We start from the raw sequence: 72,089 nt of genomic DNA on the forward strand, positions 1-72,089 counted from the left end.
GTGCTGCTCACGCTGTTCTTTAGCACCAATAGTGCGATCCATGCTGAAAATCAGTGTGAACTGCACCACGCTGCATAGAAAAAGGACACCGCTATTCAAGTTGATTTTGCTTTTGCTCGAGTAGATTTTCTATTCGAGTGGCAGCCTTCTGACTGCAAACGATTGCAACCACCAGCATTAGAAAATGATCACCTGATGTCCTCCTAGCGCCTGAAAAACGCACTTGGAGATGCTAAATCTTGCTTGCGAACTTACATTTCTGGAGACATGCATGAGAATAAATTACATAATGCGGCAATTGGCAGAATTTGGCCATAACTTCCTTACAAGAGTAACACAGAGTCACCAAAATTCCACCAATTCCATGGGCAGTACGAAATATTCTGCCTGCTCCTACAACTGACCACAAACCCTCATTTGAGGCCCATTAGCCCCTGCTTCACCTGTGGTCCACCAAACAGGGTCTGACAATTGCTAAATTTTTCATCCATGTTATATCTCCAAAGTCCCTAGGGCTGCTGTGGCAGTCAGAAGCACCATCACATGGCAGTGCACTAACCAAGTTAACGTCACCTACCTGTGGAATTCAGTACTGTTTGAGATAAATTGGAAGAATGGGTCGAAATTATTTAATTTGCATCACATAATGAGATGCCTATCAATGTGGTATTAAAATCGCCACCTAAGATTATTGTAGGGACATTGAGAACAAGGTTGGTGAGATGTCACAATTTGACGTAATAAGAACATTAGTCACAGGTTTTATATAGGGGTTGCAGGCTCCTCTGTATTATATTCAGTATATATTGTTGGAGTTGTTCTCTAGACAGTTTTGGGTGTAATGTATGAATGTGTTTTTTATGTAATGCAGATCTCAACAATGATGCATAGTCATTTTCATCTTGATTTGTTCAACATAAAAGACATAATTATCTTCTGCTTCAGCATTTTTGTATTGTTCTTCCCCATAATACTCTACGTATTTGTTTACACCAGTCCCTTGTGGAAGAACTTAAATGCATTACCATGTTTTAGGGTAAGTGCAGCCTGCTCCAGCCATGTTTTCGTGCTCATGCTAACCTAGCCTACAGATGTGCCTGCCTCTGAGGCCTAGAGGCACTGTGTTCAAGCACTCAGGATGTTAGCCTTTGAAAACCAGCATCCTCGGGAGAAGTGGTTTACATGTTTATCAGTCATGAATGCAATCTGCTAATTCTCATGAGCTCAGCTTGCATCTGCTCGCTCTTCTGGTGAGAAGTTTGTCATGTGATCCATGCAGATACTGTGCATGAAGTAGGGTATTAATTTGTCTGTGCCTTGTGTCAGGGATCCTAGTTCATTCATTACTGAGATATGAGGATCCCCTTTTGTTTAATCTCTGATGCACACAGACAACATATTTTTCCAATAAACACTTTCCGACTGTATTATATTCTGTATATCTTGTTGGAGTTGTTCTCAAATCAGTTTTTGGTGCAATGTATGCATGTGTTTTGTATGTAATTTTTTATAATATCCTGGTATCAGCCAGCATGAGCATGAGCTCTGTAGGAGGCTGGCCTGGCTTGTAGTGGGTACCAGAGGTACTTACACCCTGTGCCAGGTCCAGTTATCCCTTATTAGTGTAGAAGAGGTGTTTCTAGCAGCTTAGGCTGATAGAAGGTAACTATGGCAAAGCAGCTTAGGCTGAACTAGGAGACATGTAAAGCTCCTACTATACCACTGGTGTCATATGCACAATATCATAAGAAAACACAATACACAGAAGTACTAAAAGTAAAGGTACTTAATTTTTATGACAATATGCCAAAAGTATCTCAGTGAGTACCCTCAGTATGAGGATAAGTTATATACACAAGATATATGTACACAAACCAAAATTAGGTAAGTAATAGCAAGAAAAGTAATGCAAACAGTGTAGAATTACAATAGATTGCAATAGGAGCACATAGGTATAGGGGCAACACAAACCATATACTCCAAAAGTGGAATGCGAACCTCGAATGGACCCCAGACCTATGTGACCTTGTAGAGGGTAGCTGGGACTGTAAGAAAACAGTGAGGGTTAGAAAAATAGCCCACCCCAAGACCCTGAAAGGTAGGTGTAAAGTGCACCCACTACCACCAGAGAGCACAGAAGTCATGATAGGGGTTTTCTGCAGGAAGAACAAACACCAGCAATGCAACAACAGTGGATTTCTGGACCTGAGTACCTGTAAGACAAAGGGACCAAGTCCAATAGTCGCGACAGTGTCGAGAGTGGGCAGGAGCCCAGGAAATGCCAGCTCAGGGTGCAAGGAAGCTGCTACCGGTTGGAAGAAGCTTGGAGTTCTGCAAGAAAGAAGAGAGCTAGGGGCTTCTCCTTTGGAAGATAGATGTCCCACGTCACGATAAAGCTTGCAAACGTGTTCCCACGCAGAAGGAGTGCAAACAAGCCTTGCTAGCTGCAAGGGTTGTGGTAGAGGTTTTTGGGTGCTGCTGTGGCCCAGGAGGGACCCGGATGTCGCCACTTGAAGGAGAAGACAGACGGGGCACCCAGCAACTCAGGGAGCCCTCACAGAAGCAGACAGCACCCGCGGAAGTACCTGAACAGGCACTTAGAAGAAAAGTGAACTGGAGTCCACCTGAAGTCACAAAAGGGAGTCCACCGACGCCAGAGGACAACTCAGTAGGTTGTGCACTGCAGGAAGGAGTGTTGGGGACCCAGGCTTGGCTGTGCACGAAGGAAATCCTGGAAGAGTGCACAGGAGCCGGAGCAGCTGCAAATCACGAGGTACCCAGCAATGCAGTCTAGCATAGGGATGCAAGGACTTACCTCCACCAAACTTGGACTGAAGAGTCACTGGACTGTGAGAGTCACTGGGACAGAGTTGCTGAGTTCCAGGGGTCACGCTTGTCGTGCTGAGAGGGGACCCAGAGGACCAGTGATGCAGTCTTTTGGTGCCTGCGGTTGCAGGGGGAAGATTCCGTCGACCCACGGGAGATTTCTTAAGAGCTCCTGGTGCAGGGAGGAGGCAGGCTACCCCCAGAGCATGCACCACCTGGAAACAGTCGAGAAAGCCGGCAGAATGAGGCGATACAAGGTTGCTAGTAGTCGTCTTGCTACTTTGTTGTGGTTTCGCAGGCGTCCTGAGCAGTCAGCGGTCGATCCTTTGGCAGAAAGTGAAGAGGGAGATGCAGAGGAACTCTGGTGAGCTCTTGCATTCGTTATCTGAAGAATTCCCCAAAGCAGAGACCCTAAATAGCCAGAAAAGGAGGTTTGGCTACCAGGTTAGGAGGATTGGCTACCAAGAGAGGTAAGAGCCTATTAGAAGGAGCCTCTGACATCACCTGCTGGCACTGGCCACTCAGAGCAGTCCAGTGTGCCAGCAACACCTCTGAATCCAAGATGGCAGAGGTCTGGGGCACACTGGAAGAGCTCTGGGCACCCCCCCGGGAGGTGCAGGTCAGGGGAGTGGTCACTCCCCTTTCCTTTGTCCAGTTTTGCGCCAGAGCAGGGCTGGGGGATCCCTGAACCGGTGTAGACTGGCTTATACAGAGATGAGCAGCATCTGTGCCCATCAAGGCATTTCCAGAGGCTGGGGGAGGCTACTCCTCCCCAGCCTTTCTCACCTTTTCCAAAGGGAGAGGGTGTAACATCCTCTCTCTGAGGAAGTCCTTTGTTCTGCCTTCCTGGGCCAGGGCTGCCTGGACCCCAGGGGGGCAGAAACCTGTCTGAGGAGTTGGCAGCAGCAGCAGCTGCAGTGAAAAACCCGGAAAGGCAGTTTTGCAGTACCCGGGTTCTGTGCTAGAGACCTGGGGGGTCATGGAATTCCATGATCTTAGACATGTTACATGGCCATGTTCGGAGTTACCATTGTGATGCTACACATAGGTAGTGCCCTATGTGTAGGGCACGCGTGTAATGGTGTCCCCGCACTCACAAAGTCCGGGGAATTTGCCCTGAACAATGTGGGGGCATCTTGGCTAGTGCTAGGGTGCCCACACACTAAGTAACTTTGCACCCAACCTTCACCAGGTGAAGGTTAGACATATAAGTGACTTATAAGTTACTTATGTGCAGTGTAAAATGGCTGTGAAATAATGTTGGCATTATTTCACTCAGGCTGCCATGGCAGGCCTGTGTAAGAATTGTCAGAGCTCCCTATGGGTGGCAAAAGAAATGCTGCAGCCCATAGGGATCTCCTGGAACCCCAATACCCTGGGTACCTCAGTACCATATACTAGGGAATTATATGGGTGTACCAGTATGCCAATGTGAATGGGTAAATTTAGTCACTAGCCTGTTAGTGACAAATTTCGAAAGCAGAGAGAGCATAACCACTGAGGTTCTGGTTAGCAGAGCCTCAGTGAGACAGTTAGGCACCACACAGGGAACATATACATGCACACCTATGAGCACTGGGGCCCTGTGTGACAGGGTCCCAGTGACACATAACAAACATACTGACAACATAGGGTTTTCACTATGAGCAATGGGCCCTGGCTAGCAGGATCCCAGTGAGACAGTAAAAACACCCTGACATACACTCACAAACAGGCCAAAAGTGGGGGTAACAAGGCTAGAAAGAGGCAACTTTCTCACAAGCTCTTCTAATAAAATCCAATATATGACATGGTTTTCACCCACTTGGGATTATTATAATGAAATAAGGTGTTGTAGATTATGAGGGGTCCAGGAATGGTCAGCACATGCAGCATTGCACACCCACCTGGGGTTGGAGTAAGTGCTTTCAATGTTCATGCACAGGGATCTGTGATTACACGAAGGCATGAATTTACATTTCATCAACTGCTAGTAAATTGGTGTGTTGTAATTGAGATGTTGAGTATTGGGAGTTAATATTCAGATGAGAAGCCATGCAGGATAATGTTAATTTAATTACTTATATTTTACATTATGTATATATATATATATGTGTGATTTAAAAATAATTTTCTAGCTTCAGTATTAAATGGAGTATGATCCTAGGATGTGGGAAATGTAATGAATGTCTTTTTTCCAACTGTCCTTTTTTACTTGCAATGATTACGTCACTTTTTGTGTTCACATAAATGTACTGGGAAAATGGCACCTCACTATTGGTGATCAAGGAAGCAGGTCAGCTGAAACGCGTAAGATGGATTTTTTTTCTGTGGCAGTAATACGTTTGTTTGATAAGTCAATACTCAGCAGTTTCTGTCCATGTTGCTGGCCCCTTTCTCAAAATAGAGAGGGAGGAATTTGGTATATATAACGCGTTGACAGACATTCTTACTTGGGACTCTGGATTACCTGCACAAGAAAAGAAAAGAAACTCATGAACTAAATACGAGCGTTCTGGATTTAATTGATTTCGAGATTTGGGAGATACGTGATGGGATCGGTGCAGCCGTCAGATGGCTAACAGTCCATCTGTTGAAGAAATAATATATATATATATATATATATATGTATATATATATATATATATATATATATATCAGCTCCTCAGATCCAGAGCCTCTTGATACCACACTTCTCTCAGGTTCAGTCAGGAATACAGCACAATCCGGTGTATCACATGAAGCTCATTTATTTCTCACTTCTTCTTACATAATATAACAGCCAAAAGTGCATGGTGTAAACAAACAATAGGTATTCCTATATATTCATATATATATATATATATATATATATATATATATATATATATCCACCTCACTATCCCCACACATTATACCAATCACTTCCAGCTCTGTGCACCAGTGTCTTAAACGGGTTGTGGGACTCCTGATGCAGAACAAAATAATAAACTCAAGTATTTCTTCATGGTGAGAATTATTTATTTTAACAAGGCCAAAAACAAGGTGTTTTGGCCTTACAGCTTTTCTCAAATAAAGTGCCTATTTCCCATCAAGACTAAATAGAACATCCCAATCACCATTTAAAAGACATAGTCAAAAGACTCTGCCAACATAGACAACTCAACAAATAAAGACATTGATTGTTAAACGTCTACGTCATTGCTGTAATCACAAAATAATTACAGTTTCATTCAAAGAAATATTAATTACATACAATAATCAACAACATAAATCAAAACGAAAATTACCAAAAAAAAGTTATTTGCTATATACATTTGATACAGTACAGACAATGAGGTCATTCACCAGAGTGAAGTCTCTAGGGTTGCAGAAAATGTGAATGATGCTGTCAAGAAGCAGTTTCATCTTCAGCCCACTCCTTTCCCTCTGTGTGGTCACCATGCATTGATATTTTTTAAGGTAGAAGTCAGGATAGTTCATTGTATTCCGGTTCTTGTGCCTTCTTGCAGACTGTCTCATATAGGAAGAGATAAACCAGCCCTCTTTTTGTTTTTTAATTATGCACTAACAGGTTAGGAAATATTTTTTAAATGATAATGATTCCCTCTAGCTGGCATGCGGGGTTTAGTTTGCGGTACTTTGTTGAATACAGTAATAAAAAGAGTTATTACAAATAATTTTTGGAGTTATTTCAACACATCACCACAGCGCATTTACAATGTGGGTTTCTCATATATCCCCACTTCAACACAGAAAAAAAACATTTTTACTTACTACCCACAATGTACACCAAATATTCAGTTAATCATATGTTTTCTTTGCAGTTAGTGAGCTCAATCCCTTTGAAAAGTGTTTTCTCTAGAATTAATTAATTTCCTCACCTCGCTGCTCCTTCAACAGTTTTTTAAAATAAATTAAACAAAGATAAAACAAAGTTGTTATGTATAAAATTTTTGTTGCTTTAATGTCTTAAATCATATCGATAAAAGTTTGTCCAATTGTAGGTCTTGTTACCAGTTACACATCTAAAACGTCCTAGTTTTTGCACAATATAGGATTGCACAAATTAGCACCTGCAAATTTTAAGAAACAACTAATACTTGTAAAAAGGTGTAGTAGAATTTCACCAGGTTTAAAGATGAAATCATTCTAGCAAATAGACCTATTTATAGAATTTGACTCAACATCTACATTTACAAGTTTTGTGGCACAAATTTATAGAAGCATCTTTCAGTGCATTGCTTGCAAACAACAAACATTAAACATCCTGAATTTTAACAAATATATTTCACCAGAAAGTTGACTTTTTCATGGCTTGTTAGGCTTCACTGGATAACACACATCTCTTGGACACTGACTTTAAGCAACATCCCCTCTTTGAATATTAATATTACATTATTTAAAAAAATAACCTTTTTTTGGAGGAAATCTCTCTATTAGTCTGATAAAGTGCTTTGATGGAGAGTGCTCCCCATTGGCCACTGAAATGTCCAAGTCCAAAGGTGACCTTTATACAGGAAGGATCTGTTCTGAGCAATATTCACAAAATACTCTCTTTGATCCTAACCAACACTTTTCTTTGACTTCGAAAGTTAACTGAAACATTGAAAAGATTAATTTTTTTAAACCCTAAATTTTAGGTTTCTTTTCCCTGAGAAATCCTGGATTTCAATAGAAGACAACAACGAAATTTAAAGGTAGGTGGTAACATCTGTTTAATTTTCTGGTTCCTTGCAACTTGACCTTAGATTTGAGTCCACACTGGGAGAAGACCCCATGTGTACCATCAAAGATAAGAAGTGGGGTGAGGTTCGGATAAGCAGTTTCCAGAGTATGAAGATTCTCTGCCAGTCGATATATTTTGTTTATTAGACTATTGCAATTAAAAGAGAAAATATTCCTGAGTCTGTCTGCTCAGTAACAACGAAATCAGGAAAATTGTGCTCAGACAGCAGAAACATTCTAGTGAATTGTATTTAAGTAGTCCATCATTAGGTGGAAACATATCTGTAGTTGTCACAATTTGGTAATATTCTTCAAGGCCCATATTTACTAAAGTTTTTACAGGCGTGCATCCAAGGCTACTCAAAGTAGTTTACTAACGTAGTTAATGTACATTATATGTTACGTCAAGTTGTGTCACACAAGTGGCCAGGCAGAAGTTGAGCCTGGTTGGGCTCAAGTTTGTATCGCCCTTAAAATATGAACCAAAGGCACGTCTTAGCTGCTTAAAAAACATTTCCAAGTAACTTGTGTACATTTTCTGCCTTCCCAGTGAATTCTAAAAAATGTAAAACAAATATTGCAAGATACCTCCAATGGAATATAAAATGCAGATTCTTTTCTTTTTTGGCAGTGTAAGGCATAGTATTATAGGAGTTGTTTTAAGGGATGATCTGCAAACTGGTAACTGACTGGAAGAAGAAACATAATTTCACACATGTACGTGGTTATAACAGACACATGTGCATCTTACTCAAAACACAACACATAACCTTCACATTGGATACTATGTAAAATGACAGATTCCAAGCAACTGCAGAGAGTTATGTGTGAGTTATTAACCCAGTGCTTAATTTGAGCGGGTGGTTTCCGGTGCGGGCACCGGCTCTTGTTTTTGAGGGCAGGCACTTAGTTTTCTGTATCAGGCATTTACTGCAAGCATCTTTCCTTCCTTTTCAGGTCGAACGCGCAAGCATTTTTACCTGCAGGAAGTATTGTGGGCTTTTAACCACACAAACTGCATGGTCATCACTTTCACTCGTTCATGGGCTTGCCTTTCAAAAATCCTTTATCATCCTTGGTAAATGCTTTATGTTTGTCCCTCCTTGGGGCAGTTTTGTTACCACCTTGGACACGACCCGGTTACATGGATAATTGCAGTTTTGCCGATACATTTGACTGCGAGCGAACTTCTTTTTCCTTTCGTGTCTCTCCTTCACGTTCATGCTCATGGCGGCCATGGCGCTTTGAATCGGCTCACTTACATCAACCGTTTACTTTTCATTTTCAATTTATGTGGCAAGAAAAGTCCAGTTAGGAATTTACAATGCTAATAGCTCCAACTCGAGCAAACACGAAACCTGTTGCATTGCAAATGCTTGTTATGGCTTCCGGTCTAGTGTCCGATGTTGCAGTATCTGCATGCGAGAAGACATTGATAGTAACAGTGATAGCAGCGTTTTACCACATATAGCTCTTAATCTACCACAATCCAGACGGTAGTACAAACATGCAATGTAAATCAACTGACCAGTGGCTATGAGTGTGCCTTATTAATGAACATTGAACACAACGTGTAGGCTATGTGCACTGAATTAATTAATAAACCTAAAAATCCTCTCTGAGTCTGCATTTTAGATCTCTCTGCAGAATTTCCAGAATATATTGAATTTTATGACTGATTGTTTATGTTTTCAAACTGTTTGGATTAATACCTGTGCTAATTTCCTTAAAGAGGAAGTAATATTAAATGGATAATTGCCTGACATACACATGCCACAGAGCAAGACACCTGGAAGGAACATGTGTAAAAATGTACTACGTAAACACTAGCTCAAACAACTCCCCAACCACACACATGTGAGCACCACACACAGGTGAACCATATTCCTCACTTGATAATCAGATGGCACCAGGAATAAAGCATTAAGCATTGCACATCTGACTATTGACCAGAGGTGTGCTAAGAGAGTCATATTACTGTACATTGAGGCAAGTTCAAAGCAGCATCTTTCATTACATCCACTGGTATAAGCGGTGTGACGAAGTAGGGAGCCATTAAATAATGCCTTGCTCTGTCACTATAATAAAGCAAAAACGTATGGTTCCCTGCACCGAAAGTATGCAAGATACATAAATACCCTTACCTTACATCATAAAAATAAAAAAAAATACTTTTAGAAAAAAATCAATTTGAGACCTCTTTTTTGCTGCTCGATGTCAGTGCAGTTAGTCGACCAAAAATAAAGGTCTTGTTTTCATCGCAGTTTTTCCAGAGATTCCAAATGTCTTCCCCTCTGACAATGTGCACAAGTGTGATCGGATGACACTTGCAATCGAGGATGCTCCAACATATACTCCTCATTTCAAATGTGCCAACAAGAATTTGCCCGGGAACAAGGTGTCCTATCCTCTTGGGTCGCTGCTAGATTTCCGTAAAACCCTTTCAAAGCAAAATTTGGTTCCAGAGGTACATTTTTTTTAATGGTGTTCTTTGTCTGTCTTCCAGAAAGACATTTCTCTTGTTAAAGGAGGCAGCAGGGATCAGAGGAACTGGAAATTTCCCATCACATTCAGAAGCTCTTCTTGCCGGATGTAGTTAGGATTTGCCCAAACCAGTGAGGAATTCTGTCCCTCTCCCCACAATGGATACATTTTTAAAGTGTTACATTGGTCACTGAGAATTTGTTCAAAAATAAAAAAAGAATTGTCCAGGCAATCCAGAACCATCTATGTGTTGGCATGCACCTTTTCCACCAGAAATCATTCTGGTAACATTTTTACAACAAAACAAGTTCCATCCATTAAAAAAAGCCTCTGGAGCTTCTGCTTGAGAGTACGATAAGGTGATGATGAGAAGTGCGTCTTCTCACACTGGTGGAGGACAGGGTGGCCCCCCATTTGCGGCTGGAGCAGCCTCCTTGATGTCGGTCAATTCCTCACTAGGACTTTTCTTCACTGTTTGCTCAGCTGGTCGTCTTTCAAAGTCCCGGGAAATTTCTTCAAATGTCCGTCCCTTGGTCTCTGGGACTTGGAGGAAGGTGTAGATGAAGAAGATGAGAAGCAAGGCAGTGAAGATGATGAAGACATAAGGTCCACAGTGATCCTGTTTTTAGTAAAGAGAAGACGGTAAAAGAATCTTAGCATGTTTGCCTGGTGAGGGCGGATATGCAGTTTTCACAATACTTGTCTACCAAGGGCACTACATGCATACGTTCCCAATGTTAATAGTGAGCGTAGGGAGCGATTCATGGTAGTAGGGAAACAGTGGGATATTCCACACCGGATAAAACAACATAATTCTAGCTCTCACTTACTTGACCAAACCTTGGGCAGTATTATGCCAGCTGCTTGTAGAGGGTTCTACAGGTCAGACACTGGTGGATGCTCAATTGGCATGCTTTGGCAAATCCAAATTAAGGGACATATAAGGTATGTAAAATGTTATCAAGCTAATCCCATCCCAAACTGATGCTAATTGGACAACATATTTGTAGATAACCTGGAGAACATTTTGAAGGGAACTCAATAGTCACCAAAAATGACAATTATCCACTTTCATCAAAAGGCTGTTGTATCATTTATGGCAATTCTGAACATCTTCCAAAGAGACCCGCATATACCAACTGCAAAGTTTCCTCATGGTTATTTAATTGATTTCTCAACATGATCCACAAGGCAAGGGCGAAATTGATGCAGACCACTTGCAATGTTTCTTCATTGACACTACAGTCAGGTTGCCACGGAACTTCATGCTCCATTGACACCTGGGGTCTCCCAGTACAGAAAGTCTGCATACTCACTGACATTCACCATTGCTTTTAGTACATCTGAGCTCCAGGCACATTAACTACAAAGTACTTACTAGCTGCACTTACCCTGGCTGTAAGCTGGACCCTCCCAAAACTCATTGGCTGCGCTCACACTGATCACAAATTGAGCACTGCCAGTATTTATGTGCTTCGCCGCACTGAATATATGCCGAGCTATCCAATTGCTCTTGGGGAATACTAATAGTGACACAAAGCTTAGATGCCCTTAGTTTTACAGGTTTAATGTAATGAGAAATACACATTCACAGAAAGAACTCATTCTGATTTTTGGAGAACACTGGCTTACCGCTGCAAGTGGGAAGAGCATGCCCACAAGGAAGTTGGCTGTCCAGTTGCAACATCCAGAGACAGCCATGGCAACTGGCCGCGGACCTTGGTTGAAGAGTTCTGCCACAATAAACCAGGGAATTGAGCCAGGTCCAACCTCAAAGAAGGCCACAAAGCCAAATACTGCCACAATGCAGACATAGCTCAACTGGAAGATGTTCTCCTATTGAGATAAAGTAGAAAAATTATATGTTGTTGGAGGATTCAACATGGAGAAAGCAGAACACAGTTTAGAAACAACAGATGGGCACATGCATGTGTTCACGCTCACACACACACACACACACACACACACAGACACCCTCCGGTTGATCAATAAAAAACCTCAAACCCAAATGCATGATGACTAATCTACAGGTGCATCACCACTAACAACTGGTTTATGATTATAACCGCAACATGTTTCCCGTGGAACCGTCTATATATCATCTCTAACTACCTCATCATCAACTCTAAGGTCAGGCCTTACCCCCGATGTGTTGATTAATGCTTCTCAGGTCTGTCATGTATACCACCTTTCCTAGCCTTGCCTTCCGCTGTATCTGGGTAAACAGGTGAGGGGATCCAAAAGACCTCACCTTGAGTTTGAGTGCAATGGTCATCAGGAGGGCACAGAAGAACATCCCGCCAAGTCCTGTCAAGTGAAGGGTACGGCGTCCTGCTCGCTCAATCAGAAACAGCTGTAGTGTAAATATTTAGGAAGGAGACAAAAAGGTGTATGCATCATGAATGACTTATCTCATCCCAGTAAGTAACATATCTTGATGCATAGCAGGCAAGTTTCCAATTTGGAAAAAGCAATATTATTGACTCAGTTATGTTGCCCTGAAATTATGTTTTTCGTCTCTTTGCCTCTGCAGTCTTTCTGCTTACTTTATGGATGCCCTTCTTTCAGTGCACCATCTTTTTATTGAACTCATGGAACTCTTCTTCTTTTAAGCAGTCCTACCTTTCGCCCCTCATTGCCCAATGGAAAAGCTAATGAGTAATTTGCAAATGGGCCTTACCGAGACAACAGTGAAAAGAACGTTGACGGCTCCAGTTCCAATGGTTGCATAAACTGGGTAGGCAATACCCGCATCTTTGAAGATCTTTGTGGAGTAGTAGAATATCTTAGGGAAGAGAAAGAAGATATACTGGTCTCTAACAAAAACAGAAACTAAATCCACATTTTTCATCAATAGATAGATTTTCTGACCCTGAAACACGGCCATAATGCAACCACTCCACTAGTTTGATGCCAAGGAAGAAATTGCATCTCTAGCAGTGCACCATGAAATCCTAATGAACAGCAACATTTGCCATTGGATTACCATTTGTCTACAAATCATTCACAATACCTGAGTTACAGGCATGAACTGACAAGAGCCAATTTGACATGTACAAGGTTTCAAACGTAGAGATCCTAAAGGCATGAACTGACAAGAACACAGCATGTTAAGTTTTCCGAAAGCTCACTCGTCCTCCCTAACTTTCTGTTGTCTTTGCCATACTATAAGGCATTGGGATTACACTAGTCTCAACTGTGCCTTTTTCAGAAAGATGTTCAGATCAGCTGTTCTAAGACCATGCTAATGAAGCTGATGTCATGTAGGGTGCACAGTACTTTTATACATTTAAGACTCTAGCACTAATGGTGGCCAACCCTTCAGAGGTGGTGAGACAGTCTTTTTTTAAATTCTGTTTATGTACTGAAGTTAAACCAAGTGGCTAATCCTGGATAGTATTCATTAGATATATTGATATGTGTTTGGCTGGTGTGCCTCAATCTAGTCAGAGGCATGGATCTTCAGGATGGGCAGTGGTGTGAATAGGATTGGATAGGACTTACAGCATTGATGCCAGATAGCTGCTGAGAAAGCTGCAGCACTATGGAGATAATGATGGGTTGGCGGTACTTGCTCACACGGAACAGCTGGATTATAGACACCGGCTTCTCCAGTGCCATTTTGGCAGCCTCCTCCTTCATCTCCTGGATGTCCTGTGATACATCATCTGTGCCACGAAGCTTTTGCAGGACTGGGGACAAGAGGGTAGAATGAAGATTAATTGACACGCAGGCTGTCGTGCAAAGAGCATCAGCCTCTCCCTTCCTTCTGACTCAGTCTTGCTTGTCTCAGCCAACTTTTCATATGCAATGTCATGTTATTAGTAGTCTTACCACCCATAATAATATCTCCATGAGAACCAGAATACCAAATCCTCTAAATATTGTTTTCACAAGGTAACAGAAGCCTCATCTTAATCAGTAATCTCCAAGAATTTTCAGAAGCCCTATCAGTTTAAATAATCTCCCAATATCTCTCAGAAGCCGTGCCATCTTCCATAGTTATCCACCATGTATTGAAACTCCACAATCCCCAATAGTTTTCTACTCAGTATTAGAAACAAACCTCATTACCATCCCCACATGCCTCTGAAATCCCACTACACTGAATAATGTTTCAACTTGTATCAGAACAGAGCCCACAGCAGACTTGATTATCTTCTGAGTCATGGGAACCCCCAACATATCTCCTAAATCATGAGAATGCCCAACACCCTCAATCTCGGGAAAACCCTCAGAACTCACCCACCATACTCAAGTATCTGCTGATAGGTCTCACAATCACCACAGCTCTCAATAATTTGCTAAAGCGTCTCATAACTACCATCACACTGAGTAATCCCCCATCAAGTCTCAGGCATTTCCCCATGCTCAAAAAATTTCCAAAGTGTCCCAGAAGTCCTACTGCATTCAGTAACCTCCAAATGAATGTTTGACACACCACCATCATTAAACATCTCAAAAGAGGTACCCTCAACTCCACCACACTCAGTAATCACCCTATAGGTAACAGAGGGCCTACTGCATTGAAACAATTGTCAACAGCTTCAGAAGTTCCACCACTCAAAAATAATCTCTGAACAGTCATGTGAAGCCTTCAATGCACAATAAACTGCCATTAGATGTCAGACACTCCATCGCCCTTCATGATCTCCCACAAGCACCAACATCCTCATTTTTCTACCAGTGGCTACCAGGAGCCCCAGTACTCTACGTGATTACCAATAATTATCACAAGCCCCAAAACTCTTTCTAGCATATCAAAGAGTTATCATTACCATACCACCCACTACATTCAGATATAACAGCTCTACCACATCCTAAGTAATTTCCTGACATTGGTGCACCTCACCATCATATTCAATAATCCTTCAATAGTGTACAAAGGCCCAACCTGCATCAGCAATTCCTGACAGCACCTATTACTCTACCACCTTCAATAATATACTGCAGGTAGCACAGAGGCCCAGGACCTTAAAATACTCTCCCTACAGGTGTCTGAAGCACCACCACTCAGAGTAATTTCCAGAACGCCCCATTGTTTCCAAACGTCTTGTAATGCACTTTCAATAATCTGCAGACAGTGGTCTGGACCCCCTGCACTTTTAATAAACGGCACACTGGTCAGAGGTCGGCCACCTTCAATAATGTCCTGACAGTAATCCTGCCTTCCTAAATAATCCTCTGACAAGGCTCCAGTGCCCCACCATCCTAAATAATTTGACTTTCTCAGAGTCCTTCCACCTTCAATCAACTTGTGACAGTGGTCAGGAAACCCACCACTTTTAATAATGTCCTAATATGTGTATCCCTCCGCACTGCCAAACTGTGCCGACAAGTGCATCACATTAATTAATCTCACAACAGTCGTTTCTAGTCCTACCTTCTGCAATAACCCACCGGAATTAATCTCAGCCACCCCCGTAAATGTTAATATCCCAAAAGGTATCAGAAACTCCACCTCCCACAAACATCTCCAATAATCCAATAATCTGAAGCCCACCACCTTTAATAATCCCCGGGGAGTGGACTGGTGCTCCCCTGCCTGCAATAATATCCTGGCAGTGGCCTGGAGGTCCACCACCATTAACATTATCATCGCAGTAGCCTGGAGCCCCAACACCTTCAATAATCTTTCAGAGTGGCCTGGAGCCCCTCCACCTTAAACAATTTTGTCCAAGTGGCTTGTGCACTACCACCTTTACACATCTTTTGACAATGGCCTGGAGCTCACACCACCGCTAATGATATGCCCAGAGTGGACTAATGCTCCACCACCTTTAATAATATCCTCTTAGTGTCCTGACACTCCATCACCTTTAATAATCACCTAACATTTGTCCAGAGCTCTCCACCTTCAATAACCTCCTGATGGTCTAGAGATCCACAACCTTCAATTATCTCTTGACTGTGTCTGGAGATACACGTATTGTAATAATTGGTGACAGCAGTCTAGTGCCCCACCACGTTCAATAACCTCCTGATACCAGTCTGGAGGTCTCAAAAACCCTGCAATAGAGGATAATAGTCCATTACCCCATCTGATGCCTCACACATTTAATAGCCTCTTGGCCCACATAGAACTAAACACTTCCTTGAAGAATTTACCTACAGCCCTCACAAGGCCCAGCACCCTCTATGTTCTATTGACAGTTTTCAGGTAGCATACTGTCCTCAGCCATCTCTAATTCATACCAATGCTGCTATGGATAAAGAATGTATCAGCATACAGATATAGTTGAGTTTGTAGGTGGTACAGTTGTGCCAAGCTCTAGAGGTTCAATTTAGATTGTCCATCAGGTACACGTTTCCACTCCAGTTAGTTGAGACTGCCCTGCCTTGGCCAAGAGCAGTTGGTTCCTATGGTCTTTAGCTGTTGGCCCCCATTCTGCCTGCCTGGAGTTAGACCTCAATTTTGTACAGGGTCACTGCCCATAGAAAGAGCCTTAAAACCTCACGTACTGGCCTCTGCTCGCTCTTCCTCCTTCTTGATGATGTACAGGAACCGAGGGCTCTCCGGGCAGAAGGGCAGCAGACCGATCTGTATGAAGGCCGGGAAGGCAGTGAAGGCCACAAGCAGGGGCCAGAGGCGCTCGGAGCCCATGATGACATCCAGGCCAAAGACCTGTGGAGACGACAAGCAGGAGAGGGAAGGGGAGACAAGGGAAGGGAAGGAGAGTGCAATGCACCATGGGATTAGATAAGTCAAGGAATGAGGGATGGACAAAAGGATGGGAGCGAGTAAGAAGAAAGGTCATCAGAAGATGAGGAGAAGGGAAGATGCAGCAAGGAAGGAAAAGAATGTAACAAAGTGAGGGATGGTGAAAGGAAGAGATGGATTTACAGAGGAAGGTCAGATGAAAGGAGGGAGAAAAAGAGACGAATGGAGGAAACAATGACAAAAGGGGGAGAGTGATGAAGTAAGGTAAGCACAATGCAATTAATGGCAGCGTTTGATACTCCAAAAGCTCTCATATTTGGCAAGAGCCATGCTCTTCATGCTCACTTTATCAACCTTGAAAGAACAAATCTGGGGGACTATTACCTGTTGTTTCAGGTTGCACACTAATCTCTACAACAGGTATGCTGATCCACTGACCTATTTTCCTGGTAAGTCCTGTTTCTCATGTTCTGTCTCATAGCTATGTTTACCTTAACCAGTCTACAGAAGTATTTTTCATAGATTACTGCTTCATGACGACCCCTTGGTGGCCTTATGCTTCCTCTACCTATTACAGAACTGGGTAGGAGAAGTGTGTCTGGAGAGCACAGGGGAGCATTGCAACCTTAAATTACCTTCAGGCAAACACGTTTTTTTCTTTCACCTCTGATATATTTTTTCTGATTTTCTAAATCAATAAATAACCTTATAAGTAACTCAGAGGGCCTGATTAACAAAATGATGTTAAGTCTCTGAATCCAGAGGAAAATACCTACACATGGCCCAAATCACAAAAAGGAGTGATTCAGGAAGCTGCCACTGGCACAGTTGTACTAAAAGTACTCTAGGAATACTTTGGGTTAATACGTTTTCACATGAACAAATATACATATTAAATGCAATTGCTAAGTATTTTTCCCTGAAAAAATATTTTTCTCTTTGAAGAAACCTCTTACCCTATACTTAGATCAAATGTGAGAGTGTTCACTGCCCTTTCCCACCCATGAAAGGGATTTTCTCCTGTCAGTATATTGTTTCTGCCTTTCTGATGTGCTGCCCTTTCCATCAGCAGGATCAGGTCCCTCTCTCAGAACTATTCAGATTAGTTACTGCAAACATTAAGAACAGTTGTGGACAGTCTGTGCATCTTCGGCCTGATTTTGTGGTTCATGGAGGCATGAACATCACAAACCCAAGTGGATTTCTTGCTCACACAAAAAAATCACCCTTTTCCCTAGCCTGACTCCTGAGCAGATTTTGGTTTTTCTTCAGAGTAAATTCTGCTTCACAGGGTGCACACTCTGATTATGGATCCCAGAATATCAATGGGGCACAAAATTGAGGACAAAATATTATAGACAAATATAGGGACACATAAGTCTAGATTTTCTACACTTAACCCCACATGTATACACCTATGCGGTACATATATATCTTTAAGGTATGTGGATGTAGAGTTAGGAGTAGTAAAACTATACTTCCCTATATACACTTGCCTTTCAATATTCTGTCCCTCAATAGTTTTGTATCACAATATTCTGGGGGTCAATATTCAGTAGTGCAATCGACTCCTATACATCTCATTTCGCCAGATTGAAGTTGCATGGAAGAATAGGGTGAAGGGACAGAGAGATTGTCACTTATGGAATATAAGGGACAAACCAATAGAACGCTTAATTTGTCTGAACTCCAATTTGCTGCACCTGCAGAAGATTATTGCCCCCCATCATTTAGAGTATCCGGCTTTCAGCACGATTAAGAAAGAATCCTCATCAGTACAAACAAGGGAGCTTGCATTTTTAATTTTAAAGTTGTACCATACAATACCATGCCCTGCTAAGTAATAATCCCCCATTTCCTTTTTGCTAAATCTGGAAAGGAGCCTGGCATATCAGCCCTCACTAGCAAATGTTGGGCTCCTTCCCTCATTGTTTTCTAAACTCATGTGCAGATCCCATCTTTCAGCCTACTGTCATGGCGAAACTGTCCTTTACCTCTTGTACCAGCCAGTGCCAAACCAGCATCTCTCATACTACTGCTGAATAATGTGCGGCCTTCTCTTTACTTTCCAAGGTGCAATCTCCAGTGACATGGTGTATGGAAAGCAAGATGCACACAGATTGTGTGCATTTGTGTGAAGTGTAAATTAGAGGGAACTTTTGTGTGGAACATGTTCAGGAAATGCTGTCTGAGGGTTCCAATCAGGAAGAATGTCAGAGTAGAATGCTCATTACTTGAGGTAGCGCCGTGAAGCAGGACTCTTGCAAAAGCTGATTGATGAGAGCATTGGGGGGTAAGGCAGTTCAAGAAGACTGGCCAGAGGTGAGAGCCTGGTCAGTCCAACAGAGAGAGTGCTGAGCGCAGTGTCTGTCCGTGAGAAAACAGATTATCAGTTGGGGTGGATGCTAATCCACCACAAGTAAGACTGCCACTATTCTTGTTAGGTCCAGTAAAGGTTTCATTAATTTAAAACTGAGCTCAAACCCTCATAGCTACTGCACAGAGCAGACAGGCTTAACTTAAGAAAACAGTTAAAAAGTCGAAAACGCAGCACAATATAAATCCCACTACAAGTTACAAAAATAGAGACTACTTTATTGAATAAAATGACACCAAAACAACAAAATTCTAATGAAGGGAACTGTAGCTAAGAATAAAAGATTTAAATAAAAAATAGCGTCAAAAAGCGTTAAGCGCCAACCATGTTTATTTGGTTGCGCTTCACCGGCACCTGGGTGTGATGTAAGGCTGACTGTGATGAAGCGGGTCAGACATGGAAACAAGGTTTGATGCGATTCGATATTTTACCTTGGGGGTTTGTTTCTGAAATGGAAGTCAACAATCCTCAATGGTATTGGTTCAAAGCAGCAGACTGTGGTTAATGAGAAATCCATGAGACCAGATAGCTGTTAGATGAACCCATAGTGAAGCTATTAACGTTTGGCAGAAAATCTCCCTGCAGGACAAATTCAAGATATGCAGCCAAGAGAGGTTCCTCACCGGCCGGATACTTTTGGCGCCTTTGCATAGTGACGATTTCTACGTTCTGACTTAGGGCCAGATGTACCAAAGGATTTTAACCATTCTGTGTCTATGGGAAAAAGCTTTCGTACATATGGCCCTTAGTCACTTTTTTGGAGCTCAGATTTCTCTAGCAGGGCAAGGCTGCAGGATGTAGCCAAACAGGGCTCTATGAGGTTGGACCCCTTGTCTGCAATGTCCTTCTGTTGCAGAAAAGTTCTGAGTGGGAGCAACCTGATTCTTTGGCCCATTGGCCGTGCACCTTCATCCGATAGAGTTGGAAGGTTTGTCCCAGTCCTCCAAATGCCTTTGGAGCCACAAAAGTTTCTAAGTACTATTTTTTTCAGGGTGTTAGGAGCACTATAGTTTGACAGCCATGGGTCCCAGGACCTCAGTAACATCACTTAAAGATCAAGACTCACAGCAGCAGAAACCACCAGGAGGGTCCAGGTCAAGTTAGAATTGGTCAGCGGCCGACCCAAGAGGTGCAGCCAGGGAAATGATCAATCCCTCCCCTGAGTTTACTTCAAACCAGTTTTGGGGCAGTTCCCCCAACTGAGATGGGTGCCTACCTGACTAGTCAGACAAGGGCGGCCCTCTCCAGGTGTCAACTAACAATTGCCTATGATAAGGAAGGCATCTTTGAAGTTAATGAAGTTCCTAGGCAAAGCCCAGATGGTCTTCCTGCTGGAGGAACAGAATTACAGAACACCTCCCCACATAAAAGGCGTTTGTCTCAGCTGTGGGGGCAAGTTCACACCTCATCAAGGAAACTATTCAACACATGGGTGGGCTTTGAAGCTCATGTAAATGGGCTTATAAAGACTTTAGCCAGGGAAATGGTAACATTATATAAGTACCTTTTCCAAAGTATTTATGACAAATCTAACTTTACCAGTGAATTTGGCTTGTAATAAATAGTTTAAGTAGCCCAATAATGAATTTTGTAGCTGTTACCTACCTGGGGGTAACATTATTAAATGTAGTATAGTATCCCAATGTTTTCCTATGGAAAAACTAGAACCAGTGAAAACAGCTTTTAGGCTAATTTCCCTGTAAGGACATGTTTAACGTTAAACTTTTACATGTCCTACTTTTAAATATGATACACTCTTCCTTTTGGACAATAAGGCCTTTTTAGGAGGTGACATATTAATATTTAAAGGGAGGGTTAAGACCTGTCAAAAAGGGATTATTTTGGCAGGGAGAATGTGCAGTTTTAAAACTACACAGGCAGGCTACAGTGGTGGGCCCTCAGTCATGTTTGCCTTGTCACTGTAATGTGTTACACAATGGATGCTGCATCCGATTTATGATATTTAACTTACATGCCCTGGGTGCACTTTATACCATATACTAGGGAGTTATACATAAGTTTAATTTGCCAATTAGGAGTATTACCAATTTTGACATGTTTTAGGTGTCACAGCACATGCATTGGGGCTTGTTCCGTCGAGTCCCGGTGCACAGAGTCATAAAACAGCAGCATAAGTCCAAAAAATGGGGTTATTCTTGCAAAAAGGCAGTTTTTTCGCCACTATTTATTCCACGTCAGAGCACATAACAGTATAAAATTTCTCTTGGGAACTTGACATGTCTGGGTTTTCTGGGTCCCCTTTTCCTGTAACGCAGGCCAAGGAGCTACAGGCACTAACTTTGCCCAAGAGAAATGGCGCCTGATACATAGTTAGATCAATAAAGATAGACTGAAAAATAACAGTATTCTGGGTGTTGGACAAATGTACAACTGGACCTAGTTGAATCGACCAATGTGTATAGGGAGGGCCTAAAAAGGACACCTACTCTTGCTAGAGTCTGAGTAAGCTTCATTTTAATTAAGGTATCAGGGTCACAGAATTATCAAGGGGATGTTGATATGAAGCACATATCATACTCCTTATGATCCTGTTGCTGCTTTAACAAAGGCATGTGGTTTACAGATTCAGACAGTCTGCAGAAGCCAAAGGGATCACTATTTCGCTCCTGATTTCCCATTCTGCCAAGTCCCTCAGTTACTGTCACCTTGCACCCAGCCCACCCTTCAAACACACCACCCACAGCCCTACCAACCATTGCTGAATCATATCCTCCCATCCAAGGCCCCAGTTTTTCCCTAATTCAAATTCTCTGACTTCCACTTATCTCCCCTGTCTTGCTAGTCTTCCTATTAAGAAAACCTTCCATCTTTGATGAACAACAAGCCTGCTCTCTCACCTGTGCAATCAGGATGCCCACCACGATGGCCAGCTGGTGGAGAGTCCCTAAGGCACCGCGAAGGCTGGTGGGTGCAATCTCTCCAACGTACATGGGTACAAAGCCTGTGCTGAGTCCGCTGTAAACACCAACGATGAAGCGTCCGACGATGAACATTTCATAGGAGAGAGCCAGCTTGGAGAAGCCCATCAGTGCCGCGCTTATGATGGGTAAGATGTTGGCCAACAGCATTGAGTTCCTTCTGCATGGGAGAGAGTAAAGAGAAGGGCTGAGCACTAGGACAACTATAGCTCCTCCTCGGTGGGAGAGAGTTTGACAGACACATGCGCCAGCCAACCATGAGTCACTCACCTGCCAAAGCGGTTAACAAACAGGCCTATGGAGAGGGATCCGACCATGCCACCAACAGGAAATATAGAAACCGAGGTTGACCAGAGAGAGATCAAGAAGTCGGGTGACATCCATTCGCCCGTCCGGCCCATGTATGTCTCATTGTAAAATGCTTCAATGACCTGGAGAGGGAAGAGTGCACAAGAGTTAGGGGCGCCATGTCTAAGAGACAACTGGATATGGAGAGCTAGAACAGACATGTTTTTGCTTCTCAGTCTTGAAATAGCAGCAATGTGATGTGGTCCAGGTCTGAATTGTGGTGTAAGAAGTGGGTTGAAAGGAGGTCTTAGCACTAGAATAGGAGAGATTCATACCATAGATGAAGGTTAGAGATCTGTGTTTAATTTGTGCTGGTGTTTGCCAGAGCTTGGCACCGGAAATGATGTCTTATCACCAGCACATGGTAGTGTCTGTCTAATTTCATACAGAACACATCCACTGCATGTTTAACAATTCAATATCCGTTAAAAATAGCAAACCCAGCAACCCCACGCTCAGATTTGGGTGACGTGGAATAGTCTAAATTGTTACTTTTTTAGGGATGAGATTGTTTGCAGGTAGAGTACATATTGGCATTTAGCAGAACTGGCAGGCTGTGGTGGTCTTCTGTGAAATACATTTGGTCCTTCTCTGATTAAAAGGTATCATATACAGATGTGTGAAGATCCTAATACTAGATCAGTGGGAGGGGGTGCAGACAAGGATGGAAGAACACACATAGAAAAACAAAACACTTGGAAAAGAGTCAGTCTTACTGGGTTTCATCAGTGAGATGCACTTTAAATCCCTCTCAATTAGCAAACACGGGACCCACATTCTAGCCATGTCTCTCCAACTCACTGAGAAAAATAAAACCTGTTGGGTTGCATAAACCTTAAACTCTGCTAATTGCTAAGGTAACACTCTGTTCCATCTGTTTTGTTCACTGTGGTGTTATAGAAATTGATCATTCATGTGTGAACCAAGTCTTGGATACACCCTAAAGCAACATTACTGCCCTCACTGCATGGCTATATCCTCCCGGATCGGACCACTTCTAACTCCAGAAACATGGCAGCTTTCATGGGCCTTGAGAGTAAGGTGCACCAAGCCTCTTGCAGCTCACAATAGGGAATATGCATCAGCTATTGGACTGACAATATTTAGACATACTCAAACCACTTCGGGTAAGTCAAGGGAGAAATTAAATGGCATGCTTTGTGTGGCCTCCTATACTGGAAAAACAGGGGAGTTGCATTCATTGTTTTGTCTAATTTTCACCTTAGGTTGATCGTCCCAGCCTGTGCAAAAATGCTGGTAAAGCTGGTCAATTCTCAAATATTTGCTTTTTGGAGGAGAATTGCTTACTGTATTACTCAATCTGACTTCCAACCTAGTACAGCACTGAGACAGCCTTACTTGAGGTATCCTTGGCTGAACGCAAGTATGCAGCCCTTATTTGCTTGATTTAACTGCAGCAATCAATATGTCTCCCATCAAATTTTCATCTAGTGTATGGTGGAGCTAGGTTTTGTAGGGTGGACTTGGAGTTGGATGAAATCTTCTCTATAATAAAGAAAGCAGGGTATCTGGCTGGCACTCTATAAGTCATCTAACAAGCAGTTAGAGTAAGGGGTGAAACAGGGCTCTTCACTTAGTCTTACATTGTTTAATATCTATATGTCACCCCCAGCCAAGCTAGAGTCGTCTGGGGTGATTACTGTCGCTTACCATCCAGTTGCTCTTTAAGTTTGATACTACCAGGAAAGACATAGGTTCCATGTTTCATTCATGTCTGGTTAATGCTTTGAACTGGATGAGAGCCAGCTACAATGCAATACAGATAAAACTGAGGTTCTTCTCATTGACCAAGCTATTGAGCAGTGAGTGAGTTGAAGGCTGAAGAATTTTCCACCTGCCCCCCCCCCCAAACTCTAGCAGCTAAGGGCCAGATGTACAAAGATTAGGAATAGCAAGTTCCAAATAGCTATTTTATCCTAATCGCTATTTGGAAATCTCTATCCCTTATGTATGAAACTCTTGTTTCATTCTCGCAATTCCCTGTGGGTTGCAAAGAGACCTCCCTCATAAATTTTAATGAGTCAGGTCTAACGCATTTGGAATGACTGCCATCATAGGGATGGTGGCCTACTGAGGTCAATAGGGCACCATGTTTGTGATTGCTTTTATAAAAAACTTTGGTTTTGTGTTTTTTAATGCAACCCGGATGTGTTTCAACAAAAAAAAATAAACATTTTTTTTCATGTTTTTTAAGAGCAGGCACTGGTCTGGGGGACCATTAGATGCCCTTGAAAATATTGGTGGTAAAATAGCATGGTTTTGCGACCGCACTTCAATCGCTAAACATTGATACATAACAGTAGAATTCTCTATTTGGAAGAGAAGCTCTAAACACGCCCCTTCTAAATACCGATTTCTACACCGAAACTGTGATTCTGGAGAATCACAGTTTGGATGTTTACACTACAGGAAAAATAGTTTTGCCTTTCCAAATGGCCAGATTTTGCAGATCGAACTGTTGCAAGGGCAAATATGCTTGGTACATGTGGCCCTAAGAACTTTGGGGTCAGGATTGACAACAGTCTCTCTTTCCACCCTCAGAGCCTTCAGCAGCAGCCACCTGTTTTGCCCTGCTGCATCCCATCAGAAAATATCTTGCTCTTCCTCCAGCAGCCCGCAGGGGCGCTGTGCATGCACTTGTTGGACTGTGTGAACACCTTGTACCTGGGCATCCCTGATAAATGGATTACAAGACTGCAGACAGCACCAAATGTTGCAGTGCACCTTATCCTGGGCATTCATAGATGGGAATCTGTCACCAGGTATCTTTATGAGGGGCACTGGCTCCCAATTAGCAAGAGGATCCTTTTAAAGGCGGTGTGTGTTTTTTGGAATTGGGCCTTCTACTAACGGGGCACACATTACTTGATAAACAGGATCCATATTCCGTTCTCGTACCCTCATGTCATTTTAGCACACAGAGCTAGGGTGTCACATTTTAGGAAAGTTAGGTGCGGATTCTGTTCTTTTCCAGAGCTGCCTAGTAAAGGATGGAACTTTATTCTCGAAGACCATCTCCTAAAAACTCCCAATCCGGAAGGCTTTCAAGACTTATCTCTTTGCCTTGGCCTAAGGCGATTTAGTAATGTGACCTTTGGATGTCTTTACTGCATGAGCTCTGTCTGAGCCCCCCAGCCCCCTACAGAGCATTCATTGTTTCAGGACAGCGATGCATTGAAACTATCTTTTATGGACAACTTTAGCCAGTCTTGACTTTTTAGTCAACTACTGTTGCATGCTGGGACTCGTAGGCCCAACCTATAATTGCAAATATTCAACTGCAAGCCTTAGACTGAAATATGTTGTGGTGCTTAAAGCCAGATATGCAAAAGAATTGCAAATGTCTTAGGGGGCCTTGTGGCTTGGATTTGCAGAGTTGTGTGCATCTGAGTTCTCAAATAGTAGGGATAATGTAGCTCAGGCTTGAAGTGCATGTGCAGAGCTGTCTGAGGGTCCTGGTGAAGAATGTGCAGAGGTGCTGTTAGAGCTCTGAGAAGAGCTGTGAGAGGGTCTTAGCACAGAAATAGAAGGGAGCTGCAGCTCATGACTGAGGTCGGTTAGTGGAAATGTGTATGATTCTTTCGGATGGAATATCACGTGTGCTGCAAGTCAGGGGTCAGGTGCATTGACAGAGCTGTCCGTGGGTGTCAGTACTGACATAATATGGGCACAAACGTTTGGGCCTGAAGTGCATGGTGAGGTGCTGTGAAAATGTCCCTTTAATGGAACATCTGCACATCAGTTATCGAGATAGACCTGCAAATGAGTTTCATTGAGGGACTAGCAGAGGGTGCTGCAGGTCAAGACTGAGGTGCTTTGATAGAGCTGTGTTTGCGTCTCGGTATTCGCCAAAGGACTTGGTAGACCTGAGAATGAGTTTCAGTGGGGAAATAGCAGTGGGTGCTGCAGTTCAAGACAGAAGTGCTTTGATGGAGCTGTGTTTTTTTATATCAGTGTTTGTCAGAGGCCTTGGTAGACCTGGGAATTAGTTTCACTGAGGGAATCTCAGTGGGTGCTGTAGGTCAAGACTGATGTGCTTTGATGGAGCTGCGTTTTGGTCTCAGTATTCATCAGGGACCTTGATAAACATGCAGATGAGTTTCAGTGAGGATATAGCACAGGGTGCTGGAGGTCAGGGGTGAGGTGCTTTGGTAGAGCTGTGTTTGGCAGTCTGTATTTACATGATAGGTGTCTGCAGATCTGAACTGAGGTGCATTAGTGGAACTGTGGATCAGTCTTAGTGCTGGAATAGCAGTGATGCTGCAGGTGAGGACGGGGTGCTCTGGCTAGGGCTGTGTTTGGATCTCAGTGCTGATATACCAGGGAGAGCTGCAGGTTAGGCCTGAGACTGAGCTTGGTGAGGAAGATCAGCCCATGAGTGTCAGTGGTGGAATGACAGGGGAGCGGCTGCTGCGGGTCAGGACTGAGGTTCACTGGCTGCGCTCAGGGGCTTGTCTATGAGGACTGAGTTCACAGGGGAAGTACAGACGTAGAGTAAGGGGCGCCATCAGAGCTGTAGACAAATGATTATAGCAATCCCTGTAACATTCAATCCCAGGAACGACCCCTCCCCCACTCTCACCGACTGTGGGGCGTTGATCACCCCAATGTTGTATCCATATTGCAGGGAGCCAATCACAGCAACCGTCACGGAGAAGACCAGTGGGCAGGTGAGCTGTTTCTGAAAAAAGGAAGAAATGTGTTGAAAATTTAAAAAAAATAAAACTGGGACATTTCTGAAAAATAGAGGAAGGACTACAATTTTACATCAACAGGGTGGCTCAGAATGACATATGGCAGAGCTCATAAACATAGAAACACAGAGAACCATTAAACCCAATATTATTATTTATTAGGTTGTGTTCTGGTAACAGCTGCTACCTAGTCCTGCCTTGAAACATATAAAAAAAGTGCCTCCCTCATGTTCAGTCCGCCCTCTTTTTAAACCAGGACACGTGCTAAATTTCTTAAAAATCACCAGGACAACTCGTGAAAACCAGGATGGTCCCACCATATCCGGGATACCTGGTCACTCTAGTTGTGGATTGTAAGACATGTGGTTATCGTTTGAGGGGAGTGGAAATCCCACTCATGTAGTACCACGATCCTTGTCGGGGCTAACCACAAATATCATTAAATTAACTTGTGCTTAACACTCTGGTAGCTTGGCACAAAAGCTGTCAAGGTCAACGGAGAGGCAATGTGCGCGTTATTTATGCAGCTCACAAACAGAAATAAAGTGAACATAGAACACAAAAAAACTTCCAAACAAATTTTGAAAAAATAGTGTCAATATTAGTAAATAAAATGATACCAAAAGACAATAATTCAATCAGTAGAACTGGAGATATGCAATTTTAAAGTTCTAGGTAAGCATAGCAACTAAAAGCACAAAGTGTCACTCACAGTCATCTGGTTGTGCTGGATCAGTGGAAGTCACAAGTTAAGGTCGCCCGCAATGGAGCATGTACCAGATAGAGAAACCAGGTTAGTCCCACTGAAAAAGTTTTGTTCTCAAACTCTGGCGCAAAGAGTTTCATTCGCAGTGGAGGAGGCTGTGTTGAGCAGGGAGAGAGTTGCAAATGGTTGTCACTGTAGCGTGAAGAGCAGGCCAGGCAGCGCAGTTTGCCGTTGGTGTAGTGTGAAGAGCTGGTCAGGCATGGCAGACAGTCGTCATACGGGCTTCACGTGTGGCCGTTCAAGAAGGCTGAACTTCCTGTAGATCCTGCATTGCCCGCTGCTGCTAGCAGTCTCTGTAACGAGGATTGATTCACTAGAGCTGTGCTTTGGGGGGTCGCAATGGACAGGAGAGTCTTGACACAAAGGGGCCCTTTTCTGGTCATGAAGAGTACAAAACTTCAGGATTTCGCCTTTTCTTGCAGAGGACTGCACTCTGATGCCAGCCAAGGGTCCAGGGCCTGGGAAGGCACCTCTTGGGGATCAGGAACTCACTCTAGCCAGGGCCATCACGGCTCAGGCAGGTCCAGCTGCAGGTCCAGTTGCAGCAGATCAGTTGGTCAGTTGCAAAGAGGCCTCTGAAGTTTGCTGTGTCCTGGAAGCTCAGAGCAGGTCAGTCAATTGACCCTTGGAGTCACTTAGATAAGCCTGTGATGAAGGGAGCAGGTTGAATCTTCCTTTTGAGAGAACAGTGCAGGCCCCAAGCAGCATAGCAGGCCTCTGTGGGAACAAGGCAGGCCTCCAGCAGCATGGCAGTCCCCTGGTAGAAGCAGGGCAGTCCTCTGGGGGACAAGGCAGGCTTCAACCAACAGGGAAGTCCTCAGGGCAACAAGGCAGTCCTTCTACTGTATTGTCCACAGGCCCATGAGTGTACTGAAGAGGTGTTCTGAGGGTCCAATATTGTTACCTGGTTCCAGCCTTCAAACTTGTGAGAATTCCCTATACTACCACAAAATCTGTTCCTGGAAAGTTCTTCCCTTTCTCAGTCAAGGCTCCAAGGAGTCTGGGGTGACAAAAGACAGGGCAGGCCTAGTGTCCCATTGCTGGGTGTGTGCAGGAGGCAGAGCCCTTAGAAATGTAATTAGGGCAGGGCACAACTCTGCCCCCAGCCATCCTGCAAAATTGTCCATCCTATCCACATCCTGTTCCCTATTATTCACTGTCTTCTTAACACGGGAGCGATTTAAAGGCCCAGGGAGCAGAAAACTCCTACAATGCCTTAGAAACACTTGGACAGTAAAAAATGCCAACTTTCTAAAAGTGGCATTTTCAAAAATATAATCTAAAATCCGACTTTTCCGTTAAAGAGGATTTTAAACTACAATTCGTTTGACTCTAAACAGCCTATCTCTATCTGCTCCTAATCCAAAGTTAACACTTGTTAAATGTAGTACGGTAACTCAGTGTTAGTCAGTAGGAGAGATATGCCTTACAACAGTGAAAAACGACCTTAGGAGTTTTTCACTGCCCGGACATGTCAACTTAAACACACACATCCTTTTAAATACCACTGCACCATGCCCTATGAGCCTTTAGGTCCTACTTTCGTGGTGACTTATAAGTATTAAAAAAGAAGGTTTAGGCCTGGCAAAATGTTTATTTTGCTTGGTCAAAATCGAAGTTTTTAGCCCGCCCTGCAGGCTGTATGTGCAGACCTGAGACATGTTTTAAAAGGCTTCTATAGTGGGTGGCACAATGAGTGCTGCTGCCCACTAATAGCATTTAATTTGCAGGCCCTGGGTAGTGCCCTACACTGGGGACGTAAGGGTAAATTCAGTGTAACAAACAGGTGTGGGACGATTTTACCATGTTTTAGGGAGAATAAAAACATTTTAGCACTGGTTTGTAGTAGTACAGTGCAAAGTCTAAAAGCTAACAAAAAAGAATTTAGAAAATAGAAGAGGTTAAATAAAAAATTTTGAGGGTGACCCTGGAGAGAGGGCCAGGTCCAACAAGACGCAAGGTTGTTTTGTTTCCCTTGCAGACGTCTTATGTTAAGCTGTCTCCCACCCCATACACTTGCTAACAGCCATAAAAGCCATCCTTAATCCATACACTTGGAAGTGAGCACTGCCCATGTCCCACCCAGCTCTGGTTTCGCAAAACAATTTTGTGGTTCACTCACCTCACATGGATTAACAGTGTTTATATGGGTAGGTCATTGCCAGGTGTGTAACACAGGCCCTTGCAGTCCCTGTGGTGCAGCGGGGACCCATTCCTCTGAGGAATAGAGTTTGGGGTGCATTCAGACCAAGAACAATGAATATTTGTGACAGATGGGAACTTCAGGGCTACTCATTGCATTAAGAATGGGGGGGGCTCATCATTTTGTGCTACATCACTGGTCATTACTTTCTGATATACGAAGCTAAGAGACCTTTGAAATGATAAAATGAAAAATTAAACAAAAAGATCTTAGAGTGACTCACATAAAGGGTGTAAAGTGATGCAACATATATGTACACAGGTACAGACAAGCATGAGCGAATGCACAGTGAAGGAGTGCAGAACTCGTTGAAATGGGAGCTGGACCATTCTTTTCATCTGACCATGGAAAGGTCCTACAAATAAAAGGACAAACTCTAGGACACAGGAGCCGAGCGGTAGTCTGTGATGTGGCATTGCATATGCCACTTTGCAGAGCTCCGCATTGAAGGTTCAAACATATGTCTTTATGGAAACTTAGGCCCAGATTTGCCGCTAAGTAGCACAACACAGCGTCGAAAGTCTCTACAATGCATGATGAGAAAACCGTACAGAGCCATAATCAAGGCCCTCTTTAGTGCCGCTGGCGCCCAACGCGACAATCTTGTTTGGAGCTCCTCTGACCCATTTCATTTGTTTTATAGTGCTATTCATACCAATGTAGGGTGTCAGAGCACTTTACATCACACACATTATACACGATAATGAATCGTATAGGCGTAAACCAGTGTACGTGAAATGTTACATAAGACAAAGAGGAGTGCAAGGTGTAGGAGTCACGTGACGCCCATGCTGGTCCTTGGTGTGGAGAAGCACAAACTTAACACAGTAGTTTGGGTTGGCTTTACTAATAAGAATTTATTTCTACTCAAATTAACGCATTTTCGTAACATTAGGAATGCGAAATACTGGAGAAGTCCTTAAGGTTCTAAAGGATACCCTCCAGTTTGCGCGCTGCTGTTTCATGACATCTCATAGCCCACTGTGCTACATTAGGATTGTAATTAATGAAGGTGCAAGTAACAAATGGATCTCTGTGACTAGGGCAAGAATTCACAGATCTGTCTGCATAAAATACAGTTCTGTGATCTGCCTGGGCCATGTTCTCCGCAGCAGGCATAAGAACCCTCTGCACTACTTTATGATGAGTCAAAACTGCCACTAGACAAGACACACTCACTCTGCAGCAAGTACATTAATCACCAGAGTTATCTCCATATGTTTATTGCTGTCTGGAAAGTGCTGAACAAACAAGGAACTCTGCAGCAGGTGTATTTAAAACCAAAAATATTTTAAACCACAGCTCCTTCCAACTCGCGCCGGATTTGTTTGCACCTGTCGCCCCCCCTCAAAGCCGCCCCTGACCATATACACTAATAGGGGTGAACTGCTGCTGATATCCCCTGCACCGGTGCACAAAGCACCACACAGACGTTCACCATGGCACAAAGGTGATTTTCTGCTGCCCAGGGCACGATGTGTAAAAGCAGCATAACCGTCCAATACACATTCCTAATATTTATAGACAATTGCAGGAGTGCCAGACGCATTGGATGTGGGCTCTGCTCTGCACCACACATGCAATGCGCTGGTTTATGAGGGAACTCGATACATTCCCTCTTATTTGCACCCATTTCCACTAGTTTTGACACAAGGTCTGGTCAGGATATCTTAGTAGATCAAGCTTTCTCAGAAGCAATGTATGTTTGAAGTGATATCCTCTCCTGCAACACTCCCTTAATTCAAAAGGGCACAACATGCATGTAGTGATGGGAAAAGGGCACTTTTCCAGAACTAAAGAGATTTTGCACTGGAAAGTGAATCCCTGCTGCGGCTTTTCACCACTTCATCGCACTTGCCAGAAAGCTGCAGTGGGTCTGGCCCTCGGAGTGGAAGGCACCCCCTGTCCCAGGAGAAGGCCCTGCTGGTGATGATCTCACCCTCGGTCCCCAGGGGAGGGGCAGATGGTAGAGGGTTTTTCCTAGCATGGTCCTTTCTCCCCCAGTGTTTCACAGATTGGTGCCTGCAAGAGGAACTTTAACTCAATGCCCCTGCATAACAAGTCTTGCATTTCTCTTCTTCTCTCATCGCCCCGCCCCTTTGGTATTCAGTCAGAGGCTCCCCTGAGAGTGGAGGAAACAAATGAGAAAAGATGGAATGAAGCCACCAAATAAATGTAAAGGAAAACTGCATAAGAAATAGTGAGAGGTAAAAGGGAGATGCCAGGGTCATTACCCAGGTCACTGTCAATTAACCACGGGGCCTAATTTAAATTACTATTCAAAAATGAAAATTAGCAAACTCCAAGTTTCATTTATGAATAACGTTCCCTCCACCTTCCTCCACCTATAAAAATGCACACGAGAATCGTCAAAGTGCTGGCCCCTGGGTCCTCCAGTGTGTTTGACATTTGCCCAGATACACTGTCCCCTGGCATCCCTGCCTTGTATAACCCTCCCATCAGTGCTTACTGTGTAAATACAAAGGTGCCGGTGGCCAAAGCCCTCCTTTTAAACACGCGGCTGCTGCAATTAAATGTGTGAACACGGAATACTGAGGCAGCGTGATCCTGAAGCCAACTCGGGTCTCTTCAATCCATATAAAGCCACTCCCTGCCCCTTCAGCTCACTCTTGCAGCTTTTTACTTTCTCCCTTTGTGACCCTTTTTCGTTTTTCCCTTTATCCGTCTTTCCTCTATGTGTATTTTGCTCGCAGCAAATGCTTAAGGCATAAGAATGAGCCCCGGCCCTCAAAAATAAGCGCCGGTGCTCAGCACCGGAAACAACAAGCACAAATTAAGCACTGCCTCACACCTACAGGTCCCTGATAGCAGCAGCTTAATTCCCAGGTGGGTTCGTTTTGTCAAATACGTTCTTGTACTTAGTGCTGGTTGCCTCTTGGATGACATTTACGATGCAAATGATAAGAGAGAACCTGGGTGATGCCACCAATTACATCTCCATAGCAACGCCTCCCTTTATAAACCAGTGGGGCGGCCTCTACAGCTATGGGAGGAAGATCGGAGGGCCACCGAGGTCTTCATCTCTATTTGACGGGGTTGATCGTTATTAAGTCAATGGGAAGTAAGTCATGGTAGGTCCCTTGCAGTTTATCAGTCAGAAACAATGAACTTGCCTTGCAGGAGGTGGCCATGTTGGTATTGACATGAGACACCGGAAAATGACAAGACGGCCGCCTCCTGCAAGGGGCCTCTTCAGTGAAGGCCCATTGACCCCTAAGCATCACATCACCTGCTCAGACAGGTGCAAGGAAAGGAATTTATCGTGTAAAACCCGGAGGCCTTAAGTCACAGATAAGGAAAAAGGTCTGCATGACTCCAAGCAGGTTTCAGAGGATGAAAAAAACTTATCAGGGATAATGAACATGGGAAATGGGATGGGGCACAATCAAATTAGCAGGAGAGGTTTTCATGACAAAATGTTCTTCATGTTATTTTTACTGGAACGCCAAAGAAAAACAGAAAACTAATCATGCACTGATAAATTGGCTTCCCTATTCATCATTTTGCTTTGTATGTGCAATCACCTCGAACTGTTTGCTATTATATATTTAATTTTTGGCCTCCTCTGAGGGCCCTTCCTGATTCCAGCCAGGAGCAGGTACATTTTGTTTTCTTTTCTTAAAATGACCAAAGAGGCTTTCTGTACTGTATTGGGCTTGACTCTAATGACACCCTCACACACATATATTTACAGATTGTCATACATTTACAGATTACAGGTACCATGTTCTATCGGTCATATAGTCTACTCGCTGCTTATTTATTGGTGTCTCCAGGCTGGAGACATCTCCATTGTGTAAAGGTGACACCTCACAGCTGTCAAACCTCGAAATGAGGTATGATCTGATGTGCCGTGATATGATATGACAATGCATAACATGATGTGAAATATAATATGTGATAGGACATATGATATGATATGAGATGATAAAGATCAACACAATGCGATACGATATGATATGACATGATACGAAATTACTTGATATGGTATGATTATAAAATGCAATGACATGATATGAAGTGAGATATGATATGATATGACAATTCATGATATACAAGATATATCATAAACTCGGAAATGTTAAATTACACCAGAAGGTGACACCGCAGGAATGTCTGGAAATCCAAGGACCAGAGACTAGGGGCCCTATTTAGAGTCAGGGGACTGAACACTTCCACCACCTTGCACGTGCTCTGAACTCAATGTCACTTGTAATCAAGGGACAGTCGAGTATCCTGTCAGAAAAACTCCAAATCAGGCCCGAAGTCTGCACAGCAGGGAACAGGGATGTTCATGAAAGCGACAGAGGTCAGAGGTGAGCCGGAGGGAAAGAAACAGGGAAATCGAAAGGGTGACCCAGAATCACCCCCCTCCCCCACTCTTCCAGGACAGAAGGTGAGGTAGTCCTCTCCATCTTTAGCTCCAGACCTTAAGAAAGGATTGCTCTACAGTGACGTAACGAAACTTGAGGGGGGGGGGGGCGTGCATATAACATGGAGGGCCCCCTCCGTACCCACTCAGGAGCTGTCAGGCCAGGGTGTTGTACTGCGCCCCCCCCCCGGGGGCTTGCGGGGCCTCTGTTACGCCACTGTTTCTCTATATATTTGTAACAGCACTGGAATTCGAATTCGTTTGTTAAGCACAGTCTCTGCTACTTGAGTGCGATTTCTAGGCGCCAACAGAATCCCACGCACACCTGCAATAACCCAGAACAGAAGCGGAATTACATGTGCTCTCCCTGCTCCCCGCACCTTGTGGTGATGGACAGACTGGCCCTCCACGGCACTCAAGTGGTCCCATATGTTAAGTATGACACCTCAGTCATTTCTAGTTTTTTCAGCCAACAGGACATGACGTCATGGGACAGTACCTACGCTTTGTGACGTAGTAAATATGGGATACAAAATCCCAGCAGGCAGAGTACAGTTGGCTGAAAAGCCCGGTTGAGCTGAAGGTGACAGGATAAGCGGATACTGCCACCCAACTTCCAGCAGCCCTCTCCTAGCGCCAACCATAACACTGGGCGCTAAAGAACGGACTCCTGAAGAATGCTTTTATGCATTTTATTGTTATCAACTCCGATTGCTATTTAAATACCACAGATTGGCCTACTGACAGACACTCCAATTTAAGGATGGTTGTACTTACAATGCAAGGGATAAATGTATAATTTTCTAATATGACCAAAAATTAAAAAATGCTAATTGAATTGTTCAAAATTGGCCGCCCAGTAGCTGCCTTCTCCTACGGCGGCGAACAAACGAAGACTCACCGTGGGAAAAGCTTGTTTTTAATTAGGACAGTAATGCAAAACGATCACCACTTAGACTGTTTAAACATGCATTGTTCTAAAGCAGTGCACTCCGAGCTGAAGTGCAAATATTCATTAGGCATTGAAACCCGGAGCGGTGGGTCCACGTGCTAGGCCCGTCCCTTCGCAGGCTGCACCGCTGAAAGAGAAGCCAGGCACTGCTGAGGAGGTGAGTGCCAGAGGGAGAGGGCATGCACTGCTAAAGAGTAAGAAGCCCCTAGCAGGCGAGTCGAAGGCTGGCACTGCTGAGGAGGTGAGTGCCAGAGGATGAAGGTATGCACTGCTGAAGAGAAAAGAGCCCCTAGGAGGAGAGTCGAAGGCTGGCACTGCTGAGGAGGTGGGTGCCAGAGAGAGAGAGGGCAGAGGACATGTACTGCTGAAGAGAAAGGAGCCCATAGCAGGAGAGTCGAAGGCTGGCACTGCTGAGGAGGTGAGTGCCACAGGGAGAAGGTATGTACTGCTGAAGAGAAAAGAGCCCCTAGGAGGAGAGTCGAAGGCTGGCACTCCTGAGGAGGTGGGTGCCAGAGAGAGAGAGGGCAGAGGACATGCACTGCTGAAGAGAAAGGAGCCCCCTAGCAGGAGATTCGAAGGCTGGCACTGCTGAGTAGGTGGGTGCCAGAGAGAGAGGGGGCAGAGGGCATGCACTGCTGAAGAGAAAGGTGTCCCTAGCAGGAGAGACGAAGGCTGGCACTGCTGAGCAGGTGGGTGCCAGAGAGAGAGAGAGAGAGGGCAGAGGGCATGCACTGCTGTAGAGAAAGAAGCCCCTAGCAGGAGAGTCGAAGGCTGGCACTGCTGAGTAGGTGGGTGCCAGAGAGAGAGGACAGAGGGCATGCACTGCTGAAGAGAAAGGAGCCCCGACCAGCAGAGTCGAAGGCTGGCACTGCTGAGGAGGTGGGTGCCAGAGAGAGAGAGAGAGAGAGGGCAGAGGGCATGCACTGCTGAATAGAAAGAAGCCCCTAGCAGGAGAGTCGACGGCTTGCACTGCTAAGGAGGTGGGTGCCAAAGAGAGAGAGAGAGAGGGCAGAGGGCATGCACTGCTGAATAGAAAGAAGCCCCTAGCAGGAGAGTCGAATGCTGGCACTGCTAAGGAGGTGGGTGCCAGAGAGAGAGAGAGAGAGCAGAGGGCATGCACTGCTGAAGAGAAAGGTGTCCCTAGCAGGAGAGTCGAAGGCTGGCACTGTTAAGGAGGTAGGTGCCAGAGAGAGAGGGCAGAGGGGAAGCACTGCTGAAGAGAAAGGTGTCCCTAGCAGCAGAGTCGAAGGCTGGCACTGCTGAGTAGGTGGGTGCCAGAGGGAGAAAGAGAAGTCATATAACTCATCGAGAAGAGAGAAAGAAAAGGCAGATTGAAGAGGGAAAGATACCTGGAGATGGAAGAGAGAGTCCCGTGGAGCTACACAAGAGAGACAGAGGGCACCGCTAAGGAGGCAGATTTTGGACTAGAAGGACCTGCGTCTGCTTGTGTGAGGAACGCAGCTTCAAATTCATGGAAAGAGTGGGAGAGGTGGAAGATGGAGGACACCAGTGTCTGCTGAGGAGAGAGGGGTGGGGCAGGAAGACGAGGGAGAGGATGGGACGCTGAGGCAGAGATTTGTGATACACGGGCGAGTGAGAGAGCATGAACGCCTGATGTGCGAGAGGGAAGAGCAGGGAAGGAGCAGTGACTGCTGAGCAAAAGATCGAGCAGAAGAGGAGAGCAGGGAGACGAGAACCTGATGACAGGATGGAGGGAAATGCAGGAAGAGTGGGAGCTGCAGAGCTGATGGGGGGTGAAGTACAGCAGGAAGGAGTATGGGGAAAGAGGAGAGATTCAGGGAGAGGAGTAAATGCTGGAGAGAGGGCAAGAACAAGAAGGGGGTAGAGGACCTCCTGAGGCACGAGCCATACTCACAGGAACACAAGTCCCACTGCAGGGGGCTGCTAGCACCCTACCTTGATCATGGCTTCCCTTTGTCAGCAGATGAAATCACACCAGCCTGAGGTCCAAGTGGGACAATGGGCTCACTGATGTGTCCTGGAATTCTTGGAGAAGCTTTGAACCCAGTGATTGACTCGTTTAGTTTGTGGTGTTTTTTGATTTAAGTGATTTAGATAGTCATCTACTGGCCAAAAGCTTCAAAGCTGCTTTCACTATGTCCTGATTGCCGATCAGTCCTGGAATTTAGTACTCAGTTAGCCCAGGTGTTATCCTGTCTCTGAGTTGTCCAATGTTGGGCAAGGCTTTGTTTTGATTTATTGCAGTTGAGTGCGGCAGGTCCAGCTGTTGTAGTTGGTCCCAGATGAGTGCTGGTTGGCCACAATGTCTTCTGGTTGGTGGGTTTTATATTTTAGTTGGTGCCAGTTTGCTGTTAGTTGCTCTGTGCAGGCTTGGCTAGTTAATGGTTGGTTAGTTATGTTTTTATATTGTTTTTATTATAAATGGGTTTTAGTTGGCTGTTGATCTGTAGATTAATAGCGTCTATTGGATTTTCCTGATTGGTACCTGAGTACCCCCTTGGTTGATCACAACTGAAGTTGGCTGGACCCCGTTCAGTCTTTGAAGTTCCTGCTCCAGTCTTTCTTGGTCTCAGTTCACTGTTGACCACACCGTGTCTCGGTTGATCTCAGTTGTGGGTTAGATAGACGTGTTTTGTATTGTTTTTCCTGCTTGATTTGTCGTCGATCTCAGTTTAGCATTGGTTGGTCTTGAGAGGGTCTTGGTTGATTTCAGCTGAGTGTTGGCTAGCTGCAGGTGGGTATTGGCTGTTGCTGATGGTCTCTCACTCCCACTTCTTCTCCTGCTTCCCTCGGTTTGCTCTGCCCCCTGCTCTCATATGTACCAGCAGGATGGGGTGGTGCGCTGGGAGGTGTCAGTGACATCAGAGGGCCAGCACCGAGCACGTCCCCTCCACGAGCAGGCCTTGTGATGTGCAGCACCAGGATGTTGTGATAAAATGATGTGTTTTTAAACTGCTGTGACCCCATGTCCTGCTCTGCCTGGATTCCCTCCCTCCTCTCTCCCTGCACTCTCTCTCTCCTCTTCCCTCTCTGCCTCTCTCCCTGCTCCTTCGCCCTGTTTGTTCTTGTCTCTTCTTTCATGTCACACGCCTCCTTTTTTGGCAGGCCGATCCACATACTGGCAGAGCTTTCCAGGGTAGGACAACCTGCGCCGCATCTGTCCATTTTCTAATGCACACGGCATTATCTCTCTCTCTCTCTCTCACTTGTGTTCTCCTTCCTTTCTTTTTCCTTGTCTCTCCCTCTCTCACACACACAGAGCTTCACACAAACACGCACTCTTTTATTTCCTCTCTTTTTTATCTCTGCTGTTCTTTCTCACTCTCACACATTACTGCCTCTCTCTCACACACATTTTTATATACACAGCACCTCCCTCCCTCTTCCTCTCTCTTTCTTACACTCTGTCTTTCTTTCATCCGTTGACACCCCATCTCTTTCACGCTCTATCTCCTTCTCTCGCTAATCGTGCTCCCTCTCTCCCTATCATCCCCTCCTGCACACTCAGGGGCATATTTACAAGAAAGTGACGCATCGGTCCCAGTGCGTCACTTTTCCCGCGTCTCCTCTGCCCCACCTAACCACACCATGTTTGCGCCACATTTACAGTACGGTGCACCATGGCGGTTATCGAGACAATAGCATCAACATTTTTGACGCTATTTTGGTGCTTTACTCCACGAGGATCAAAAACGTTGACACTAGTGCAGCAAAGCACAGGCAGGCCCATGGGTGCACCATTGTAACGCCTGCTCTGAACAGGCATTAAAAATGACAGAAAAAATGGCTGTGAAATGTTGTCCCTGCGCCATTTTGTTTGGGCCTCTCTGCGTCAGAACGCTCCCTCCCCACTTAATGTGGCGCAAGAGGTCGCAAAGTTGCACAGTGCAAGGATTTCACCACTTTGTAAATACGGAGCGGGAGAAAAGCCACCTTTGCGCTGTATAGTGTGTAAAAAAAATTACGTTATGGTGACGCAAGGTAATGCTTGTAAATATGCCCCTCAGTTTCCTTCCTCTTTCTATTTTGATGTCTCTCTTCTTGTCCACCTTTCACACTCTGTGTCTCTCTTTTTATCAAGTACAAACTCACCTTCTCTCTCTTTTCACCCTCCTGCCCTCTGTCTTTCCCACGGACTCACTTGCTTCCGTCTTGGGACATCTCGCTCTCTTTAAGACACACATAGAGGGTCATTCTGCCGCCGCCCGCCTGGCGGGAACCGCCAAATGGCCGCTCCGTGGTCAGAAGACCGCGGATGCCATTCTGGCTTTCCCGCTGGGCCGGCGGGTGACCGCCAAAAGAGCGCCCGCCAGCCCAGCGGGAAAGGCCCTGCAACAAGGAAGCCGGCTCCGAATGGAGCCAGCGGAGTTGCAGGGGTGCGACGGGTGCAGTTGCACCCGTCGCGATTTTCACTGTCTGCTAAGCAGACAGTGAAAATCTTTATGGGGCCCTGTTAGGGGGCCCCTGCACTGCCCATGCCATTGGCATGGGCAGTGCAGGGGCCCCCAGGGGCCCCACGACACCCGTTCCCGCCATCCTGTTCCTGGCGGTAAAAACCGCCAGAAACAGGATGGCGGGAAGGGGGTCGGAATATCCATGGCGGCACTGCTTACAGCGCCGCCAAGGAGATTCAGCCCATGCAGGGGAAATCCAGCGGGAAACCGCCGGATCCCCTTTTCTGACCGCGGCTTTACCGCCGCGGTCAGAATGGGCTGGGAAGCACCGCCAGCCTGTTGGCGGTGCTTCCGTGGTCCCCGGCCCTGGCGGTCTTGGACCGCCAGGGTCGGAATGACCCCCATAGTCTCAATCTTCCCTTGAGTGCTCTCTTCTTCACACACATTCTCTCCCCTCCTGCCCCCGTCTTTTATTCTCTTTCTCTTCTTTGTCTCCCCACTTCAGAAAAAAAGCTGAACAGAATTCATTTCATTGTGGTCTTTGTATGTCGAGCTGAAATGTATTAATTTGTGTTCCTCAAGAAAAAAGCCACAAGCAGAATGTTTTGCAACAAATTCAAAGGTTCTTTGATGGAGTCTGCTCTGAGACACTTTCATTAGTTGTACTTTCTACTGTTTTTATTTGTTGCACAACGCCATGGAATTCCCTTCATGTCATATGTACATTTTATGATAATTATGCATCAAAGTAGTAGTTCTTAAATGTTTCTCATTTGATGTATCATATGTTCTTGATACACTGTTGGTTTATGTGTGTAACTTTATCAGAAGAACCCAATTCTGTCATTTCTCGCCAGGTCAAGAGTGTGTTTTCACTGTCTGAAACCTGTAAAATGTGCCCTTTTTGGGATGTGTGCCAGACTTTTCTTGCATAAACTGAGGAGTCTCTATGTTATTCTGATTGCTGATTTACCCTCAAACCTTTTTTCATTTTCAAACTCTGAAGCGTCTGCACTAATCTGTCTATCGATTTAATGCGTAAACTATTTGAGCAGGTTTTATGCTAGCCCTCTTCCTGAACTCTGCTTTGGTTTTGGATATTTAGTTGCTTTGGAGGTTTACCTTATGGTGATTCATTGCACAATTTGCATTATTTGATGCGTTGTTGATTCTGATATAAATTTGATTAACTATGTTTTGCCCAATTCTACTGATTCTTAAGTTTGATTAAACCTTAATCATGTCCATAGTCTAGAAACGTTTTTATATGCAGTGTGGTTTCAGAGAAAGAAATTACAAAAATAAGGAATATTAATCGAGGGTGGTACCTACAGTGTCATGGGAATACTCTCAGTCATTTATCCTATCTCTCTCTCTCTCCACCTCTTTAATATTCTTTTCATGATGTCTCTCTTTGTCTTCACTTGTCTTACTTTCTTGATCTCTCCTCTGCAAGTAAGTCTCCTTCACAATTTACTTTCTTTCCTTTTTTAATTGTTTCTAATTGAGGTAAAACCTGCCACGTGTATCAAACTAGTCCAGCTGCTTCTCCTGTGCAGAATAACACCCTTTAAAGAAACAAATAATGGGCGTTGCATGAGAACTCACTGAGTCATTTGCATGAGGAGATAATATGTCAAGGGACCATTACAGATTGGTAGACCTGGAGTAGCACTGTAATTCTATGGTGCTTCTACCCCACCAAAGATGCTGCTTACCCACTATGTAGGGCCAAGAGAGGCACTATGATGCAACAATGGGGCCCCTGCTGGCTCTGGCAGCATAAAGCTTTGACCTACCAGCCTGTCTGCCAGAGGCCTGTCAGTTCAAAGTGACAGCCACAGTGCACTCGCCCCACTTGGTTTCACTATCCAGGACCACCCGAATAGAGGAAAAAGCACGATGGCCCCCAGATGTAGGTAAAAACCTTTTGCATTTTAGGGACATTAGGTTTTCCATTTTCAAGAAACAAACTGTAGCTTTGGGAGTTTGTTTCTTGAAAACAAATATAGTTTCCAGGGAGGATGCACCAAACAAGGCGCCCATTCGGCAAGTATTCAGAGACTTCACTAAAGCCACTGCAGTGGCAGCTCACCTGAAGGCCCAGAGATCCATCTCTACCTGGTGATGATCTCCCGTGGAGGTGGCTGCTGTCGGGGCGAAAATGACTTCTGATACTTTAAGGGTTATAAAGTACGAGCTACGTCGGGCCTGGATAGTGCAGACTGTGGACCAGGCCTGAATCCCTCTTTCATACTTATGTGCTAGCACCGTCCGCCTTCGATAAGGACAAGATGCTCCTTTTGCAAATCTTCCTGACAGATGGGTCTGTGTTTTAGGCTTGAGTGTTCCTTTTGCGCCCCTGTTCCATGACAGCAGGGGCCATGAAGAACCTAGTGCCCTGCAGTGGCACACATCTACTGTATGTGATTTTATGGTGCTGCGATCAGCTACTGAGGGAAGGCGTGAAACCTATTCTGTAGAGGGGGTGAGCTTGACTGTTTGAGGATGTGGTGGTTCATGGCTGCTGCTGCTTGAACAAATAAAGGAAAGGATTGAGGAAGCCCAGTCAATACTTTTTCACTACAAAACTCTTGCCTGCATGGACAAGCAGTCTTCTCTTCATCACTTCACACTGACGTTGCTATAGGAACCCATCTGACTGCTGGACCACTGACTGCCACAGCAACGGACAGAGCTGCTGCATCGCTCCAGAACTCTCGAAAAGACATTGGGCATGAGGACTCATATTGCAAAGTGATGCCCACTCCTCCTCCCCAGTGAGCACTGGGACTCATGGCAGAGGAGGTCTAGGGAGGAGAGGTTGGGCAGGAGGAAAGATATGGCCAGCAGTTTAACAGTATTGAGGGGCTTGCATTAACTGGTCTTACAGGCGATCACACATTGGTACATGAGTGAACAGGCTGGGGTGGAGGGAGATTAGGGTGGTTTGCACCTTCAAACCTTTATTCTAACATTCAACCAAAGATGAGTGAGAAAGTGGGGGACTTCATTTACGGTTCACTTTCCCAAAGGAAGGGGGTGGGCCAGACCTGTATGCCTTGGTGACCCCAAGTAGCCCATATATCCCCCCGTCCTGTTGTTATGTGGGGTGTAGACGTTGCCATTTCTCTCAAAGCCCCCATAGAGCATATTGTTGAGCAGAAGTCGAGGCTAGACCTGGTGTGAAGTTCAACATTTTGGCACCTGGTGTAGACAATTTCATTGTGTTTTAAAGGGCTGCTGAGTTGGGTTTGGGGATGCCGGAGGGTACGGAGGGCCTATTAACATCTTCACTAGGCCCTGAGGCAAGCCTTGGCTCGATATATATGTTGGTAGGAGGGAATTATGGGGCAGAGCCATGTTATCGCCAAAGGGATGCAGGTCTGACATGCAGAAAGAGCGCAATGCACAATGCTATGCACAAAATAGGTACACGCGTGAAGATAGGTTGACATCCAAATTGTACAAAATCTTGTGATGTTCAGTTATTCACTTGGGTTGTAACGATTTAACTTATGTGGTACCGATGACATCCTTTGTACAACTAAATTACCTGCCATCCCTGTGAAGATGGATCTTGCAAGTAAGTACAGGAACGGCTTCTCTATAAAAACCAAGTTGGGGTCATGTGGTCTTCTTTGCTGTAGTCTGGGTTGAACTGACAGAGTGAAGGTGCTAAGAATATTTCCCCTGGCTGGACATCTGCATGATAGCACAACTCCCGGGGAGGCTTTGGATGGAATTTCTGGAGCACAGCTGTGTTTGGTGGTTGCTTCATAGAAAAATGTTCAGCAGAATAATCCTAATAAATGTCTTTCAACACAGCCTCTAATTTTCCTGGGCAGATGTGTGTTCGCATAGGATATTAATCCCTTTTTAAAGCCCTATAATCCTACAGCCGAAGAGTCCCATTTTACCGCATTCAGCCATTTTCCACAGCCCTGCTATGTCAGGGTAGATGTGTGCCTGCATATGTCACCCTCCTCCATAGCCTCACTATCCTAGGTGAGATCTCTGCCAGGATAAGAAATTCAGCCATTCTTCACTGCCCTGCTGTACCAGGGCAGATGTGTGCCAGGATGCATCATTCAGCATTTCTCCCCAAATCTTCTACCCTAGAGTAGATGTGTGCCAGTACTGGACATTCAGCCTCTCATTACAAATATGACATATTTTCTCCCTAGACCTGCTACCTTAGGCATACATGTGCAAGTAATTTCAAGAGCGGGTTGTGGCTGTGTAAAGCACTGGTGCGTACTTCCTAGACTTTTGCTTATGTTATGAGTGTGAAGAGATAGTCAATCATGTTTAAAGTTGAAATATATAAGTTTCAGGAGTGCCAAGGTGGTTCCACACCCAGCAACAGGGTGTGTAGACTGTAAGCCAAATGGTCCACAGTAGATAAATAGAGCAAAAAGAACCACAGCACATCCAAATGTTCAGAACAGTGTCCTTTATTCTTCAATTCAGATTATCCAGTGTGACACCAGCCAGAATGTTCAATGTGAAGACAGCCGACAGGTGTTTCGTCGTATCAATGACTTTCTCAAGGCTTGATGATATAGTATGTGGAACACAAGATGTGCCAGTTAAGTCCGTAGTAGATAACTACGGACGCTGGTTTCACGGCGTGTGTGGTATAACACACACGCCATGAAACCAGCCTCTATACGGACCTGTTTACGGACTTACTATGGTCCTGGTGCAACTACTGACATAATAGCCAAATGCACCTTTGAATTCGACATGGGGTACCGTCAAATATAGAAGGACTCTTTTCTCTGAATATTCTACTATGGACTTAACTGGCACATCTTGTTCCATACATATGCAAGTATAAGCAGCATCTTTTCTACCTACACCTTCTACCCTAGGTATACATACGCAAGTATAAGGAGCATCTTTCCTCCCTACACTTGCTACCTTGGGCATGCATATGCAAGTATAAGCAGCATTTGTTCTCCCTACACCTTATACCCTAGGTACACATATGCAAGTATAAGGAGCATCTTTTCTCCCTACACCTGCTACCCTAGGCATACATATGCAAGTATAAGCAGCATCTTTTCTCCCCACACCTTCTACCGTAGGCATACATATGCAAGTATAAGCAGCATCTTTTCTCCCTACACCCGCTACCCTAGGTATACATACGCAAGTATAAGGAGCATCTTTTCTCCCTACACTTGCTACCTTGGGCATACATATGCAAGTATAAGCAGCATTTTTTCTCCCTACACCTGCTACCCTAGGTACACATACGCAAGTATAAGGAGCATCTTTTCTCCCTACACCTGCTACCCTAGGCATACATATGCAAGTATAAGCAGCATCTTTTCTCCCTACACCTGCTACCCTAGGTATACATATGCAAGTATAAGGAGCATCTTTTCTCCCTACACCTGCTACCCTAGGTATACATATGCAAGTATAAGGAGCTTCTTTTCTCCCTACACCTGCTACCCTAGGCATACCTATGCAAGTATAAGCAGCATCTTTTCTCCCTACACCTGCTACCCTAGGCATACATACGCAAGTATAAGGAGCATCTTTTCTCCACAACCCTGCCACCCTAGGGTAGATATGCTATAGGGCATTCAGACCTTTGCCATAGCCCTGTTACAGGATGATAGATATGTGCCACTGTAGGACATCCAGCCCTGCTCCCTAGGGGAGATGTGTGCCACTATAGGATATTCAGCCATTTTCCAAAGTCCTACTACAGTATGGCAGATGCTCGCTGGTATAAGACACTTGTCCATTCTCGCCCCATCCCAGCGACGGTAGGTGGGTGAAAGTATAGGTTAACCATAGCCATGCTACTCAAGTGCAGATATGCACCAGAATAGGACATTCAGCTTTTCTTCCAACCCTGCTACCCTGGGACAGACGTGGCCTGTAGAAGACACATTTTTCTCCACATCTCTGCTCTCCTAGGACAGACGTGTGCCAATATAGAACGCCTTGTTCTTCCAAAATGCCTTTTATCATTGAACAGACATATGAAAGAAAAACTCATCGCTGGTCCACAGTTTATGCTGTCGTAGATACATGTGTGAAAAGAACATTCTGCTCTGTGCACCTGGCACACGTTATAGGATTTGTGAAAGAAACTCCAAGAGCCAGATGTGTCAAGCATTTTTACAGTAACAAATGGCCCGATTTGGAGAAAATGGACGTTTGGGACCGCAAAAATGCATTTTGGTAAGCATGAATTCCAAATTTTGATTCAGTAACTTGTTACAGAATCGCAATTTGGAATTGTAAATGCATACCGATTCGGTATTAGGAAGGCGTGTGTTTAAGGCATCTCTTCCTAAAACTGAATCTCAGTGGTTTGCAAGAATATTTTGTGACCGAACTGCGGTTGCAAAACACTCGCATTTTACTACCTACTACAAATAGGTGGTAACCCATTCGCAAATTGGAAGGGGACCCCAAGGGACACATTCCCCTTTGTGAAAGTTTGTAAAAACATTTTTTAAGAGCAGGCAGTGTACCCCACGGACAAGTACCTGCTCTTAAAAAATGAAAAGAAAACTGCATTTTTTAAAAAGATTGCTTTATTGAAAATCCATCACAGACATGGCGGTCTGATTTTTGTGTTTCCTAATGGGTTGAAAATTGCGAACTACCTCATTAATATTAATGAGGTACGTTGATTTGCGACTCAATAGGAGTCGCTAAACGAAACTCTGTGAGTTTCATATATTAGGAGTAGCGACTACCCAATTACGATTCGCAGAGAATCGCAATTAGATAATCGTTATTCTTAACATTGATAAATCTGTCCAAGTCCTGATCAATGGCTCATGCTATCTTGGGCAGTTGTGTAAAAAACGACATTCATACCTGGTCAGCAGCTCATACCATCTTGGGCAGATGTTTTAAAGGAACACTCCGCCCTAATCCCATATTCCACGTTATCTGGGACAAATGTGTGAAAGGCATATTCCTGGTCACCAGTAAAACAAAGATAAAAAAAATGCAGCTGGGTGGAATTTGAAGTAGTCATCTCAGGCCACGTGCCAACATTTCTAATGAACTGGGGATAATTCTATCACATCAGCATGCTGATGAGCTCTGTTCTACCAGACACTTGGCCACTCATAGGAACAATGATGCACTTTACAGATAGCCCTAATTTGTGGGTGAGCCATGACATGCTGCTGGCCTTTCTCAAGCACACTCTGTATCTCTGGGCCCTCTGCGAGCACTTGTTTCTTGTCTCTTGTTACCCTGCCATTCCCAAGAGGAATTTGACCCTTCACCAGGATGTTACCTTTGGCAGTGTCAGGTGCTACTTTTGGTAATGCCATATTCCCTCACAACTTGCTCTAAGAGGGAACCTGCAGAACCCACAAAGAATTTTTTTTCCTTGCGTGTAAAGTTTCCTACCAACAACCTCTGCAACTCCTTGAAGACATCACTTTCCAAATGACTTTGCAGTGAGTCTCACAGCACTTTTCCCTTCCAGCTAAGAAAGTTGCAAATAATCTGCCCCTGCTACTTCGGTTTGTCTGCTTCAACTGATGGTGGATATACTAGGCAAGGGAAGTATGGATCTAGTCACCATTCCACAAACAAGAAACTGCCACCATTAATCCCTAAAATGTTCACTAAAAATGTGCGCTGAAAATATTCTCTATAAGGAATGACTACATTAAGAGGCACACCAATGTAGTTGTAGTTTTTGTCCTAGTTCCACAAAAACTGAAACCTTCACATATGAGGTTTACTTTCAAACAGACTCTGGATTTGACCAAGATGAAACCACTCTTTACATATCCTGACGAAGCTCCAAGTGCATATTTTCCGTTACAGGTTGAAACGTGGTGATGCAGCTTGGGGAGTTGAGGAACTAATATTTATCTACCAATCTGATATTTTGCACAGCAGTTTATTCAATCTGGCTTACTCCCACACGCACACACAAACACACATCAACGAATAAATACCACGGGAGAACTACTGCATTTATTAATATGGGAACATTGTGTACCACTACTTGACAACTAAACTGGCCTCAAGGTTTTAAACAATTCTATGCTCAAAATAATTGTGTTTTTTCTTGATTCTAATGATTCAAAATCAATGCATGCTGAAATGTTTAAACCCGCCCGATATTGCAGGATGCCACAACTTGAATGGGGCCTTGTAGCATGTCTGGGCAATTCCAGACCATTCTGCTCTCAAGGAAGCCTCTTACTGTCCAATTGACCAGAAGAATGCCGAAGGGATAGAAAGGCTTGTCCACCCCTGCTTGTTTCCCCTAAATCATGGATTACTTTATATACTAAGATATATGCACCTGTAGAATGATGGTACAATTCACATTGATTTTCTACGTCTTTGTATACAAATGTTTTTCATTTATCCTCCTTATAGGAAAATATTTATGAATAAATTTGTCCGCAATGCAAAAGACAATTAATCTATGTTGAAAAATATGTTGTGCAACTAACAATATCTTCAATATTATATAGCATATATTGCACAGGACAAATATCGATATGCAGAAGAGAGCAAACAAATGTTGCCCCGTTACATATTACCAAAATTCGTCAACGGAAAAACAGATAAAAAATGAATTGTGCTTGCTATATTAAACATACATTTTTGCTTACAACTAACTTTTGTGTGCAATAGAGATTTTACCATTATCATTATTTTTTTTGCTTTCATTGTTCCCTTTTCTAATGGGGTATTTTTGCTTTCAATCTTTGTTCGCTTTTCCATTGTTTCATGTGCAAAATAACATTGTCTTTGTTTAATTTTTGTACTTCTCAAGTACTTTTATTTTGTGCTTACTTTTTTTAGTGTTTGTATGGTGGTGTATCATAATCTGGTGTATTTGTCTGGTGGTGTAACTGTATTTTGTCATATTTTTCTACCAGTGTATTTTAATGATGCATGTTAGCATTTTCCTGTATTTGTTTGGTGGCAGGTTTGACCTTTTTTTTTTTTAGTTTAATCAGCTTTATTTAAGAATAAATAAAATGAAAAAATACTTAATATAAACAAACACGAACAATAATAATGCAGAACTATCAACAATCATAAAATAAAGCTGTTTAGAAAGGAAGTATAACGGGAGAGAAACAAAAAGGGTGTCGCATAGGTTCTCAATATGCTAATGAGGCTACTGGATTTTGGAGGCAGGATCACATGGATTGTGGGTACCAAGTATGATTCCACACCACATGATGCCTGTCGGTTCTCCGGCTAACTAGCAGCGCCTCATCTCTGGCCGAGATGATTGTGGCTACCGGGCGCATGACAGGAAGACTCCTCAAGCGAATATTGGTCGATCAGATCCCATCCCTTTCTCTCAGTTACAAAAAGTCTCATACAGGCCAAGACAACAGAGGCAGAATATAGTTCAATAAGGATTTATTGAAGTAACTGCATATTAGATAAAACGGCATGTATTGCAATAGCTACGATGATAAAAATCAATAAAAACAAGCAGGTGACCAACAGCGTAAAACATAAGAACAGCCCTACCATACTGTCCCTAGGAGTGATATATATTTCTCCTACCTATACTGTATTTAAGCACAGTTTAATAAGCCTAATCTGCCCTTCGAGTTCCCCCCCTGGGGGTACATCATCCCTCATACCTGGAGGAAGAAGCCTGTAGTCTAGAGAGACACCGTCCCCATGTGGATCGGGCGTTCAGCCGTCTAAGCAAGTAGCTGCAGCGGAACAATCAGCAATCAGCAAACAGTTGTGGTCATTTGGCTGGAATCTCCCTCTAATGTGTCTGGGACAAAGGGGTGTTTTTATAATAAAACAGCTAACATTCTAAGAAATGGTCCCCACGTATGAGTGTGTGGGTTTCTGTGAATGTTGAAGACACAGCATACCATGTTTTTCGGCAACCCTATCTGACTGTAGCCTTGGAGAAAGCACAAAGTGAAATAAATGTCCTACTAAGAACGTGATGTTTTCCTAGGCGAAATTACAGTGAGATGAAGAAAGTAAAACAGCACCCCAAATGTAGTTATTACTAGAAAAATAAAGCAATGCTAAATAAAATGTAACAGGCTTAAAGTGCACAGCGGCAGGCCTTGTTAATTTAAAATAATGTGTCTAAAACATGGCTAAAATAGCTATACAACAGGGGGAATAAATATAAATCTACATTAGGGATCAAGTAGAAGGATACAGCAATAGGTAAATATTATGGGAAAAACAAGTACCATGTATTTGAAAAAAAAATAATGATCAGAGAAATTACAAAGTACGGAGGCTTAACATTTTCAGAACGTATGGGTTGGATACATTGCTTAGCAGTTTTATTTACAAAATTTGTTAGTGGAGACCAATATAAATCTCTATTAACATGTAGTATGCATGAAGAAGCAAAGGTAGTATCTAACCAATGATGGTGACAAACATTATTCCACCAAGCTGTAAATGATATGTTAGTCGAATATTTCCAAATAATGATGATTTGCTGAAAGCTAAGGCCACCATGAGGTCAATTAATCCTTTTCCCTGTGATTGTAATGTAATAATATCTGATAAACTACCTAAAAAAGGAGGGATAATGACAAAGGACAATGTACGTCAAAAATTATGGTAAGTTGGGACCACTTTTGTCTCCAAAAAGCAGCAGTAGGGTGACACAAAAAAAGATAATGAAGTAAGTCTCCATGAGGATAGCCACATGACCAACAAGCTAAACTGGTCATAATAAAAAATGTGGCCATAGATGAATGATCTATGGTAGAGAAAGAACATTAGATTGAGTTGTAGAGGTGGTTCTTGAAATGTTAAACACTCTAGACCATATTTTTCTCACAGGAGAGTAGTCCAATCACATCCCAAAATCAATTCCCAAGGAAGTTCTACCTTGGTGTTAGGTCAAGAAGGTTCTGGAGCTACAAAATATTTGTATGCAAGAGAAGCTTTAGGATTAAGTGACAATAGTTTTAAAAGTTTTTAAAAGTCAAACTAGGGAGCAAGGGGGGGAGGGCTATGGAATCTGGTGGAAGGAATAAATAATATCTAAAACAATTTCCATAAGAATTGAAAATTTATGCCAAAAATATCGAGGACAATCAAAATGTACTTTAAATTGAGGGAAAGAATGGGGATTTAGACCTTCAAATAAATCTTGGACCCAAATAATCCCAAATAATTCCTTTTTGTCTCCAAGTTGTTTTCCAATATAGGGTTCTGTTTTATAGTCATAAGATGGTTATGCCAAAGGGGGGAATGTAAAAAAGAGTATCTAGATAAAATTTGTATTTGGTAATAAGGTTTTAACAAAAAACAAGTATGATTAAATAATGATGACAGATCATGATGAATTTTGAAGAGAATGTTAGAACCTCCTTAGTAGAGAAAGGTGCAAATAAGTAAGGTTCAATATCAAACCATAACGGTCTCAAGGTAGAAGAGATACCGGATAACCATTTAGTATGCCCTAAAGTCTGGAAAATGTTCACCTCCACCAGCCTTGCATTTTTAAGATGTGAGACGGAAATGTGAATTTTTTTTTCATACTCCAAAGAAATTTGGAAAGAAGTGAATTGAAGTATATAACTGGTATATGAAGTAATGGAATCATGGATAGATTATATAATGAAATAGAAGAAATCGTCATTTTTTTAGAGTCCAGGCGATCCCACCATGACAGATAAAGTGGATTCCAAGAGGATAGCAATTTATCATATCTATTGAAACATTCTTTCATATTAATTTTAATTGACTCTGCAATAGAGTTAGTGAACTAAATGCCTAAGTATTTAATTTTAGAATTATTCAAATGAAAGCCAGTGGAGTTAAAGGATTATTTGGTACAAAATTTAGTAATAGGTAAAACTTCTGTTTTCTCCGAATTAATTTTACAACCTGAAACAGATGAAAAATCTGTAATTTCATTAAGTATTGCAGGGATTGAAACATCACGATTGGAAAGAAAAAGAAGAATATCGTCCTAATAGGCAGATCATTTTAAATGTTTATCACCATATTGGAAGCCTGTTATGAGGTTATTTTTATGAACACGAGAAAGGAAGGGTTCAAGGGCTAAAGCAAATAAAAGAGGAGATAATGGACAACCTTGAAAAACTCCTTGTTGTACGGAAAAATAGTGGGATACACATCTGTTTGCTAATACAGCGGCTTGTAGAGCTGTATAAAGGAGAGATATAAGTGAAATGATTTTGGGGCCTAAACCATACCAGTTCCGTGCTTCAAGCAAAAAGAACCAATTCACTCTGTCAAAAGCTTTTCAGCATCGATCGAAATAGCTGTTATGGGATCAGAAAGAGAAGAAGATTTATTTAATACATTAAAAAACAGTCTTGAGTTATTGGAGGTCAGTCAACCTTTGACAAAGCCACATTGCTCCTTACCTAATAAGTTAGGTTCAAGTCGTAAAGCAAGTAATTTGACAAAAATATTATAATCTACATTTACAAGGGATATAGGATGATAATTTTTACATTGTGTAGGGTCCAGGACATCTTTGTGAATTAGACAAATAGTAGCTTCTTGAAAGTACCTCCAGCCTTGCCAGTGAGAATGAAAAATTTAAAAAGTTGCAGGAGTTTAGGAAGCAAATATTGGAGAAATGTAAATTTTGTAAGTGAATCAAGGGCTTTGGGTAGTTCTGAGATCGATAGATCACATTCAAGAGGCTCAAAATCAAACGAATTATGGCCCTGAGGTGAAGTACTATTAAAATATGACTTGATAACACAAGAATGAATTCCGGGAGTATATACGTTTTTGTAAAGTTTTGTGAATTCATCTAAAATGTCCCTGTTTTTGAATAAATGTTTTATATCTGATGAATGAATAGATTTAATAAGAGTGTTCTTTTCAGATAATTAGCTAATAGCTTCCCTGACTTATTGCGGCCATCATAGTATCAGGTGCTATTACATAGTAACATAGGGGAGGCCTGATCAGTAGATTTTTCATTAAAATCTAATTTGGCTTGAGCGAGTTCTTGTAGAGTGAAGTCTGAGGTCGAGGAATAAAATTGGTGTTCTAACGTATGATATTACATAGCAAGGGTTTCTGTTGATGAGCAAAATATTTCTTCTTTTTAGAAACAAAGACAATAATGAAACCGTGAGCTGCAGCCTTACAGGTATCACATAATAATTGGGGAGTTATATCCGAAGTTATATTAAGCAGAAAGAATTCATTAGCAAACTAAATAAATGAGGTGGAGAAGACTGGATAAAACAAAAGAGCATTATTAAATCTCCATCTAGGTGATGTAGGATGTGATGGGACCAAATCTAGGTCTGTAACAATTGGGCCATGATCAGATATAACAATAGGCTGAATAGTGGAGGAAATAAGGTTCTGTGTTAGTGATTTATTGAGAAAATATAATCTAAGTGAGAAAGCGAACCATGTATGGGGGGGAGAGACTAAAAAGAGTATTCTTTTGCAGTGGGATTGCATAATCTCCATGCATCAACCTAAAAGTTTTAGGAGATAGTGGAATGAAATTGCATGTGAGTCTTATGGGGAGAAAAACAAATTTGAGACTGCTGGTCAGTAAAAGGATTCATAACCTGGTTACAGTCACCACCTAAAAGAAACAATTCATCCTTGCATTGAAGACATTTCTTAGTAATTTTAGGCCAAAATAAAAAGTCTGATTGGGTTGGTCCATATACATTAAAAACAGTTAGAGGAACATCATTTACAAGCAATTTTACAATCAACCATCTACCTTCAGGGTCATTTTCCTGAGTAACAACAGTACAATTTAACTTTTTATGGCATAGAATAACTGCTCCATTTTTCTTAGTAGAAATAGGAGAAACATACCCCACCCAATTTTGTTTAAGTTGTAATGCCTCTGTTTCTGTAAAATGGGTTTCTTGTAAGAGTTCTAAATCTGGATTATAAGAGGCAAGTTGAGATAATATTCTCTACCTTTTAATAGGGTTAACAAAACCTTTCACATTCCGAGATATTACTCTGAATGTAATTAGCAATAAACAACTATGAAACTACATCATCAACAGTAATACAAAAATTGGAAATAAAGGAAAGGGAACAAACAGGTAAAGAATGGGAATAAAAAATGAGAAATGGAGGAAGACAGAAGGAAAGAAAAGAAAAGAGGAAATAGAGAAGACAAATGATCAAATACAAGAAGAGAGGACAGTACATGTCAAAACAAGGACTGATCTATGTACCTTGATGGGGAACAAAGAAGAAACAGGGAATGGCAACACACAGACGGCGGTACAACCAACAAGGAGGAATGCACCACACCAAAACGCCATATAGAGCGAATAGGAAATGGGTACATGAAGAATTATGATGCTCTGTAAAATGGTTAAAACTGATGTGAATTAAACCAGCAATAAAAACTCAATAATCACTAATCTATGAGGAATCAACAAAAGTAAAGACATTTGAATTCAACATTTATTTATCCTGAAGAGGAAGGGCCAGCAATGTCCATCAAATCTGTCCAATGAGATTGCATACATTTTCTGAGGTCTGCAGGATCATCAAAAGTAGAGATATTGTTCTGAAATGTAACTTTGAATGTGCATGGATGAAAAAAACATATGTCGCTCCCAGAGAACGTAGTGCAGGGCGAAGATCAAGAAAGTCCTTCCTTCATTTAGCAGTAGCTGTAGAAACATCTTGTGACAAGAACAGTTTGACGACAGACCATAAAAGTTGTTTATTTGTTTTGGCTGCATTTGAAACTTGCAAGAGATCTTTGAACTTCAGAAGTAAAATAATCACACTACGGGGTTTTGTTGGAGCAGATGACAACGTAAGTCAGCGGCCCAAACTATTGGCTCGTTGAATGTTTAAATTGGAGGATGTAGTTAAATCTAGCCATTTTGGTAGATAAGAAGTGAAGAAGGAAACCGGATCTCCACCCTCAATGCCCTCTCGAAGACCATATTAACACAGGTTGTTGAGCCCATTTCTATTTTCTAGATCTTCAGCATGTTTTTTCAGTATTAAATCATACTTCTTCAAAGCTGCAATTTTAAGGGATGAGTCCTGTATATTAGTAACACATTGCTCAATCAATAGAGGATCATTTATCATCGAGGTTTTGAATATGAGTGCTAGTTTCCTCAATAAATGGTCTCAATGCCCGAATCTCCTTTATTACAGTGTTCAGAGATATAGGAGATATAGATTTTGGAGGAGAATGAGGGTCTTGTTTGTGTCTTTTATTGGCCCATGATGTTAAAGATGTTTTCAACAGTGCAAGCGTCGAAGACGTTTGATGAGAGGAGTTAGTTTAAGCCATATCGAAAGAGGAGTTTGAAGCTTCCATTAAGGTATTCGGAGAAGAGTAGTCAGAGTCTGATATAATGTGAGAAGAAGCTTGAGCAGATTGTAAAAGTTTCTTAATTTTGCCCATATAGGAAAAATTTATGAAAAGTGTGGTTAAAATGGTATGTGCACCTAGCCAACAAGACCCCCAAATAATTTTAACAGATGATTGAAAGTAACAGGGGAATATTGACTCTTCAGAGAATATGCACATTAAAAGTAAGAAGAATCTGTAAGGCAGATATCAAGCATTTAAGTGTCACTACTGAGATGAGAGCATCAGAAAAAAGTAGGAGGAGCATCAAAACGGCTGATTTACATGAGGCAATTTATGTTCCATGAAGCGCTGAGGAAAGATATTGCAGCGCATTGAAAAAAAAAAAGATGTGGCTGCAGGATTCCAGGCGATGTAGTTCGCTGTTTATAAATGAAAACACCACGGAAAGTCCAAATTTAAAAGAAAACAGCACAAGAGGCATTCCCCTGCAGTCATATAGTTATTTCATTAGTGAAGAAGAGAGGAAACCTCGGTAAAAAATGCTCGGCGAGTCTGGTGAGGTGAGGAGCTCCGCGTCTAGGCAGCCGTCTTAGGTGGCATCCGATCCATGCCCCAGGTTTGACTTTTTTTTTTTTTTTGCCTGCTAATATATTTGCATGTTGATGTATTCCTTCTATGGTGTATTTGTTTAAAACTGCTAATTTTATGTTTGGTATATTTTTTCCCGATGCATACATATATTTATGCATCCTTCCTCCCACTGTGCAGGTTTCTTGGTGTATTGGGGTGCTCTGTTCAACTCTTTACTCAGAAGCCTCCAGGTCTCTTCCGATTCCGAGGTCATGGACAGGATTGTTCTCATAAGGTTCAAATACTGGAAAATGGAGATGTTATGAATTGTTTCAATGATACTAGGAAAGATAAAGCTTCCATTCTCTCTTTAGCCGTAATGCATGTGAGGGTGTGTACCCCACACACAACACCCACAGTTTCTGTTCACAGAATTCTGTAACAAACAGAAGAAGCTCACACATTCACCCTGCAGCTCAAAAATATAATAGTCGGTTCACCTATCAGTTTAGCACAGTCCTACCACTGACCGCACACCCCGCCAGTGCGCCATCATTCTGACCTGCAGCACACATGGATGATCCAGTACACTGACCCACACCCCGTAAGTGAACCATCATTCTGACCTGCAGCACCCCTGATGTTCCAGTTCATGAAATGCACCTCACCAGTGCACCATCATTCTGACCTGCAGCACCCCTGATGTTCCAGTACACTTACCACACATCCCGCCAGTGCACCACCATTCTGGCCTGCAGCACCCCTGACGTCACAGTATACTGACTGCACACACCCTGCCCGTTCTCCATCATTCTGACCTTCAGCACCCCTTATGTTCCAGTACACTGACCCACACCCAACCAGTGCACAATCATTCTGACATGTAGCACCCCCTGATATTAGAATACACTGAACACACACTTCACCAGTGCACCATCATTCTGACCCGCAGCACCCCTGATGTTCCAGTACACTTACCACACACCCCACCAGTGCACCTTCATTCTGACCTGCAATACCCCTAATGTTCCAGTACACTGACCGCACCCCTCCCGGTGTACCATCATTCTGACCTTCAGCACCTCTGATCTTCCAGTACACTGACCCACACCCCTCCAGTGCACCATCATTCTGAACTGTAGCACCCCCTGATGTTCTAGTACACTGACAGCACATCCCGCCAGTGCACCATCATTCTGACCTGCAGTATCCCTGATTCTCCAGAACACTGACAGGACACCCTGCCAGTGCACCATCATTCTGACCCAAAGCGCCCCTGATACACCGGTAAAGAGACCACACACCCCGCCAGTGTGCCATCATTCTGACCTGCAGCACCTCTGATGTGCCAGTACACTGACCCCCAACCCGCCAGTGCACCATCATTCTGACCTGCAGCACACATGGATGATCCAGTCCACTGACCCACACCCCGTAAGTGAACCATCATTCTGACCTGCAGCACCCCTGATGTTCCAGTACACTGACCGCACCCTTCCCAGTGTACCATCATTCTGACCTGCAGCACCTCTGATCTTCCAGTACACTGACCCACACCCCTCCAGTGCACCATCATTCTGAACTGTAGCACCCCCTGATGTTCTAGTACACTGACCGCACATCCCCCCAGTGTCCCGTCATTCTGACCTGCAGCACACATGGATGATCCAGTCCACTGACCCACACCCCGTAAGTGAACCATCATTCTGACCTGCAGCACCCCTGATGTTCCAGTTCATGAAATGCACCTCACCAGTGCACCATCATTCTGACCTGCAGCACCTCTGATGTGCCAGTACACTGACCCACAACCCACCAGTGCACCATCATTCTGACCCGCAGCACCCCTGATATTCCAGTACACTGACCACACACCCCACCAGTGCACCATCATTCTGACCTGCAATACCCCTAATGTTCCAGTACACTGACCCACACCCCTCCAGTGCACCATCATTCTGAACTGTAGCACCCCTGATGTTCTAGTACACTGACCGCACATCCGGCCAGTGTCCCATCATTCTGACCTGCAGTACCCTGATTCTCCAGAACACTGACAGGACACCCTGCCAGTGCATCATCATTCTGTCCCAAAGCGCCCCTGATGCACCGGTAAAGAGACCACATACCAATCCAGTGCTCCATCATTCTGACTTGCGGCACCCATGATGCTCCAGTTCATTGACCCCAGACCCCGCCAGTGCACCATCATTCTGACCTGCAGCACCCCTAATGTTACAGTACACTGACCGCGCGCCTGACCAGCGTGCCATTATTGTACACAGTGGCACCCCTGATGTTCCAGTACACTGACCCACACCCCGCATGGGCACCGTCATTCTGACCTGCAGCACCCCTGATGTTCCAGTACACTGACCACACACCCTGCCAGTGCTCCATCATTCCGACCTGCAGTACCCTTGATATTCTAATACACTGACAGCACATCCTGCTAGGGCACCATCATTCTGACCCGCAGTAGTCCTGATGATCCAGTACACTGACTGAATTCAAAACCCACCAGTGCACCATCATTCTGACCTGCAGCACCCCTTCTTTTCCAGTAAACCAACCACAAACCCCGCCAGTGCACCATAATTCTGGCCTGCAGCACACCTGATGTTCTAGTACACTGACCGCATACCTCGCCAATGCACCACCATCCTGACACGCAGCACCTCTGATGTTCCAGTACACTGGCCATACACCACCCCAGTGTACCATCATTATGACCTTCAGCACCCCTGATGTTCCAGTACACTCACCCACCCCCCACCAGTGCACCTTCATTCGGACTTGTAGCACCCCCTGATGTTCTAGTACACTGACCGCAGACCCCACCAGTGCACCATCATTTTGACCTGCAGCAACAGTGATGTTACAGTACACTGACCACACACCTGGCCTGTGCACCATCACTCTGCCATGCGGCACCCCTGATGTTCGAGTACACTGACCACACATCCCACCAGTGCACCATCATTCTGCCCTGCGGCACCCCTGATGTTCCAGTACACTGACCCACATCCCGCCCAGACACTGTAATTCTGACCTTCAGCACCCCTGATGTTACAGTACACTGACCGTGCACCCCACCAGTGCACCATCATTCTGACCTGCGCCACCTTGGATGTTTCAGTGAACTCGCCACATACCCTGCCAGGGCACTATCCTTCTGACTGGCAGCAACTCCTGATGTTCCAGTACACTGACCAAATTCAGACCTCACCAGTGCACCGTCATTCTGACCTGCAGCACCCCTGCTGTTCCAGTACACTAACCGCACACCCCGCCAGTGCACCATCATTCTGAACTGCAGCCCCCTGATGTTCCAGTACAATGGCCACATTCCCCACCAGCGCACCATCATTTTGGCCTGCAGCACCCCTGATGTTCTTGTACACGGACCGCACACCCCACCAGTGCACCATCTTTCTGACCTGCAGCACCCCCAATTTTACACTACAGTGACACACACCCGCCAGTGCACCATACTTCTGACCTGCAATCTGATGTTACACTACACTGACCACATACCCTGCCAGGGCATAATCATTCTGACCTTCAGAACCCCTGAAGTTTCAGTACACTGACCACACATCTGCCAGTGCACCATCATTCTGACCTACAGCACCCCTGCTGTTCTAGTACACTCACCCACCCCACACCATTGTACCATCCTTCTAATCTACAGCACCCTGATGTTCCAGTACACTGACCACACACCCTGCCAGTGCACCACCATTCTGACCTGCAGCACCCCTGATGTTGCAGTACACTGACCCCATACCCTGCCGGTGCACAATCATTCTGACCTGCTGCATCTCTGATGTTTCAGTACACTCACCCACAGCCTCACTGCACCATCATTCTGACCAGCAGCACCCCTTATGTTCCACTGCATTGGCACACACCCCCACTAGTGCACTATCATTCTGATCCGCAGCATCCCTGATTTTACACTACAGTGACCGCACACCCCCTCAGTGCACCATCATTCTGACCTACAGCATCCCTGATGTTCCAGTACACTAAACCCCACCCCACCATTGCACCATCATTCTGACCTGCAGCATCCCTGATGGTCCAGTATGCTTACTCCACATCCCACCTGGGCACCCTCATTCTGACCTGCAGCACTCCTGATGTTCCAGTACACTCACCAACACCCTCAGTGCACCATCATTCTGACCTTCAGCACCCCTGATGTTCCAGTACACTCATCCACACCCTTAGTGCACCATCATTCTGACCTTCAGCACTCCTGTTGTTCCAGTACACTCATCCACACCCTTAGTGCACCATCACTCTGACCTGCAGCACCTCTGATGTAACACTACAGTGACTCCATACCCCGCCATTGCACCATCGTTCTGACCTACAGCACCTCTGATGTTCCAGGGCACCGAACGCATACCCTGCCAGTGCACCATCATTCTGACCCGCAGCACCCCTGATGTTCCAGTACCCTGACCACACATATGCTGCCTGTGCACCATCATTCTGACATGCAGCACCCCTGCTGTTCCAATACACTCACCTACACCCCACCAGTGCACCATCATTCTGACCTCCAGAACCCCTGATATTCCAGTACACTGACTGCACACCCCACCAGTACAACATCATTCTGACTTGTAGCGCCCCCTGGTGTTCCAGTACACTGACCACACATCTGCCAGTACACCATCATTCTGACCTGCAGCACCCCTGATGTTCCAGCACCCTCAGCCCACCAATGCACCATCATTCTGACTTCTAGCACCTCTGATGTTTCAGTACAATGACCCCACACCACGCCCATGCACCATAATTCTGTGCAGCAGCACCCGTGATGTTTTATTAGACTGAACGCATACCCCGCCAGTGCACCATTATTCTGACCTGAAGCTCTCCTGATGTTATGCTACACTACACTGACACACACCCCGCCAGTGCAACATCCTTTTGACCCGCAGCACCCCTGATGTTCCAGTACACTGACCGCATACCCCAGCAGTGCACCATCAGTCTGACCTGCAGCACCTCCGCTGTTCCTGTACACTCACCCCTACCCTGTTGGTGCACCATCAATCTGACCTGCAGCACCCCTGATGTTCCAGTACACTCACCCACACCCCGCCAGTGTACCATCATTCTGACCTGCACCACCCCTCATGTTGCAGTACAATGACCACACACCCCGCCAGTTCACCATTATTCTGGCCTGCAGCACCCCTGATTGTCTAGTAAACTGACCGCACACCCCGTCAGTGCACCATCATTCTGACCTGCAGCACCCCTGATGTTACACTACACTGACTGCACACCCCGCCAGCGCACTATCCTTCTAACCCGCAGCACCTCTGATGTTCGGGTACACTGACGGCATACCCCATCAGTGCGCCATCATTCAGACCTACAGCACCACTGATGTTCCAGTATACTGACCCACACACCCTGCCAGTGTACCATCATTCTAACCTGCAGCACACCTGCTGTTCCTGTACACTCACACACACCCCACCGGTGCGCCATCATTCTGACCTGCAGTGATGTTCCAGTACACTCACCCACACCCTCAGTGCACCATCATTCTGATCTGCAGCACCCCTGATGATCCAGTACACTCACCAGTACCCTCAGTGCACCACCATTCTGACCTGCGGCAACCCTGATGTTCCAGTACACTCACCCACACCCTCAATGATCCATCATTCTGACCTACTGGACCTCTGATGTTCCGGTACACTGACCACATACCCTGCCAGTGCACCATCATTCTAACATGCAGCACCCCCTGATGTTCCAGTACACTGACCACACTCCCTGCCAGTGCACCACCATTCTAACCTGCAGCACCGCTGATGTTCCAGTACACTGACCCACACCTCGCCAGTGCACCATCATTCTGGCCTCCATCACCCCTCAATTTCCAGTACACTGACGCACACCGCAACAGGGCACAATCATTCTGACCTTCAGCACTTCTGATGTTCCGTTACACTCACCAGCCCCCTCAGTGCACCATCATTCTGAACTGCAGTATCCCTGATGTTCTAGTGCACTGACCCACACCCCGCCGGTGAACCATCATTCTAACCTGCAGCACCCCTGATATTCCAGTACACTGACCGCACACCCCACAAGTGCACCATCCTTCTGACCTGCAGCACCCCTGATATTCCAGTACACTGACCGCATACCCCAGCAGTGCACCATCATTCTGACCCGCAGTACCCCTGATGCTCCAGTACACTGACCGTACACCCCGCCAGTGCACCATCATTCTGACTTGTAGCACCTCTGATGTTCTAGTACACTGACCGCACATCCCGCCAGTGCACCATTATTCTGACCTGCAGCAACCCTGATCTTACACTACACTGACCCACACCGCACAAGTGCACCATCATTCTGACCAGCAGCACACCCTGATGTTCCATTATGCTGACCACACACCCCGCCAGTGCACCATCCTTATAACCTGCGACACCCCTAATGGTCCAATTACACTCACCCACACCCCACCAGTGCACCATTGTTCTGACCTGCAGCACCCCTGATGTTTGAGAACGCTGTGCCCACACCCCACTTGGCACCATCATTCTGACCTGCAGCACCGCTAATGTTCCAGTAAACGGACCGCACACCCCACCAATGCACCATCATTCTGACTTGCAGCACCCCTGATGTTCCAGTACACTCACCCACACCCTCAGCACACCATCATTCTGATCTGCAGCACCCCTGATGTTCCACTACACTCACCTGTAACCTCAGTGCACCATCATTCTGACCTGTGGCCCCCCTGATGTTCCCGTACACTGACCCCTTCCCACACCGGTGTATCATCATTCTGACCTGCAGCACCCCTGATGTTCCAATACTGACCACACAACCCGCCAGTGCACCATCATTCTGACCTGCAGCACCCCCCTGCTTTGCTAGTGCTGCAGTGACGTCCAGCTCCATCAATGCACCCCAATTCTGGTCCACAGCCCTCACTCAGTTCAGGTTATTCCTGAGGTAATCAATGCCAACACTTTAATCTATACGGTGATTTTGGGGGATGCGGTTGTCATTTCACCACATAATTATTTCAATAAAAAAGGCTTTAAAAACGCAGAGGCGCTCAGTGTTTAGGTTGTTGGGTTGAGCGTGCAAGCACTCTGGCCTGTTGTAATCTATCTGTGGGCTTTTAACCACGCCCACCGCACAACCATCACTATCACTTGTTCATGGGCTTGCATTAAAAAAATCCTTTGTTATGATTGGTAAATGCTTTATGTTTGTCCCTCCTTTGGGCGGTTTTATTACCGCCTTGGCCACCGACCCTATTACATGGATAATTGCACTTCTTTTTCCTTTTGTGTCTCTCCTTCGCGCTCATGCTCATGGCGGCCGTGGCGCTTTGAATCAGCTCACTTAAGTGAACTGTTTTACTTTTCATTTTCAATTTATGTGGCAAGAAAAGTCCAGTTAGGAATTGACAACGCTAATAGGTCTATCTCGAGCAAACGTGAGACCCTTGCATTGCAAATGATTGTTTTCCTTGTATTTGCATTCCTAATCTTACAATGGAATAACCTGCACCACAGTGCCACAGTTCAAGGGAAAACCTGGACTGGATGGGCTTCACGCATAGACCTGGGAAACCTGAGACCTGTGAATAACCTGTCACAAAAACAGCCTCTTAGACAACCTTGTTTTGAAAAGGATGCCAAGATATCCTGCGCTGTTCTGAACCCCCTTCCTCGGCCCACTTTTAGCCCTCGGGAACATCACAAAATCTCTTTCAAGGCGCAATGTTGTGTCTGTTTTGTGAAGGCCTCCATCTGGCGTTAGATTCATCCTCTGGGGCGGCAGGAGCCTGTTCTGCAGCGTCCCCGTCCGTGCGGGAAAACGCCTTTCCATTGGGGCACATCGCCCATGTTCTTCTGCCAAAATGTTGACATATCCCACTTATATATGCACGCGACCTTAATGACGTTCATTTCTGAGCCTCTCTTTCTCTTAGATAAACAACTCCAACTGGTTGAGCCTCTCTGGGTTACTCAAGACTTAAATCTCGGCTCAGTAATCTGTTGGCCTGTATACAAACTTTTCCAGACTGCCAGTATCCCTTTTCCAGCACCTAGAGGCGAGCACGCTGCATAAAGTACTATGAACGGGCAAACACGGTTCCTTGAGCAGTGTCCGGTGAACCCTTGTTGCCGTTTTTTGGACTCTACTCACTCCCAGAGCAAAGCTGGGGGTGTAATCCCAGCTTCGCTACTAGGCCAACCTGCGCGAGCCTGAGGAATCTGTGTGGGCATAGCGCCATACAGTTCCTTGTCTGGTTGAAAGCGCTAGTGTTTTCAATGAAGCAAGCAGCCCGAGAAGCCAAATCTGTGCAGAAGCAATGAAAGTGGCCATGAGCTACCGGAGAGCCTTGCCAGCGAGGCCAGTTTGTGTGATCTTGTGCACATTTGTGTCCTGAGATGATCACCATTGCTGTGCACTTAATCACGTTGTCTGCTTGGAGGTGGTTGCCCGGTGATTACCAGCTTTTAGCTGTGTTTAGGCATCACGTCAGCCTGAGGCTACAAAGACCAGCCAGGCTGTAAAAGTGAACTTTTGAATTTGTAGGGCACTTTGGTCTAAACCTAGTTTTTCCCATTCTGCTCCCACAATTTCTCGAGTTTGACTGCCCCCCCATGCAGTCTTCGAGCACAAGCCTACCAGGGGACACAATGCTATGCCCCCCTCGGTCTATATTGCAGCAGGTTTGAAGCGGAGTGAAGAGCAAACGTGTCTGACTAGTTTGTTCACAAGGGTGAGGGCTGCAAAATATCCTGTGCCCAGGTGCTTAATTTGTAAATAAAAAGGTGCCAGTGCCCAGAGCCCTCCTCTTAAACACGCGGCTGCTGCAATTTAATGTGCGAACAAGGAATACAGAGGCAGCGTAATCCTGAAGCCATCTCGGGCCTCTTCAATCCATTTAAAGCCACTCCCTGACCCTTCAGCTCACTCTTGCAGCTTTCTACTTCCTCTCTTTGTGACGCTTTTTCGTTTTTCTCTTCCTGCGTCTTTCCCATATGTGTCTTTTGGTTGCAGCAAATGCTTGAGGCAGAAGAATAAGCCCCGGCCCTGAAAAATAAGTGCCGGTGGCTCAGCACCGGAAACAACAAGCACAAATTAAGCACTGCTGTGCCCCGTGAAAACCCATTGATCGTCCCAGATCAGGACCTTCCTACAGATGCGTGACGTGTCTGTCATGGAGGCATGAGGTGTCCACTCGAGGGATGCTTTCCTGCAGCCTCGTGGCTGTCTGCTAAGGGAAAGTCTCGAGCTGTGGGCCTCTTCCTCCACTCCACCTCTCGCAGGAATGTGGTACCCTTAAAAGAAGTGCTTTTCGGATGTGTGGCTTGAGCATGGAACACACAATCCTTCCCACCGAGCTTGTTAACTTGACTTTTTGGCTTGGAAAAAAAACACTCGAAAAATGATATCTAGTCAAAAATGCTTGGCGCCTAAAATGCCAGTAAAACGTATCTTCGGATGAATCCATCTTTTTTGACCCGAATAAGTGCAGAGTTTCTGTTTTCAATAGTAACACGGCCCCGGTTACATGGCTCCCTGTGCACCTCCAGCACCGATCATGGAGTAAAAGTTTAGCTCTCTTCAATTTGTGGGGCGGCCAGTTCCAGTTATTTAGAATCTCAAAACACTGGGATTTCAGCTTTGATCTTTAAACATCCTGCCGTGGTCATGCAATAAGGATGTCCAGTCCTCAAGTGTATATTCATTCCCTAGAAGAGTCTGCCAAGTTATCCTAGAAGACCAGAAGGAAGGTCTGTGATTTAACAAGAACCCCAGATAGGCCTGAGACCACCACCCCAAATAAACCCAGAGTTCCTTAAATGTTGTGCATTGGCGGATTATCGTAGCTCGATTGCTGATGCCCCTAACCTAGTCCGAAGGCAGTGAGTCAATTGACGATATTTCCAGGGTTCTCTTTGCTGTAAGTCGCTTTCTGTCCTTAGGTCACAAAATGATTCAACTGTCCATCTGTGCATAGTTGGTTCACATATGTTATGGCTCTTATTCACCAATGTGGCCAAGATATGGACCTGATGCCTTCTTGAACTGCCATGTTATGCCTAGAGGTGCTTTCTTATGAAGTAAGGTGTACCCATTTAACTCGTGGGCCATCTTCCAAGACCCTAAAGTGGTCTTGATAATAGGGCTGCCTATATTGTTCTACACACTGGCAGTGCAATAATTTGGGCATTGTAGGAGACAGCATTCCTATACCACCTACGATGGTGTCTCCTCTGGGCCTTGCATGGAAGATATCAGTTGGAAAAGTGAAAGGTAAGTCTATATGACAGGGGGAGCGCGCGAGCCGCCAGCCAAGATTGCCGTTAGCTAATGGAGCTCTGCGCATTGTCGGACGCGTTTCCGACACCGGAGCCGTTTTTCTTTCATCTTTCATGGTGCCCTTTATATAATTGCCTGCTGGATGTGTTGGTGAGCATTTTTCATGTTTTAAATGCCGCCTAGCTTTTTTTTGTGACTTTTAAACAGATTTCTACGTTTCTCCTCATGAAATGCGGCCATTTTGAATAACTATTATTCACCACTACAATGTACTTATTTGCTTATTTGCTTGTTTTTTGAACCTTTGATGGACTTGTTTGCAGTTTTCTGCTCAAGCCATGTAATTTATTTTTAAAATCTCATCAATATATATTTGGAGTTCCTAGGCCACTCGTTTCCTTATTGAAGGATTTTTATTTTTATGGGAAAACTAAAGAAAATAAAATCTCTGTCACATCAGTTCTCCTCAACTGATAAACTGTCACAGTTTTTACAATTGGATACTTCTGCTGCAGCGCCTTTTTTTGCCAAGTCAAAGATGTCTACCTCATCTTCTTCTTCGCCTAAAGTCTATCAGAATATTTCTACAACTACTCATAAGAGGATGAAAAAAGGCTCACCTTCACCAGTAAAATCTCCCTCACTGATCTCTCTTGAACTTGTGCTTGGCGAAATACATGCACTGCGCCCTTTTATTGAAGAAGCTAATTCTCTAATGCAAAATCTTGATATTAAGTGGTCTCAAATGGAAGTGAGAGTTCTGTTTTGGAGCAAAGAGTCAGTGATGTGCAAGATGAAACAAATAAAACTGCTAACTTGGAGAAGAAAGTGGCCACTTTGAAGACACTTGCGGAGGATTTGAAAAACTGAAACAGATGCAATAATCTTCGCCTATATGGATTACCGAAGACTCTTGAAGGGAGTGATCCAATTTCGTTTTTTGCTTCATTCTTTCCAAAGTTAGTGGACCTACCATCTTCTACAGTATTGAACATCCAAAGGGCACACAGCGCATTGGACATCGTCCTCAGCATTCCTCCATATCTAAACCAAGAGGCGTGATTATTTTCTTTCTTGAATTTACTGATCTATTGAGAGTGCTTAATGCTGCAAAGGTAAAAAATCTAATTTCTTGGCAAGGAAATAAAATCTTCATCTCACAGGATGTGTCCAAAACTACAGCAAACAGAAGGAAATAATTTTCGGACCTGCATCCACAGCTTCATGACTTGGGAGCTCGTTTTGGATTATTCCATCCGTGTTTGTTCAAAGTGACATATCAAAATAAGACCACTGCGTATACCTCTCCTGCAGCTCTTCGCGATTTCCTAAGACTACATTCTACAAACCGTATGGAAACGGCTGGCCCTTCTACACGTTAACTATATACGTCTTCTTAATCTATTATGTACTTGTTCATTACTATTAGATACAGTTGATGGTCCTTCATATACAGTCTATAACAGTATAATATATTGGTGTGACTAAAGGTCTTCTTTGTTAATATATTGTTTTCTTTCCACAGGTTCCTGGTGTTTTATAAATCATTATTTTTGATCCTATCATTTGTCCATCAACGCATTCCGTTTCCTTGCTGTGCGGTCTTCAGTCTGTGCTGTCACCACCCCTGTCCCATTGTTCATTCATCTCAGGTATGTTTTTGCAGTCGTCTTTATTTGACATGTACTGTCTCTTCTTTTTCTCTTGAATATTTTCTATCTTTTCTCTTGTTGTTTCTCATTTACTCTTCTCTTTCTCTGCTTTTCTGGTTTTCCTATCCCCTATATGTATTTTCAGTTATTTACGGTACAAGACCTTGCATGTACATACTGTATATGGTTATGTGATGCAAAATTCAGAGTTATTTCTTGGAATGTGAAAGAGTTTATTAACCCAATAAAAAGCCAGAGAATTTTATCCCATTTAGCTAAATATAATCCAGACTTGGTTCTTTTACAAAAGACACATTTGACGGATTCTGAAGCAATGGAACTTAAAAGAGGTTGGGTGGGCAATGTTTTTACTTCTCCTACATCTACAAAGAAGAATGGTGTTATTGTACTCTGCCATAAAAAATATCAGTTAATGTTATTTCGCAAGACACGGATTCCGATGGTAGATGGCTCTTTGTGAAGCTAAGTATTAATGGGATTACAATGACCATTGGCAATATTTATGGTCCTGACTACTCAGATTATCTTTTTTGGCCTAATGTTACTAAACAATGTTTGCATTATAATGATGAATTGGTTCTTCTTGGAGGGGATTGTAACCAAATTATTGACCCTTTATAGATAGGCAATCTGTAATTACATTTTCTCCTCATAAAATGCATAAACAATTTTAGGCATTTCACTCGCAATGTAATTTATTTGATTCATGGAGAATTTGTAATCCTGATAGTAGGGATTTCTTGTTTTATTCTCCACCACATGGATCTTTCTCTAGACTTGACCATATTTTTGTTTCAAAATCACTTTCCCAAAATCCTATTAATTCCTCCATTGAACCTATGGTAATCTCTGATCATGCTCCAGTCATCACAGATTTTGATTTGCTCCCGGTGCATCCCAAATCCAATAGGCGGCGATTTAATAATTCATTGTTGCTTGATTCTAAATTTTCCACATCCTTTGTTGCCTTTGCGGATTAATTTTTATGATTTAATGATGTTCCTCATGTGTTTACACAATAGCTATGGGATTCGTTTAAGGCTGCAGCTCGTGGTCATATACTACATTTTGTCTCTAATAAAAAGAACACTTTTAATGCACAGCATCAAACTCTACTTCTCAAAATTAAGCATTTAGAACATCAATGTTATTCTTCCTCTTCAAATTTTAATCTACAAGAATTTATTCAGGTAAAATTGCAATTTAATAAAACCTCAATGGATAATGCCTTCTCTTTTTTTCTACGTAGTAGCGCCCGCTATTATGGGGGTCGAAATAGATCGGGGAAACTTCTGGCTAATTATTTAAAAGTACGAAAGCAACGCCACACAGTGAAGTTTATAATTACAGATACTGGTGAGTCCCTTTTTAAAGATGACGATATCTCAGCTGAATTCGGGGACGTGGCCGCGAACATGGCGGCCGTCTGAGGAGCCGGTCGCGGGGGACGCCGCTCCTGGAAAGATAATGTGTTGTTAATATAAGGGTTCGGGAATGTGACAGACGCGCGATTGACGGGATTTGTTTTCTTTTTTCTCCCCGTTTTTTCGATTTTGTTGGGGCAGCAGAGGACGAAGGAGCTGGCGGGGAGACAGCACTCCTGGGAGCACGGAGCTCTGTTGCTGAGTGCCTGTCTGAAGCTCAACCGGGTCAGAGAGGCAGTGGCTCGTGTTTCCCTCTGGGGGAATCAAGGAAGAGCCAGCACAAGTGTGGATATTGGTGGAAGCAAGAAGAACAGGTGCTTCAGGATTGTTCAGCAGGCGGAGGACTTGGGGACTGTTGAGTTTGGTAGGAAAGCTCCAAGATTGGAAGACTTTTTTCAGGCTAATGTTACAAATGTTGTAGAAACTTTATTAGAACTTATGGTGGATGGGGTAAAAGGGGATGGTGGGATTCGGGAAAGAATGGGGGAAGGTGACATTTAGAAATTGTGCTGGTCTAGTAGCGTATTCCCTCTGTAGCGCTAAGAAAAGTAAGAAAAACGTTGAAATTGAAAGTCTGGTCCCCTCGCCTCAGAAATCGTCTTTTGTGAAAAATAAAGCAGTGCAAGATAATAGTTCTGTTAGGAGGCAACTGGATGCGAAGAGTGTTGGTGGGCTGAGTTACAGGAAAGCTCGTGTCACCCCTTCAGTTAGGTCTTATTTGAGATTATTGCCAGGCGCTCCCAGGGTGTTAGCCGGAGGGGCAAATACGCAAGAGTTGGACAAAATGGACAGATTAGAGGGTGCCGCTAGGCCAGAGGGCAGAGGCTCCGACCCCCGGGTGGATGAGGGAAGTGGGTTACAGCATCCGCCTCCTGTGAATTCTATAGAGAGGCAAACAGAAGTGAATGTGGTGCAGGTTTCCCAACCCGTCGGAAAGGATCATGGGCAATCAATTGCAAATATGTTAAAAGCATTATCCATGGAACTGAAAAATGGCTTTGAGACATCTAATGCCAATCAGGTGGAGATAAGGGGGTCTTTGTGAAGATCTGGGGAAGAAATTCGATGATCTGGCAGGGCGTACTGCCGCTTTGGAGGAGGAAGTGGGGGAGTTAAGAGTGGTGGTAGAAGAAAATATGGAGCAGATAAGATATTTAAAAGAAGGAGAAACAGGGGTGATGGCTAAAATGGAATCCCTGGAAAATAATTTGAGGAGGAATAATTTGAGGTTTCTTAGGGTCCAGGAGGGGCTGGAAGAAGGTGACTTAAAAGGGTTTATGGCGCGTCTGATAAAGCAAGAGGTGAATGTGGAAATATCAGAGGAAGATATTGCTAAAAACATTCTAAGGGTGCACCGTGTTCCAGTTAAAATGCCTTCCAACAGGGTTAGACCAAGGAAAATCTTAGTTTACTTTCAGACATACTCCTTGAAGAAACATATTCTCACCCAGGCGCTAAAAAAAAAATCGTTGATGGTTAACGGATCCCCTTTTGAAATCAGGTCAGACCTTGCGGCTGTGACTTTGAATAAACAGTAGGAGCTGGGAAAAAGAATAGATACTCTGAGAAAACTGAGGGCTACAGCTCAGTTGAGATTTCCTGCGTCTCTAAAAGTTATGGTAAATAATAAGATGTGTAATTTTACGGACTGGAAGGAGGTGGACGAGTTGATTATGGAAATTGAGAAAGAGGGCAGGAACGAGGCAGGTCTAACCTAAGATTGGAGTGCTCCCCCGATAGGGAGGTATTGTGGGTAAGGTCCTAACTCAGGAGCGGTGATTCCCCTCTGTCCTTGAATCAGGTCAATGTTTGGGTGGGTTCCCAGGGGAGGAGGGGGATTGGGTGGGGTGCAGGAGGTGGGTGGAGGGGGGCACTGGGTGGGGTGTGTAATACTGGTAAAAAATATTATTTTTGGTGTAAGTAGTTTGGGGGGAAAGGGAGGGAGGGGTGGTGATGGTGAGCACTGGGTGGGGAGTATATTATGGGATAAAAAGATCCTCAATGTGGAAGGTGGACCTGGGAGGCGGGGGAGGGATGAGGGGGTGGAGTGGAAGAAGGTAGGTGGTTTGGATGTCGGAAAATGGCAATGAAGAACTTGATACTCCTGTCCTGGAATGTAAATGGCTCAGGGTAAAGAGTAGGCAGAAAAGGTTGGTGGAATATTTGAGAGATGTCCCGTTCGATGTCTTGATTTTACAAGAGACTCATCTTTCCAGGGAGGAATGTTTTGAAGTTTTTAAGACATGTGGGTGGGTCCAGCAGATAGCCAGCTGAAATTGTTTGAGTGGTAGTAAAGGAGTGGCTGTTCTAATTAAGAAACATGTTAGTATTACTTTTCTGGTAGGCCCCATAGATAATTCGGGGAGGTGGGTGGTGGGGAAGCTGTCTGCTTTTGAATATCGCTTTACCTTGATAGGATATTACGGTCCTAACAGGGATGATGTAGGCCCTTTAAGGGAACTCTCAGATTCTCTTTTACAATATTTAGATCCAGTTATGTGGGCAGGTGATTTTAATGTTGTTTTGAATTACAAACTAGATAGATCAGCGGGTAGTAGGTCCAAAGTAAACGAGAAAATGCAGGGTCAGATTCAGGTAATGATGTCCCAATGGGGGTTATATGATGTTTGGAGGGATAAATTGGGGCCAGAGAGAGGTTATTCTTATTATAATAAGAAGTATCGGCATCATTCCAGAATTGACTATTTTCTGTTGGATATGGGTTTGAGGGACTTGGTTAAATCAGTTGTACATATTGGGGCCCATTTATCAGATCACTCAGCTGTGAGTTTAGTTCTTAGGTTGCCAACAAAAAGGAGGGAACATAGGTGGACTCTAGATAGAACCTTGCTTCTGGAGGATGAGGTGGTTACGGAACTGCGGGCAGATTCAGAGGAATTTTTTAGGATAAACTTGGGTTCAGCTCCCTTGGCGATAGTTTGGGATACATTCAAAGCCTTCTTGAGGGGTTGTCTGATTAGGAATGCTGCATATAGGAGGAAATTAGATAATGAAGAAATAAGTAGGTTGGAGACTCAAATACGACAATGTGAG

General features: G+C 44.2%; 1 protein-coding gene across 1 annotated transcript; it reads right to left on the reverse strand.

Annotated features, from left to right (window-relative positions):
• Positions 1 to 8,715: 8,715 nt before the first annotated feature.
• LOC138303684 (solute carrier family 2, facilitated glucose transporter member 3-like) lies at positions 8,716 to 38,116 on the reverse strand. Its single transcript, XM_069243010.1, has 10 exons — positions 37,268 to 38,116; positions 26,925 to 27,023; positions 22,244 to 22,404; positions 21,893 to 22,133; positions 16,459 to 16,621; positions 13,501 to 13,688; positions 12,677 to 12,781; positions 12,248 to 12,349; positions 11,629 to 11,832; positions 8,716 to 10,615 (listed from the first exon to the last, which is right to left on the reverse strand). Exons 1-10 carry the CDS (start codon positions 37,274 to 37,276, stop codon positions 10,379 to 10,381), a joined length of 1,509 nt encoding a protein of 502 aa, XP_069099111.1. The 5' UTR covers positions 37,277 to 38,116; the 3' UTR covers positions 8,716 to 10,378.
• Positions 38,117 to 72,089: the final 33,973 nt, after the last annotated feature.

The sequence above is a fragment of the Pleurodeles waltl genome, chromosome 7 (assembly GCF_031143425.1).
Source record: "Pleurodeles waltl isolate 20211129_DDA chromosome 7, aPleWal1.hap1.20221129, whole genome shotgun sequence".
NCBI lineage: Eukaryota > Metazoa > Chordata > Amphibia > Caudata > Salamandridae > Pleurodeles > Pleurodeles waltl.

Excerpts from the sequence above, each read along its gene's own strand:
- LOC138303684 (XM_069243010.1), bottom strand. Across the intron at positions 22,405-26,924 it reads TGATCAACGCCCCACAGTCG|GTCATTGAAGCATTTTACAA; the intron begins GTGAGAGTGGGG and ends TTCCCTCTCCAG. Across the intron at positions 11,833-12,247 it reads CCATTGCACTCAAACTCAAG|GAGAACATCTTCCAGTTGAG; the intron begins GTGAGGTCTTTT and ends TTATCTCAATAG.